This window comes from Camellia sinensis, chromosome 4 (genome assembly GCF_055761805.1).
Source record: "Camellia sinensis isolate YWXY chromosome 4, ASM5576180v1, whole genome shotgun sequence".
Taxonomy (NCBI): domain Eukaryota; kingdom Viridiplantae; phylum Streptophyta; class Magnoliopsida; order Ericales; family Theaceae; genus Camellia; species Camellia sinensis.
In genome coordinates this window covers 214,072,928-214,144,607 of record NC_138964.1, presented here as the reverse complement: position 1 = coordinate 214,144,607, position 71,680 = coordinate 214,072,928, and the positions used below count along the sequence as shown (strand labels likewise).

Below are 71,680 nucleotides of genomic sequence, written 5' to 3'. Positions count from 1 at the left end.
ACCAAGTAACTTCTCCTTATTTTCCCAAGAATCAATCATGGCAACAAAATAAAGATAATATATAATATAAAATTTTTTAAATAAATAAAATCTTGATATCAATCTGGTAAAACATATATATATATATATATATATATGAAAAATGAGCAGGAGTTCTAATTAAAGCTATCACTAGCGATGACTGCCACAGTTTGTATTGTGTCTATTTTTTTTTACTTTGTTACCTCATTAATGGTGAGTTTAGAGCCACTAAATTAGTGATCTCTAACATCACCCTATATATATATATATATAAGCAGCGTACAAAAATCATCTTTGTACATGTACATATATATATATATTCAAAATATTATAAATTTTAAATAATTTATTAATTTTTTTATCAAATTTTACACATAAATGTAAAATCTACACAAATTTATATATATAAATTTCATACAAATATAAAAGATTTAATAAATTATTTGAGAGTCGTGACATCACTTCATATATACACCGATCAATCAAATCAATACCTTTGTCCCGTCCATCATCCACTCACCCTTCTTCTATGCCCCATCTCTCTCTCCTCATTTACTCTCTCTCTCTCTCTCTCTCTCTCTCCATGCTCTTGGTGTTATTATAAGTAGGGAAAACAAGGAAGAATCTTGATAGTTGATATCTGAGTAGCAAATGGGTCGAACACCATGCTGTGACAAGGTGGGATTGAAGAAAGGGCCATGGACACCTGAAGAAGATCAGAAGCTCTTGGCCTACATTGAAGAGCATGGCCATGGAAGCTGGCGTGCCTTGCCTTCCAAAGCTGGTTCATCTCTAATTTTCTCTTCCAATTATATATATATATACATAGGGTGTTTGGGAAAGATTTTTTTTGATTTCTTTTAGAATTTTTTAGATTTTTTTTTCACTAAAAGACAAATTGGTTACAATATCAAAAAAATAAATCCAAACAAAATATCATATCAAACTCAATAATCATTTTATTTTTTCTCTCATAGACATCATATTCAACTACAAAAAAATTCAACTATCTTTCTAAATACAAAAAAAAAAATTCCAATAATATACTACAACAAAAAAAAAAACCTAAAAAAAAAAAAAAAAAAAAACCCAAACACCCACATTAGTTTTATAATGATTTTTATTTTTTTTAACTCACTGATCATATATTGATAGGGCTTCAGAGATGTGGGAAGAGTTGTAGACTGAGGTGGACTAATTATCTGAGACCTGATATTAAGAGAGGGAAGTTCAGTTTACAGGAAGAACAAACCATCATTCAACTCCATGCTCTCTTAGGAAACAGGTTGGTCCAATTTAAATTCAGTTTTTTATTACTACTATGAGTATATATATATATATATATATATATATATATATATATGAGTGTTTTGAAAAGTTGATAAAAAGTTAATTTTTAAATTTTTAAAATTTATTTTATTTTTTTTGTAAGTAAAAAATATGAAATGTGATATTTTTAAAAATGAGTAAAAAATTAAAAATTAGGTAAAAAGCTGCTTCTGAAAAAAAAAGCCCACTGCTGTTACAATTAACAGTTTTTTGGGGTACGTCAGTGGCCCGGAAAGTGAGGGAGGGCTAGAAATCAATTACACAAGTAGATATTGTGCCGTTTTGGCTACAAATAAAAAAGTTATGTTTTTTCAAAGTGTAATATTATATATTATGAAAAAAATATAATGAAAATAATTATGAAAGATTTTTTTGTTAGATTACACATACAAGTAAATATCACACGCCAATCAAGGGATTGACAAATATTTATGAAGCGTTTTATGATATTTTTTTCATGATTCTTAGTATTATTCTTTTTGATACCTTTCCAAAACGCCACAACTTCTCAAAACGCCAAGCCTCCCATTTGGGAAGACCCAAAAAAGTCATTTAAAAATTTACCAAACTACCCTCTAAAATATTATAATTAACTAATTTAAGAAAGTATTTTTAATTAAAAAGTAAGGATATTTTGATCATTTTAGAGTGATGTGACACTTTTAAAAAATATTAAATCAAAAATAAAAAAGTCAATTTTTTACCAACTTCTCAAATCACTTCTAAAAAAATCAAAAAGCTTGATAAAAAATCAAAAATCAACTTTTTATTAATATTCAATTTTTTAATCGATTTTTATATTCTTATATTTTTTCGTGAGAGTCTTGACGAAGGCAAGATTTGAACTCTTGAAAGTGAGGTGCGAATACCCAACGGAATTAGTCCAATTGATTATTTCATTTGGATTTGTGTTTAGTTTAGTTTTTTAAAATCATTTTTAAAAATTGGTTTTTAAAAAAAAATTTAAAATAACTTTTGAAAATCAAATCAAACAAAACGTTTTCGTAAATTGTAAATCACTGTTCTTTATCCTTTCCTCAATCCGAAATTTTGGGTGATCATTTTCTTACGAATTCTATGATATATGAGCACATTAATAGGACTGTGAGTAGTGACAGAATTAGAAAATTAAATTAGGGATATTTATTAATTATAATATCGAAAATTTTTATAAAAATATTTTACGCAAGTTTTTACGATGAATTTTAAGAAACATCAAAAAAATAATACTATTTGTAACTAGTGTATCATGAACAATACAATATATATATATATATATATATATATGTCTTAAAATAAATTATATAATGATAAATTTTTTCGTACAAAATTTGATTAAAAATTCAATATAATGGTAATACCACGTCATCATTGATATGTGATATCATCAACTAATAGTACATAAACACATAGAGAGTGAACCTCACATGTCAAATGTAACTAACAATCCAATAAATTTTATATCTTTATAGTGAGATTACTTATACTTACATGTCAATAATAATGACATCACCGTTATATTCAAAAAAAAATTCATAAAAAATATGATTTATAATAATTTCTTCATTTTTAATTAAAACAACCATTATTGTTTTTATAATTTTTAAAATGCTATTGACATTTCACCCTAATTCAACCATTAAAATATTTTCTTTATGTTTATAAAATTTAAAAAAAAATAATTCCAAAATCCAAAAGGATACGTGACTCCCGGCCGTCACTCCCTCCGCTATTGTGAGGAGTATGTAGGAGGAAATTAGCTAGGCCTCTTTAAATTATTTGAATTTATTATCTAAATTCAATTATAGGTCTATTTTGGTAATTAAAAAAATTAATTTATTAATTTATTAACTTATTTAAATCATGGCATCCCTTTACTTTATTTTTCACGTTTTTTTAAAAAAATACTAAAAAAAAATTAAAAATTAACTTTGTTTTCTTATTCCTCAAATAGCCATAGCTTCCTTTTCCTATTAGGCTATTAGTGACTACTCTGAGTGTCGACAGTGATCTCTTTGATCTATTGCTCTCAACTATTGTTCATTGTTTGCTTTGCTACACAAATTCAACAATGATAGGGATTATTAATTTTGAAACTCTAAAAAATCATTAATGACATAACATTTAATAAAAAAAGAAAAAAAAATACAAAATTAAGATTAAAACATCAAATTATTCATAATAAGACTTACTGTCACATTATTAATGACAACACTAATTAGTGTTCTCACTCATTTTTTACACAAATTTCAAATGATCGCCAAAGTTTTTAAATGGGTGTCTGCCATTCTTCATAACTTGCTACATCTGACATTCATTTGTGTCCATTTTTTTTTTTTTGGGATCCATCAAAGCCATTTATCACATGGGTTTTTATTTAAAAAAGGGTTTTGCTACCCGGAGTTAATATCAAGAAAAATGTCAGAATAAATTTATATATTTTTTTTCGTGGATCACACACAAACATATCAAATTGCTAACACTTTTCTGATCAGAATTTTATTACCGGGACAAGAAGAAATTTTTTTTTTTCACTATATACAGAAAATATATATATAACAAAAAAATTTAAATATCATAAAAGCGATTTCTAATAGAATGAATTTTTTTTTTTTTATAAAAAATAAAAAGAGAATACAAGGTGAAAGAAGAATAATATATATTTTTTTATACTAAAGGGTCATTTATGTATAAAATGATATATATATATATATATATATTTTTTTTTTTTTTTTTAAATTCTATGGCAAACAATATTTTTCATAAAAATAGGGAGCCATGGCTCCCTATAATTTTCTCCTAATTCCGTCCTTTCATGTACCTATCATTATTTCAAACAATAATGATTGAGACTCTCACAAAATATAATCCCTACAACCTCAAAATAATCTAAACCATTCATGTCACTATTAGACACAACCCTAAAAAAAAATTTAAATACATCAATGGGGGTCCTCCTCTATGGGGGTCCCAAACATTGTCCTATTTCAAATTTAATCAACACTTCAAATTTCATATTCTACATTTTATGGGCACATATATAACATTGTTATTTTTAATTTTAATCATGCGAATGATTGTATGTACATTTCAAATTCTAAATATTTTTCTCATCATTTTTTTATTGTTGTTCTTAATTTTGATCATACAAAATATGTTGCTACATTGATCTGGTGCAATTTCCTAATAACCAAAATCAATGATGTGAGAAAAATGTTCACATCTATAAATACGAATATAAGAACATTTTCTCCACCATCGACAAATAAAAAATTCGGTAATCGTAACGGTATTATACTGAAAATTCCTTGTAGTAGATGCAATGTTTCTTATACTTTTGTTTTTTTTGTTGATGTATTGAGGCTTGTCTTCGCATGAATGTCTTTTGTTGTCTTTGATTGTAAGGTGGTCGGCTATAGCAACTCACTTGGCTAAAAGAACTGACAACGAGATCAAAAACTATTGGAACACACACTTAAAAAAAAAGTTAGCTAAAATGGGCATCGACCCGTTGACCCACAAGCCCAAAAACGAAGCCCTATTATCCAGTCACGGCCCATCCAAGAACGCCGCTAATTTGAGCCATATGGCCCAATGGGAGAGCGCTCGGCTTGAAGCCGAAGCCAGATTAGTCAGACAATCAAAGCTCCGCTCCAATTCACTCAAACTCCAACCCCAGCTTGGTTCGACTCAGCCGGAATTCACCTCGGCTTCAATTTCGATGAATAAAAATGTGGCGGCACAACGGTGTCTTGACATACTAAATGCTTGGAATGGCGGCGGCGAAGATCTAGAGTCACCAAAGTCCACTATGAGCTTCTTGAAAAATGCGCCACCGATCGCCACTACTGGAGTCGGAGAGAGTTCGGCACCAGCGGAGTTTATTGAGTTTGTAGGTAATTCAGGCTCTCAATTTATGAATGAAGGGGAAGAAGATTGGAAAGGACTCGGAAATTCGATGTCATACACGTCGGGGATTCATGACGTGGCTGTGGAAGGCGGCGCGTGGAGTCCAGAGTCTCTCAGGACAAGTGGTAATGAGAGTGTTAATGGTATTGAGAACTTTGTGGAGACATTTACTGACCTTTTGCTTAGTAATTCTGGTGACCGGAGTTTCTCCGAGGGTGGTGGTGAGTCGGACAGTGGTGGTGGTGGTGAGAATTGCAGTGGCGGCAGTGGCAGTGATTATTATGAAGATAACAAGAATTATTGGAATAGCATTCTTGATCTGGTGAATTCTTCGCCCTCGCATTTCTAAACATGTCAACTTATAATCATAATTTTAAATAATAATATCAAAATATTTGTCAATATCGATAATATCATCATATGTCAATCGATATTAAAAAAAAAAACTGGTTATAATTTATGTTTTCATCAACCTATGTCATAGAAACAGTAATGCTTCCATTATTGTCAAAATCATGTATTTTGTATGGTCTTTCTCATGTGCATTCTTATGTAAAATATAGTTTAAATTAGTATTTGTTATGAATTTTTGAAAGATGTTTGCTTAGGGACCCTTGTAATATTTATTATTTTTATTTTTGTTTTTATCACAGCTATTGTAATGTTTAGTAAATTATCAAATCAAAATTGGTTATGCTCTATTTTTTGTGTTTGGTAATGTTTTGAAGTGGTATTGATTACAATGATAGTGTTTCAATCATGAGCAAAGCACTATTGGGTTAAATTCATTTGCAATGTGAAATGCAAATGAAATGTAATTTTTTTTTTGTGAGTGTATAGTAGAATTCATTTATTTGTAGTGTTTTAGCTTTTGTAGTTATTGCAATTCAAATCAAAATATTTCCACCAACTTCAGAACTTTTTAAACAATTTATTTATCTTTAAAGCACTTTTAATCTCAATTTTAATATTAATGTACGAGGAATACTAGTTAACATTTCTCTTTAACAAATACAACTATCATATCATTTTTGATGATTTTTTTATATAAAAAAGTTTGTGTGCCATTTTTCTTATTCTTTTTGGATTCTTTCTTTCATTTTCTTCTTTCTTAACATTTTTCCCCCACATATTGATATTGATCTAGGAGGCCCGAACTCATATAAACAAATTTAAAAAATATTATTTTTACAGAGTTTTTTCTCAGAATAATATAATTTTATTAAATGTATATTTAATAGACATTTTATTTTAAAATCATAAGTCTTAATACAAATTATAATTCTCTCTTTCTCTCTATATATATTTTGTATGTCTTGTTATTTTTATATTAAAAACTTTATATATATAGCCAAGTCGTAGTGAGAGATGCATTAATGATGCTTTTCTTCGGTTGGCTTCATGTCACATTCTTGTTTAGAAGATAGATATTAGATACTAGTATTTTGCTCATGCTTGGTTGTCAAGAAAATTTGAAAGAAAAGGAAACCATAACTTTACAGAAAAATGAATAGCAATAAAAAGTAGGTAGCCATATTGCCACGGCAATTTTTCTAGTAAATGACAACAATACCCTTCAAAATCTCTCAATTTTAGGGACAATTTTATTGTATTTCCTTACATAGTTTAATGAGTACAAGTCCCTAAAGATTTTAACCAAATAAATAAATAAATAAAAATTTGAAAACAATCAATTAAAGACAAAAAAAAACTGATTTGTTAGTCTTTTTCAGTAAAATCATTTTTTGTTTTTAGTTTTATTTTTTTATATAATAAAAATAGAGGCTTTTAGTTGCAAAGCCCTAATTTTTTTTATAAAAAAAATATAAATAAAAAGGGAAGCACCATAAAAAGGGTAGTTATTTAGTAATCCTGAGTGTGGACACGTGGTATTTCATATATTATGATTGGTAGAGAAGGTATGTAGATTGAGTATTGTGTTAACTAATTGAAAAACATGAGAGATATATTATAATGATTGATTAGCGAACACAAACACGTGTTACTTCAAAAATATTGAATAATTTTTTTCATAAATAACAGTTAGATTAAAAGAATACCAAACAAGTATAAGGGGCGAACAGAATTCCTTGACAAACCTAGACCGATACAAAAAGTATACAGTTTTATGTCACATGTCATGGAAAGCAAATGGGGACAATTAATTAATATCATCTTTGAATATGGGAACCGCAATGAATATCATTAATTATTAACTCATGAAATCGTTCTTAGAGATTTGAAAGAACTTATTAGTGACTGTCTACTCGTCTACTACTAGGCGGACGACATCGATTAACATAGATCATGTCTCAATGGGAGTTGGTGTGTCTGTTGTGCACCTAGTATAGTAGGTATTATTGTGCAATTTTATGGGTTTATTTTGAAATCCGTTTTAATAATCTGATCCGTTTATATTTCAAAGTACAACGAGTAAAATATATCTGTAAAAATTAAGTTAATCAGATATCGTTAATCCTTTTATCAAATCATATTTGTATTCATTGTAATGCTTTAAGTAACAATATCATTTATTTTTGAAAATACAAATGTAAATGGATGAAAGGGTTAACGATATCCGATTAACTTAATTTTTTACAAATATGTTTTACTTGATGTACTTTAAAATGTAAACGATTATTAAAATAGATCCCAAAATATGCCCATAAGACTGCACAACAGTGCTTGTTGCGCTGGGTGCACAGCAGGCACCCCAAATCTGCTTTGGTGTGACAAGTCTTGCCCATAGTACTCATAGTTGAAAATAATGATTTGCCAATTAAAGCTGTTGAACAAAATAAGAATATCACCTTCATGTCACTCAATAATGTGATTGCATGCCCTAATAATTGAAGCCTGAAAATTCCATATTATCTTCTAAAACTAAGGTTATAATTTTGATCGTCTTGTACACCTTGGGATATTAGACCTTGGGATTTTAGATTTTGGGCGGAAAGTGAAGATGAAGTGAAAATGATCCTATCATTTAGGCATAATTACACAAATTACTTAATGGAAGTGGCTCTCTATAAAAATTCAAAGCAAAAACGTAGACACTCTAATTCAAATTTGATTTTGTAAGTTCATCACAAGTCTCTTTAAATGATTCAACGTATTTAGTTTTTAGGCTTTTATATTTATATATTGATTTGATAATTTTAATTACACAAATTTATCACATTTATCTTCTAGTGAATGAATAGCAAATATAATTTTGAAAATTGATAGCCATTTAAATAAATAAATAAATAAGAGAAAATCATGCAACTATAACTATCAAACCAGTTAATTTTTTCATAAATAATCTACGCGCGTAAATTTAAAAATAAATTAATTAAATTATCAAAATAAATCTCTAGTGACTCTGCAAGACCCAAACTAGACTGTCTAAACATAAATAATAATAATAATAATAAGTCATTTTGTTTTTCTTGAAAAATAAATAAATAAACTAATAAGTAGTGACACATTATTGGCCCCCCATCTTATCCTTTGATAGTTGATCTATTGACTTCTAGTATCTTGAAGTAAAAATTTAATTTTAAAAAAACCATTAAATGTTTTATTTTCTATAAATTTTTTATTGAATTTTTTTTTTTGCACTTTTAATTAATTGTACTACAATAATTTTAGAATAATACTATATGCACCAATTAGTATACTAACTAATGTATCAATAGATGATGTGGCATTATTTAAGAGATTTTTGGTATTTATAATTTATATAATGAGTAGGGTCAATAATAATGTCATAACTAGTGCTAATACACCAGTTAGTACACTAATTGGTGCATGTAATATTACTGGTAATTTTAATAGCAATTAATAAAGATTTCATAAGAGATATAGGACTTATTTATAGATGATCATTTATTAAAACACTAAAATCAAAATCACCAAAACAACATTGCACATCCCCAAAATCAAATATGTACCCAATAGGGCTTGGTTCATGGTTCATTTAGTAGTTTGTTTTCTTCTTTTTTTCTCAGAGAAACCAAGGAAGTGCAAATAATTAATGAATTTCAACTATGGCAAAAGATTGAAGTATGCAAATGCACGTGTGTGAGTTGTCACATTTACCACAATTCACATGGGGCAAGAAATATACTGTCTCTCTCTCCCCCAATAATAGGGGTACACGGTCCGGATTAGTTCGGTTATGAGAAAATTCAAGAACCGAACTGATCCTAACGATTCTGTTATTTCGAAAATTGGACCAGACCATTACACTTATAAAATCAGACCAGAACTAAATCGAAAAAATGGTTCGGTTTTCGGTTTGGTTCATGGTTCTAAAAATTTCTATTTAAAAGGATAAATTATTAATATTAGCAAACTAATTACTCAAACTAATTACATTTAACTCATGATAAAAATTAATAATATTAAGGCATTACTCAACATTACATATCTATACCATCCTAATATCATTAAAATTATAAAAAAAACCAATTAATAAAAATAAAATTTGATATTATATATATATATATATTTTTTAAAATTCGGTTCGGTTCGGTTCAAACCGCGGGTTTTTCATAAAATTCATTAACTAAACCGTTTTTACGGTTTTTATATTTCTTAATCCAAAACCAAACCAATTCTTAATAGAACCGAACCAAACTGTAAGATTAAGTCTGGTTTGGTCCGGATTACCAGTTTGAACAGATTTTTGAACAACCCTACCCAATAATCTATATGGAAAAAATGATATGAAAAACAATGAATTATTTTCACATACCATATTTTAGTGAATAAGAATAATAATTATTTTTCCCATTAGATGGAGGTGAGTTATGAAGCCAGGCTGTGTAGAAAGCTGTTGCGCAGCAAGGTAAAGACACACAAGCATTTATATCCATGTATACTACTAATAAATATGAATATGAATGTCTCACATGGGTCTTCCATTTGATAAATTCTCCTATGCATCCGCAATGCCAAGTCAATGGTACAACCGACCAAAGACTAGTATACACTTGATCAGTGTTGACAGAATTAAATCATACTTCGCACAATGGCCCTGTTTCTCAATACACTTGAAAAAGAATGGGAAATTTATTGGTAAATTCTATATACAAAATCCAAAACTCATCTAGTCTAAAACAAAATATTTGTACCAATTAATTCTATATAGTTTTATTTATTACCAAAAAAATCTTATTTTTTTAAAAAAATATATATTTTAAAGATGTTGTTACATCTTATCATCGGACTTCCGTTAGACAGTCATCGGAGATTCGCCGGCATGTTTAACATCACCGGGAAGTCATAAAAATATCAATGGAAATTTGCCAAAGTATCGTTGGAATGTTCTGAATGTCACCGAAAGTCGTTGGAATCTCTACAATGTTCGTTGGACGCCAAAAATATCACTGGAGATTTATCGGAATATCCCAAATATTGTCAAAAAAATAACAAGAATAAACTGAGAAATTAAAGCCAAAAAACATAACATAAGTGTTAAATATTGATAAATTGAAAGAAGAAAAAAACCTAAGAACAACAAACAATAATAATAAGAAAAAAAAAACGTATGTTATTTTCAATATTTGTAAGATTTAAACAAATAATCTCAAATATTGATCAAACTGAAGAGTAAGCTTTAAAACTGTAAAACGTTGCATCTTCAAATTTTGATTCTATTAAGCATTTATCCTTATTAATTAAACTAAAAAAAATGTTATGAAACTGTAAAATTTAACAGTTCTAAAGAATGATTCATTTCAACGCAAAAAAAAAAAAAAAAAAAAAAAACTGAAATTATAAAATTTTATAGCTTTCACCGTCTGTAACTAAAACTCAAAAATGATTTATTCATAAATTGAAAATTTTCTCCATTATAACAGGAAAATAGAAGTGTATAGTACAGAAAAAGTAATAAAACTAAGAGATGAAGGAAAGAGACAGATATAGAGAGATGCTTGTACTTCAACAACTATTTTTTCGTTTAGATCTAGCCAGATTTACTCACTTATATCTGAATAGATCTGCATTAGATTTGAGTACTCATCTTCTTCATCCAAAACTCATCTTTTTCACTGTTGATGAGCGCGAAGTAAAGAGTTAGTGCTTGGTGATTGTCAGTGAACCCCAATCAATAGTAGTTGTCGATGATTATAGATTAAAAAGAGAAAGAAAAAAAAAAAAGAAAAAAAAAGGAAGGCATGATCGTGATTGTCGCCGAGAGAAATAAAGAAAAGAAGCAACATGTAAAAAAAGATGAGAAAATAAATTAATATAGAACTTTTGAATCTATCTAAAAAGTTTTTAAATTAAATAGAATACACATTTTGCAAAAAAGACTTTTATAGGTAATTTGCCCAAAAAGAATACAGATAAAGGACCTCACAGATGGGCTTCTCACAATTATTCTATAGTCAACTAGCTCGACCCACAATCAAATTATTGGGGGGAAGTGGCCCAAGAAGCTTAAACAAAGTCAGAGAAAGAAAAATGTCATACAAATAAAACTTTCACAAAGTCACAATATTCTATAAACAAATTTTGTATGGTTTTTACCCAAAGAAAAAATGCGAAAGTTTTAACAAATACAGAATGCTGATCTCAAGGCCCTGTTTTAGGGGATCATCTCTCAGTCTCAACCCATGTGAAGGGTGTGCATAATGTGAGGTTTAAAAAAGTTCAATGCAAACTCAACCCAATTAGCAGAGAAATTTTTGTATGGAGATAGCCTATCTCAGATAGGATATAAACCATGTGGCAAGCTTTCACAGTAGGATCCACTATATTTATGTTGAGTGTTTGGAGAGTAATAGTGGGCATATACATTTATGATTAGTAGAAGGTAGTGCCACGTGATACACTATTAACATACAAAAATTTCCCCACTAAGTACCTTGCAAAGTACTCACAAATATTATTTAAAGAGAAAAAAAAAAGTAGTTAGAGGAACGTATGTTCATATTCACACGAACAATGGGATACATGAGGTTAGCATCATCAAGCTGTTTTTTGTCTCTCTGTCATGATTGATGCTACGAAAAGAGGAGAAAAAATAAGAAGAAAAATATTCTCCTTTGCCCTAAAATAGATTTTACATTTTGTATTCGACATCCCCAAATAGTAAAGGATAAATCAGCTTGCCAACCTCCTTTGCCGAAAAAAATAAAACTAAAAAATACTATCCTTCCGTTAACAACTGCAACAAATCAAGCGATCTTGGAGCATTACAGACAGCACAACTACATTTCTTCAACTGGGCAGCTGGTAAATTTCTGCACATTGAGATTAGGCAACCAAAAATCAAAAAGTCACGAGGCTTCAGCACTAGTGCAATTATCATTTCATTAAATATAAACCAGAAGTTGTATAAAATATTGAAATATAAACTCCGGTATTCTATTTAGTTCTCATGAAGACAAAAGGAAAGTATAACAAGTTGTCTCAATGAACACTGGATGGCATAAACAACATGCACCACTAAAAGAGCAATGAACACTAGGAATGAACCATCATCACTATTTTTTTTTAGAATTCATCGCGAATTCAAATGCTTTCCACCATAGAAGGAAAACTGTTAACAATGTGAGGGCATTACAGGCAGCAGAAACATGTGAAGTTCAAGCAGCAAAGCGGATCCCACAGTTTATTTGTGCACATTGATATTAGGCATCACGGAATTGAATACTCAGAGTGCCTCTCAGTACTTGTGCAATGTAGTTACTCTTTAAAGGCTTAACAAAAGATTCCAACCCTCAATATTAAACAATGATTGAAGTAAAGCTTTTGCACCTATATTCCAAAGCAACGAGAAATTAGGCAATAATAGTACAAACGAGAAGTATATCTCTAAATTGAAGAATCAGATCCAATTCACTTCTTCGGTAAGAGTTTAGCAATCTTACACTGGTATCACTATCTAATCAGCATCAATAAAACTTGGATTGGGGAAGTGGAAATACATTTTTAACTTTGTTTTACAACAATGCAATTCACAGTCACAGTCACAGTCACAGTCAAAAGTAATGTAATTGTGATTCCTATATCAAACCAAAGTTTCTTTACAACAAATAATGAACTCTCTTCACTTTTTGTTATTAGAAAATCAACTGAATCTCAATATTTAAGGAAACATGTTAACAATGTGAGGGCATTAATGGCAGCAAAAACATATGAAGTTTAAGCTGCAAAGTGGATCCCACTGTTTATTTGTGCACATTGACACTAGGCATAAGGAAATACAATATTCACAACGCCTTAGTACTTGTGCAATGTAGTTACTCTCTAACAAAGCCAAACTTTTAACAAAAGATTCCAACCTTCAATATTATGAAATAATCAGAGTAAAGCTTTTGCACTATTTTCACAAATGAATTAGACATAGCTATATCACAGTACATAAGAAAATCCACCAACAAAATAAAAACTTATTTCAATCCTAATTTCCATATTAGGGGAGCAAAAGAAAAAAGAAGAGGAAAGCAACAGTCACCTCTCTATAAAATAAACAGTTTAATTAGTCAAATAAATGGAAAGCAAAGAGCAAAACAAAACATAAGAAAACACACCAACATAAATGTGTATATATATATATATATGCATACAAATTGACAACATGTACATTTATCTCTTCACCTTTAAGCAGCCAAAAAATTTAATCAAAATTAGCCCATTTTTTATAACTAGGTGTCGGGGCTCTTGACTAATACCAGAACCTTGAAGTTAAAAACAGAAAATATTTGTCTATAAACCACAGTCTACTATTTTAGTTATAAAGACAGAAAGCATAACAAATGAATCCAACTAAGAATGAACGATCTTCACATTTTGTTGTTGCAAATTCAATTGATTTCCACAATGGAAGCAAACCTGTTAATGTGAGCAGAGAGAAACTAAGGCTGTCGTTTAAGGGCCCACATGAAAATTTTTAAAAAAAATCTTATTGCTGAAGGCCCCAACTTAGAAAAGGCCTCATTTTGATATTGCTATGGAAACTCCAAAAATCTTGAGCCTCTACTGAATGTGAGGGCATTACAGGCAGCAGAAACATGTGAAGTTGAAGCTGCAAAGCGGATCCCATAGTTTATTTGTGCACATTGATATTAGGGCATCAGGGGAATTAAATCCTCACAGTGCCTTAGTACTGTGCAATGTAGTTCCCCTAACAAATCCAAAATCTTAACAAGAGATTCCAACTTTCAATATTATGCAATGATCAAAGTAAAGCTTTTGCGCCAATTTTTCTAAAGAAACTTGACAATAGGCTATATCATATCATAAAGTTGAGACTTTTATGAACAAAATCAACAGAACAAAATCATCTTTCTATTCTAATTGCATCACAATATCTCTAATCAAGAATAAATAGAACGAAAATCCACCAACAGGTCCAACACAAATGAATATATACACTTGCAAACACACATCAATAGATTCAACATATATGTATTCCCATTAAGAATGCTAAAACTTCAACTAAAATCAGTTATTTTGCTCTAACAAAACAAAAGTCTGGTTTGAGAAATTATTTACGTTCGCAAGCTTGAGAACGTACAGTATAATACGGCGACGGAGGAGAAGCAGGAGGAGGAGGAGGAGGAGGCGGCGGCGGCGGAGGCCTCCAGAAGAAGAGAGAGGAGAGCAAGCCCTATTCGTAGCAGGGGGTGACACTGTTTCCAAGATGGCCGAGCACGCTAAAAAATGGCATCGTCGCAGTGAAATAGTTTTTTTTAGGGCGAAACACGAGTAAAGACGGGCTTGGGCCCACGTGGATACTTTCAATCCATATTCAGGATTTAAGCCCGTTTCAACTCAACCAAGTGCAAGCCCCAAGGTAGCCTACCTATGAAGTAAATGTGTCTCAATTTGTGCCTCCGTTAATCCAACCATATGAAAAATATAAGTGACAAAATATAAACCAATTTATAACAATTTTTTTTTTTACAATTGTTAAATTTAAAATTAAATAAAATGTAATAAAATATAATAAACATATTTATCTATATAATATGGAAAGAAGGTTTTTGAATTTGTCCTACGTGACAAGAAATTGTCTTAGAGATACATTTATAACCAACGGTTCAAATCAATCCTAATCAAAATCTAAGGCCAAATACATAACATTGTCTGCCTCTTTGAGTACCAAACACACCTTCCTATCTCTCTCACAGGCGTCCTCCTCCTCTCTCTCTCTCTCTCTCTCTCTCTCTCTCTCTTATCCTCATTTCAAATTTTAATCTCCTTCTCTCTGGTTCTGTTTCAGTCTCTCTCTCTCTCTCTCTCTCTCTCTCTCTCTCTCTCTCTCTCTTACCCACTCTCCCTTCTTGGTTTTACCTATGGCAACTTGGTTGAGATTCGAATGCACTGTTTGATCAAATGCAAGGTAGATTGGTCGATGCAACCAGCGAGAAAGAGATCAGTATGCTCTTCAAATTTTTCCTCCCTTTTCTAGGCATATCTAGGGTTTCTCGGTTCAATTTTTTTTTTGTTGATTTTTGTTTTTCGGCTTTTATGTTTTATGTATATCTCTTTGTATGCATTCACTATGTTCTGTAAAATGCCTCCCATAGGCCTCTAAAATATTTTTTTAAAATGGGTCTCCAAAATGCCTCAAATTTTTATTTGGGTTTTCGTTGGATGTCTAAATTTTTATGTGATTTGTTTCTCATTTGGGTTTGATTGTGTTTCTCATTTATATTATGTGATTTGTTTCTCATGTATATTGCCTCAATTAAAATCTGTCTCTTTACCCCTCTATATTTTGTGTGTGTCTTCATGCATATACCATGTTCGGTAAAATGCCTCAATTAAAATAGTTTAATTTTTAATGCTAGTTACTTATATAATTCTACTTTTTTTGATGTTAAAATAGTGAGTGAATTTATTATAACAGGCCAAGTAAATGTAGTGTATGGTGGTAAGTGTACGGGAGCCAAATATCCGTTATCACCCGTACTCCTCGCGTCCAAGCTGCGCCTTCCTCCGATCGACCTGCAAACACAACGAAGGTGAGCTATCCGGCGGTGCGTTGCCGGAAAACCCTTCCGATGGTCAAGTTAGCACACACTCAGAGAGAGAGAGGAGAGAGAAGACAATGTGTTAGAGTTTCTCTCACCAGAAGATGTTTCATCTCCAACATGGGGGGCGCAGTCACGTTTATATACTTTCTGCACTTACCTCTGCGTCCATTCGCCCTCTGACGTGTGGATCTACTTTTCCTATCCTACTTTCCCACGTGTCAGCGCAAATACAGCTAAACACCACCTAACCAAACTGCCAAATGGTGTTGGCGCGAACGAACAACCCGGTGGCACTGCCCTATCTCCCCGCGACCATACTACCTCTGAGACAAGCAACGCTTTGAGCCCAGCTCTGTTATGACCGAGCTTAGCAGCTTTTCGTCATGATCGAGCTTTTGCTCGGTTGGGTCGGTCTGCGGAGGATCCTATACACCGATCGCAACGACCAAACAACATGAACCGGGCTGGCAGAGAACTTATCCCTGCCAAATCTAAGATGGGCCTTAACCGAGCGCACTGCCACTGGATTGGCCTAACCCAGCTCGGCCCAAACATGCTCGGACCAACTTTAGCCCAGTCATTACTACGGCCCAAAGCTGGATTATGAAATCTCCCTCTCAATTGCCCCTTAATTTCGTCCGCGCTAGCGTGACTAGGATTGCATACTCCGGCCGGGGTCATTCCTCAGCCCAGCCTTACACCGCAAGATGTTCATCGCGCTAAGCCCCACGCCCGGTCTCTTAACTTGCTCGGTGGCCTCATACCGCAAGACGTTCACCGCGCTAAGTCCCACGCCCGGTCCCTTGACTTACTCGGTCGGCGCCTCGACTTTCCAACTTGTCTTTTCAGTACTGACGCCGCTGTCATTACAGACACGTGTCGTCCATTCATTGGCCTTCAGCACCCAATCCAGCCGCCTCATTCAAATTTTGGCGCTTCTCTTCCCTTCTTATACCCGTTACTATTCTTTCTATTTTTCTTCCTGCTCTGTTCATCTTCATCATCAAAGCCACCCTGCGAACCAGAGCTCTCGCCCTCACCAATACTATTGAGATCAGAGCGTACTCGCGAGCCTATTCTACGTCTTCGCCGTCGTTAGAGGCCCCGTCCCACCGCTTCAAGCCACCATCCGTGCCCTAGCCTGTAAGTCCTCAACCCTCCATTGCTCTTCATTTGTTACTCATGTTTTCATTACATAGCTAGGCCTGTGATTGTCATAGTTGAGTTTAGGGCACGATGGCAGTAAGTTTTAAGACTTTGAATGAAGTTAACTTAGGATGTAGCCCCAAAAAACCACCTATGTCCCTTTTCCCTCAATTGTTCATCATCTTCTGTGATGAACACGCGAGGAACTGGGACAGACCAGGCTCCAGGTCTTTATTTGATCCCAAAAAATACCAAAATCGAGTAAGTTGCAAGTTTGTGAGACTTGGGTAGGAACCGAGCTAAAAGAACGTGAGGCCGCTCGACCGGGCTAATATCTTGTTTGCTTGAGCGACCGAGCTACCGAGTAATATTGCACATCCAGTGTTTGGGCTAAAGTCGAGCTCGTTTGCGCGACCGCGCTATCACTTATACTTGCCTTTTACTGCAGAGTCCTAGGAGACCAGACAGCAACACCAGGGCTCTCAAAGGCCGAGCAGCCATCGCACGAAACTCTGCCAAACCAACATAGCCGAGCTGAAACCAGTCGGCTTTACATGGGGCGTTACCGCTTCCTAGTTGACACGCCGGGCGCACTAGCCGTGTTTCGGGAGGAATATGGCGTCCCCACAGACGTCTATCTTGAGCTCGGTGTAGAGGACACCACCCCATGGGGCAAACTGGACCAATGCCCCTTTATCGTGCTGTCTATAGTCGAATGAGGCTTACATTTCCCGATTCAGCCTCTAATGTGTGAATTCCTAAGGCGTACTAGGCTAGCGCCAACACAAGTTTCGACAAATACATTCAGAATAATAAATGGGGCAACCGAGCTGAACAATTGGCTTGGCCTGAACCTAGGATTGGTTGAGATTTTGAGCCAATACACCCTCGGGTACACACCCGACAGGTTTAGCTATTATTTGAAGATTAGACCAGGCAAGGAAAAACTGGTAATCAGCACCCCGGATAAAGATTTGCATGATGACGACTTTTTTTGAGTATCTGGGAATTATGAGACGGTTGATGTGCCCGGCTGGTACATCAGCAAGAACTTCGGGTTGACATGTAAGCCGTGCTCACTAACCGGTCAAATTACCTTCATTTACTATTTTGTACTAATTGCTCTTTTCCTTGCAGCTATCGAAGCCTTGCAAGCGAATTACTTCAACCCAAACGAGGCTGCCATCAGAGCCGTGCTGCGGTATCGTCACCAAGATTGCCACGACCTTCTCGGTTACATACTGAGCTATCGATACTCGGCTTCCCGCAGAAGTAGAGTCACAAACTTTCTACGAGCACCATCCCCACTGCCTGATCCAACACTACCGGACGTGCCCCTAATTCGGCTAACCGATGAAGAGGAAATCGCCAAACGGAGTCGTATCAAGAATCTCATCACCGCCACATCAATCGAGTTGCCGAGCATACCCCCCTGCGCCTCTACTGCTGGTCAAACATCTGGGACCGTGATTGCACTGTCGACCATTACGGCGCAAGCCAGCAAAGAAAATCGGTAAGCCAGAAAAAGGCCTCGGTCCGCCGATCCAACAGCCAAGCTTGTGGCTGACTTGAGCACCGAGCAACCGGCAGAGGAATCTCAACCAATGCCCTCATGGCAGCCACAGTTGAAACACCGAGGCAAGGAGATCCCGGCCAACGCCTCAGTCAAGGGCGATAAAGAACACCTCTTGGCTTTTGATCTGACAAAAGCATTGCTTTTACCGAGCGACGTAACCGACAGTGACCACGTGCCTGACACTTGGCTCATGAAGTCCTCGATTAAATCTATGACCAGGGTAAGAGCTTCACACGCTTACTTAAATTTGCTCAAGTGTTTGCACGGTTAATCTTTTTATTTGAACCCTAACATGTCCTTTTACAGGCCATCCAGAAACAATATCTCGTGATGGACTAGATTTATAAACTCCGGCAAAAGGTAACTGATGCCACCAATCAGGTCAAGCATCTGGAAGCCGAGCTGGGGAGGTCTAAGGCTTCGTTGGAGATGGCCAACACGGACAACACCAAATTGCTCGGCCAACTTGGATTCGTCGAGAAGGAAAGATACGCTCTCTGGACCGAGCTGGAAGCATTAAAGCAATCGAGGAAAGATGAAGTGGACGCGGCAAACAATCTCGATTTCAAGGAGGCCGAAGACAGCTATACCAAGCAGGTCGAGGCCACCAAGTACATATTCTTTAAGTCTGGTTGGAAGGATGCTTGTGAACAACTCGACCAAAGATCTAGAACCGAGGTGTTTACCTCTTCCCCCGTTGTCTTCCTGCTGGCCTACATGGTGCCATACACGAATGAAGTCTTCAATGTGTTGTAGGAAGAGGCCAAGAAAGAGGCCGGGCATGTCGCCAAGGAGGATGCCGAGGAAGGCCGCCCAAAGAGGGCCGACCAAGTTAAGTCCGACGCTAGAGAAATCTCCTCCACGGTTGATCTGGAGGTTGTCGCGGAGGGCACCGGGGGCTATTTCGCTGATCTCTTCCCCTTGGTTTAGTTAAGATTTTTTTTTTTTTGGATATGTAATCAGGCTGCCTGCCCCACCATATGTACTACGTTTCTTCATCAATGAAAAGTTTGTATTTCACGTATAGTTCTGTTAATGTCTGTTGTTGTCCATCTTGCAACCGCACCATTCTTGCTCGGCATGTGACAGTCGGATAGAGCAAGCAAAACATCTCGGCAAAAATACGAGAGTTGTACAAATCATCAACTCCAGTCGCCGAGATAGAACATCACGGTTAACAAAATCTGCCCTAATCTAGCCGGGGTAAAACATCTCGGCTAAAGCTAGAGTTGAGCAAAAATAGAGGTATATATAAAAAGTGGGAGTTTGATGTTATTTTTAATAATAAACAGTAGGCAAATTTTGGACACGGGATAATGGAGCTTGCTTACTTATATTTTCTAATCTTTGGAATGACATAGGCCTGAGATTAAAACTTTCTAATCTTATATTTACTTATTAAGATCATTTGAAACTTTCATTTTCCTGAGATTAAAAATTTAAAACTTTCACTGCCTGTTCTCTCTCACTGATGCTTTTAATTTTATTTTTCGAGTTGTAAGCCCCTAAAGTCCATCAAGGACCAAGGTTGAGAGCTGCAAGTTTCTTTATTCCAACTACTCTCTTCCAGTAAGTCTTTCCTTTATTCCCATTCTTAGTACTGTTAAATTAAGTTTCATTTGGGTACTCTCTCTCTCTCATGCTTTTGTGTTTTTGTGGATATGCTATGCCTTCTTTCATGTCTTGGTTTTAGTCAATTGATTTGGTAAACAATTTCATCAATATTTTAACAATGCCTTCATTAATTGATGAGCGATTCTCTTTTTCCCTTAAAATGAGCTATTTCTTCACTAGATAGCCGTGGTGTGTCAACCTCTTAAGCAATTTCGGTGTTCAAACAGTGCACAATATCAATATCAATATTGTGACCTAATTTTTACTTCTTTTTTTTTTAATCAAAAATTTGTTTTTTTGTTGTGGCAGTGCGTTGGCTGTTTCCCATGAGCAAACCAAATGGATCCAAATGGGTTGGTTCATATTTTGCTTATGAGAGGATTTGAATAGTTGGAGCTATTTGAATTTATTTATTTATTTAATTATATTTTTTTTGCAACTACTGTCCATAGCATTTCAATGCACCATGTTAAGCCATTAAAGGTATCCTAATTCTTTAATAGGATGCTTAGCTTCCATTGAGAATAAAATTGTTCAATCTGTTTTTAGTTTACGAATTTTTTTAAAATTTAATATTGTCATTTCTAAGTTACTGAAAATGATAAATGATAAAAACATGTATACTCATTTCTTATTGCAGAACATTTGTTTTGTCATATGGTTGCTTAGTATAATTATTAGTTCCCTTTTATTTGTCATATGTCATTTTAGCTACCATTTAGCAGGTTTGTTTATGTAGTATTGATTGAATTTTTTTTCCTTCAATTTCTTTATGGATAACTGAAAGAGGAGTGCAGAGAAGTTGGGCATAATTGTTTGTGTTTCTTTATAGTTTTGATTTGATTTATATGAATATCACATGTGTTGAAATCTCTGTTATTACATGAATATCACTATGGGCCGAGGTTTTTTGGGCTTCGCAAGTTGGACCTCGTCCTTGTTAGTTCGGTCAGAGACTGCTGCAGTTACCTTGGTCTAAACAGACAAAACCAAGGTAACATCAATAACGAGGGCCGAGCTGTGTATAGCTCGGTAGGGTGGCATTCGATAGATCGTATTTCGTTCACACGGTCCAAATGGCTGGGGACCGAGATAAGACAGTTCGGTCAGAAATGTATAACTGAGGTAAAGGGTTCAACCATCTCACTTGGCTTGCAGTGATGAGACTCCTAGTAGGACTCTACTAAGGAGAGTTAGAGTGTTACTGGGATTGTGTAAACCATCTCACTTGGTTGGTAGTGAGTAGGAGTGTGACTCCTAGAAGGACTCTGCTAAGGAGAGTAAAGTCCTACTAGGACTCTACTAAGGAGAGTTAGAGTGTTACTGGGATTGTGTAAACCATCTCACTTGGTTGGTAGTGAGTAGGAGTGTGACTCCTAGAAGGATTCTGCTAAGGAGAGTAAAGTCCTACTAGGATTGTGCAAACCATCTCACTTGGTTGGTAGTGAGTAGGGTGTGTGATTCTTAGAATGACTCTTATAAGGAAAGTTGGAAATCCTACTAGGATTGTGCCAAGTAAAGTCTATAAAAGCTTATGACCAGACCTATGAATAGGTATCCCAATTCTTACTCTAGAATACACAGAGCTTATTGTTTATTATCTAGTTGCTGACTTAGGCATCGGAGGGGTTTCCGGCACACACCCGCCGGTTAGCTCACGTTTGTGTTTTCAGGTGACAAAGCAACATTGTTTGGAGGAGTGCAAACTTGATCAACAGGATCATACGAGAAGAATTATTTCGTGCTCGTACAATTGGCGTCGTCTGTGGGAATTTCACAAGGAGCAAAACCTCTTGATCAAGTTTTCTTCTCTAGTTGAAAGCAATAGCGCACAATGAAGACTTGCCACAATCTGCTATTGATGGACAAACACTGGAAGGGGGTAGGAGGCGCAAAGGTTTACATTTTATCCCACCCATGGCAGAATTAGATCCCCAGTGAAGGAATTCGCGGAGTGAAGCAAGAGAAAGACAGGGCTCAAGTCCACACCGCTCTCAAAGCCCTGATAGACAGAGGCGGAAGATAGATCCTCAGGTTCTCGAAGATCGCGTAAGGGAGCAAGACAAAGTAATAAGAAGAATGGTGACTGATATAGAGTTTATGAAGAGCCAGATAAAAGGCAAAGGGAAGAAAAAAGGAATCGGAGACAGAGGAGAAGGATTCGAAGCAGCGAAAGTCGAAAAAGACGAAGACATAGAATGAAGATTTAAAGAAAAAGAAAAACAGTGAAGAAGAAAAACAAGTTAAAAGACGGACTTCTCAGGATGATGATGATGGTTCTGAGTCGGAGGAAGAACAATTGTGTGACCAAAGAGCGGGATCCAACAGCAACAAGGAAGCTAACTGAGCCAAAATTAACACAGAGGGAGGAAGAAGAAGTTGTTCAGAGATTTAATGCTTTGGAGGAAGATGGCATTGGAGCTATAAGGAAAGTTTCAAGGCAAGAGTATTTGAAGAAACTGAAGGAGCTCAGAGATGATATAGAAGACGAGCAGTATCTATTTGATGGTGTAAAATTGACTGAAGCAGAATATCGTGAACTGAGTTGAGAGATTCAATGGCAATGACGCTGCCCCTTACTATGGAAGCCCTGATGGAGAGAGTACGCCAACACATCAGGGTAGAGGAAGATGGGGCGCACACCAAGGTAGAGTCTGTAAGTAGGACCGACCGCGCAAAAATCTTTGCCCAACTAGGGGCAAAGTGGGTTGGCAGGTTTGACTAACTCTTTCTGAAAAGTCTTTGCCCAATTGGGGGGCAACAGAAGAAGTTAGCTGGAAAAACCAACACTTCTCCTAAGCCGAGGATAAGGATCCAGGCTGCAGGACGTTTGGCTGGAAAAACCAAACACTTCGCTCAGAGTTGGTCGGAATAACCAACTTTGAGCTCTCTTCAGCTAGGATTAGGATCTGGGCTGAAGAGGTTGGCTGGAAAAACCAACACTTCTCCTAAGCCGAGATAAGGATCTAGGCTGCAGGAAGTTGGCAAGTTTGACCAACAAGTCTTTGCCTCACTGGGGGGCAATCAAGAAGTTTGGCAGGAATGGCCAAGCATTTAACTCTTGTTTAAGCCGAGATAAGGATCCGCGCTGAAGAAGGTTGGCAAGAATAATCAACATTTAGCTCTCCTAAGCCGATATAAGGATCTAGGCTGCAGGAAGTTAGCAGGTATGACCAACAAAATTTTTTGAACTCTTTGGCCGGGATGATGGTTACCTCGACCAAAGCAGGTTGGCAGGTATGACCAACAAATTTTTGAACTCTTTGGCCGGGATGATGGTTACCTCGGCCAAAGCAGGTTGGCAGGTATGACCAATAAATTTTTTTGGAATTCTTTGGCCGAGATAATGGTTACCTCGGCCAAAGCAGGTTGGCAGGTTTGACCAACAAATTTTTAAATCCCTGGACCGAGATGGTTATCTCGGCCAAAGCAGGTTGGTAGGGTTAGTATAAACCGAGTTAGTCTACTCAGCGAGACACAGAAAGAACGACTGGCCATACGATTGCAAACTCGAAGGATATATACGTTGAAGGCAAAAAAGTAGGGCTATTCAAATTTTTGGCATGACGGTGGTAACAGGAGAACGAAGATATTGGGGGCACGCCATGTATCCTGGGAATGACATTGTACCAGATTAGTGGAAGAACATGTTAAGCAACTGACAAGGCTTATTGGGGGCCAAACAAACTTTTTAGCTCGGCAGAGTAGGGCGTTCTTAGCTCGGCTGGAGGAAAAATAATCTCAATTATGCTACGCAGATGGAATTAAGGGGCAATTGAGAGGGTAATTTGTAAACAAATTGGGCCGAGCTAGGAAAAGTCTTCTTTGGAAGTTGGGCCGCGCAATGGGCCGAGATAAGGGCTGGTATAGCTCGGTCTTAGGCCAAGAAGACATCTCATATTTCAGATTTAGGCCGAACTATGGGCCGAGGTGTTTGGGCTTCGCAAGTTGGACCTCGTTCTTGTTAGTTCGATTGGAGACTGCTGCAGTTACCTCGGTCTAAACAGACAAAACCAAGGTAACATCAATAGCGAGGCCGAGCTGTGTATAGCTCGGCAGGGTGGCATTCGATAGATCGACTTTCGATCACACGGTCCAAATGGCAGGGGACCGAGATAAGGCAGTTCGGTCAGAAATGTATAACCAAGGTAAAGGGTTCAGCCATCTCACTTGGCTTGCAGTGATGAGACTCCTAGTAAGACTCTGCTAAGGAGAGTTAGAGTCCTACTGGGATTGTGTAAACCATCTCACTTGGTTGGTAGTGAGTAGAAGTGTGACTCCTAGGAGGACGCTGCTAAGGAGAGTAAAGTCCTACTAGGATTGTGCAAACTATCTCACTTGGTTGGTAGTGAGTAGGGTGTGTGATTCCTAGAAGGACTCTTATAAGGAGAGTTGGAAATCATACTAGGATTGTACCAAGTAAAGTCTATAAAAGCTCATGACCAGACCTATGAACAGGTATCCCAATTCTTACTCTAAAATACACAGAGCTTATTGTCTATTCTCTAGTTGCTGACATAGGTATCGGAGGGGTTTCCGGTACACACCCGCCGGTTAGCTCACGTTTGTGCTTTCAGGTGGCAAAGCAACATTGTTTGGAGGAGCGCAAACTTGATCAACAGGATCATATGAGAAGAATTATTTCGTGCTCGTACAAGAATCATACGATTTGCGATTTGATTCAGTGAGTAATCAATACGAACAGGTTGTATGAATTACAAATAGCCATGAATCATAGGTGAATCGGTGAACCAAATCGGTGAATCGTGAAGTGCATTGATTCGATTTGCTAAAATCGATGTTTGACTTTCCTTTTTAGTTTTTTATTGTGAGAAAAGGGTTCACACAACCTTTTTAAGGTCTTTAGGATTACTGTATGCCATCTTTTGACTTTCTTCCTCCCTCTTTTGTTAGTTTTTCATATCTCTTTATCTCCTTAACATTATATCCATAAGTCAGTGGAGTTTTGTTAGTTTTATTTATTTTTGCTGATGTTGTTATTGAAATATATATAAAATTAGGATGAATCTTCCTTTCGAATTCTGCAAACCCTTCAGCTCCTTCATCTGTGTTGGACACACCCACCTTTTATTGTTGTAGTTTTCTGTCTTTTTTTATTTTATCAGGGAATTAGTTTTAGTATGAAAGATATTTTCTCCTAAAATCAATGCGCAATTTTTTGTTGAGTTGGAGTGTTGTAGAGAAATTATCAATTCATGTAAGGCTGATGTTTTTATTCTAATGCTTTGTACATGTGACAGAGGCATCAGAATTTGATGAAGAGAATAGTTCTAAGGGCTCCATCAATAGAGGTAATTAAGATTCCATCCTTTTTTTTGCTTCTATTTTTTATTTTTTGTACATTCATGACGTTATGAGTTGATGATTTAATCTTTTATCAATTTTCATAGTTCAAAGACCAACTTCCTTTTGTCATTTGGAATAAATTACAACATATTTCCTGTTATTTTAATTAAATTTATTGTTATTCATTCCATTCTAACGATTTCAGTATAGTTTGCAACAATTGAAGTTCAAAATAATTAGTTTTACCAGTATATAATTTCTGCTACTACAATGTTCACCAAATGCTTGATAAATTGTTTCTCTATTTGATGTGTTTGATGTGTTTATTAATTCACGGGGAATGGAAGGTGAGGGGGAGATTAATCGAATGATCAAACTTTTGGTTAAGGAAAAAGCTCCTTTTTGCTAAACTTTTGACTGGGGTGAGGAAAAAGTTTCTCTTTGCTTGACTGGGTTGATTTTATGAATTTATCTATTTTTTGGATAATATTCTCTTTGGTAATTATTTTTATTATTATTTATTGTTTTTGGGAAAGACCAACAAAATTAGCAGTTTTTTTTGTTTTTCGTTTGCATTGCTTCTAAATAGGTTGAATGCTCTCAATTGGATCTCAGTTGTGAGTTTATGAAATCTTTCTTTTGAGATTGTGGTTTGAAGATTTTTTAAACGGATGCTCCTTGCATTGTGGTGCCAAAGATATCCATGAAGGTTATCAAAGAAAGAGCAATTTTCTTGGTCAGTAAATCTCTTTCTTTTTTCCCTCTATATGGATGTGTCTCTAAAACATTTTTTTGATATATAGTAGTTTCTCGTGTGAACCCCACATGTGTCTAGGTGCATAAAATATTTGCTACATAGATTAAAAAACAGAGAGGGTGTGTTGGTGTGGGATGAGGGAGAGTCGAGATAGAGGGAGGCAAAAAGTGCAGATAAATGAATAAAATGGTGTGAGACAAATTGCATATTGAAAAGTTATCTACGTATATGCTGAATTCCATGTCTCTAAAAGATTGACATTCTCAATTTTAGAAATTAAATATATTTGTTGAATCATTAGTGCTTGATGATGGAGGAAGGCATTTATAAACATTAGTGCTTGATAATGTGTTTAAGAGATAAAATCTAATAATGTGTTTAGAACTTTCAATTAGTGCTTGATGATTTTTGCTTTTGCAACTATTATAGATAGTGCTTGATGTTTTTAGATTGGTGTAATCCATAGACATATATGCTTGATTGAAGGGTTAGCTGATTGCCCAAAGAGAGTGGTTTTGTTGATTAAGGTTTAGTTTCTTCTATTTTTATTTTTATTTTTTATTTTTACTTTCTATTTTTCTCTTTATTTGTAATTAGCAAGAGAGAAGTGTAATACGAAGAGTCTGAGACTTAAACTTAGGAAAGTGAAATGAGTGTTGTAACTAACTAATACTACTGAGACTTGAGTGTAATATGTTCATGAGTTTGCTAATCATACATTTTATTTGACTAATTGATACATTTTTCTTGCTACATTTTGGGCTTTGATACATTTTAATTTTGCACAATGGGGGTGAGTAACAATGCACGATTTTTCTTTCCATGCCTTTTCTTTTTAAACATTACCTATCAATAGTTGACATGAGAGATGGTTTGTTAATATTGCAATCACTGAGATTATATTCTTTTTAAATTTTAGCCAAAGTTCAAATAAGACCAACCTCTTCAATTAGAAGAAGAAAGATTGATAGCTTGGGTAAGTATAACAGTGATGGTATAAGAAATGAATAATTTTTCTCTGAAATTATTTTGTGAATGGTAATATTGGCTCCCTTTTTACAGGTCTACACTTTTTTAAGCTTAAGTTTTTCTTATCTCTCTAAGGATTTTGTATTTATTGTTGTGGGAGTTAAAATATTGCTAGAGATGTGTAAACTAAATGTGCACTTCTTTGATTGATAAGTGTTGAAAGAGTGGGGCGATCTCGACTGAGCAACAATTTGTGCATACTTCATTCAATTTGTTTGAAAAGATATGATAATGTTTGAAGGCACATTTCTCTTTCATCTTTAGCCTAAATAGCATCCAAGTGGTAAACTCACATAAATATTATAATTTTTTATGTTCCACAGTTATCTTAGTAGATTACATGGATTTTAATGTGTACTATTTGGGCGTTGTTTTTATATATTTTTGAAGGGTGACACTTTTGCCAAGTAAATTTTAAATTTTCTACTTTTTTCCTTGATATGTACTATGAAAATATGTCATGTTCCTAAATACTCATATCTAGACTTTATGTTCCTAAATAATTTTTTGAAATATGTCATGTTCCTAAAGTAATTTTTCTTTTTTAATCTTCTTCCTTATTCATGCTAAATACTCTACCACTGTTGGTTGGATATGAATCTATAGGAATATGTTAGTTTTGATGCTCATTTTCTTTGGAAAAATTCACAATTGTTTATGTTTGTAATATTTTATTTACCAGTGTGAGCACTTCCAAATTGAGGCATGAGTTATAGTTATAAAGGTAAATTCATGATTTAATTGTTAAGCTTCGTTGGAGGGTTTATTTAATATGATTTGAATTTTCTGGCTAGAGGATCATGTATATTTTTGGATCTCAATTAAAATATTATATTGTCCTTCGTCTCTCTTTTATTTTTATTTTGTATTTTTTAACCTTTATAATTAACATTGTTTCTAACTGGTTTGTTTTCTTGATGGGAACTCAAAGCAACATATTCATCCAAAAATGAATATTAAACACAAGGTAAACTTTAATTGCTTTTGATTTTTTTTTTCATACTTATTTTATAAATTTGAATTTAATTATTTGTCGGTTTACAATTTTAAAAAATTCTTATCCATTGTTTAGTCATGATGTGTAGGCATAAGTAACTTTTCTTTTTTATGAAATACATGTCTTACATTCCTTTTTTGGGTTTCCATTGAACAATACTCTCAATGAGTTAGAAGAGTGTAGGAATAGCCTAGACTCTTGCATTGGGAAAAAATACACAAATTAGTAGGTACTTGGATTATTTTTCTCTTACAAGGTTGTCTTCCACTATCAACTGAATTTTGTTTTATATCATGGTTTTAGTATTGAATTTTACTTTTTCTTTGGTTGTTTTCTTTTTCTTATTGTATCAAACATGATGTTTTCACTACAATAGGTTTTTAGGTAGTTATGGTCTGGAGGTTTGTATGATTTGTTGTCATTCTCAATTTCACTCTCTTATGCTATTGTTTTCTTTCTATTCATTTATCTACTTTAATAGTGCAGACGCATGTTTATTCACTTGAACATGGAATGACAGGTTTCAATTGACCATAATAGTTGCATTGGTTTAAACGGTGATGTTGGCATTTGCAATAGAGTTTGAAGTTATTATATTGCGTTGTGGATATCTCAACATTGAATCATGTACCATATCAATTCTCTTTTATGTAGCATGCTACTTTCTGTCTACCAAGTTACTAACCTAACTTTCACAATTTGCATTAATTTCTCATAGGCCAGTGGAAGCAAGAGCAAGATGGTGATAATCATAATCATGTTGCTTAGAGCTTTAGAGCCTTGAATAGATAACCATAAGTGATGATGTACTTAGATGAAGAATATACTCTGTTTCGTCATCACTTGAATTGTGAAGCTTTGTGAATTTCGGAAATTTAGGAATCATTGTTATTACATTGTTCTATACTTTGTATCATTGTCCAATTAGAGAGGTTGGACAATTGTCCCATGTATCATCTTAGATGGTCAAGATCAATTTTAAACATTTTGTCAAATCTCATACAACTAAGATCAAGAAGGCAGCTTTTTTAAAGTATCTTGAATATTTTGGTAATACTGATTATTTCTTTCTAAGATCAAATGGTGAGAGATTGTTTTTTCACCTTTAAATTCCCTCTCAAATGTGTCATGTTTGTTGATAAATTCCACCTTTAAAGATCTCTCAATTTTTTGTATCTTGCTTCACTTCAAAGCTCACTTCACAAACCTTTATCCATCTCTCCTCCTTTAACCATTTGCATTTTATCCCATTCATTCTCTGTTGACATGTGGGTATGATCTATGTTTGATCTTGAGGGTTCATTTTTTTGGGATTGTGTAGTTTTTTTTTTTTTTTTTACAGCTCATTTATTGTTTCAGGACTCACTTTATGGGAATGTGATTATTTGTTTCTTTTGGTGCATATATGTTGATAGTTTTGTGAAATAATTGATTTCAATGTTTTCTTTGGTGGGTTTTAAAGTTAGAATGAGAGAAAAGCTTAACACTATGACATATTTTTGACCTAAACAGAAATAACGATTTTAATTTTTTTGTTCATATTGTTTAATTCATAGTTTTTTTTTTTTTTTTTGTTGTTGTTGTTTTAGAGACCGTAGTTATTGATTTTTTGTTTGTTTGTTTGTTTTTTATTATTATGCTATCTACTTTAACCAAGAGGAGTCTGGATGATGGAATTGCCTAATTTTAATTTTGGTGTCATTTTGAAAGGAAAAATGAGTAATATTGAATTTTCAAATTACTTTCCAATTAACTTTTTAGTTTTCTTCTAATCTCATTTTCTATCGGCTTTTATTTGTTGATCAGATTTTTATCTGTTCTGTGTTTGAGTGATCTAATGAAAATTACTATTTTTGTTTAGGATTGCTTAATTGAGCATAGTCTATTGATTGCCTTTTTTTAGCAATTACAGTATTAATTTTTAATCATAACTGTTTTTGAACTCATAACCCATTTGATATATTTATTTGAAATCATACAAACAATTATTCATGAGATACGGTATGCAAGAATTGATAGAAAACATGTTTAGATATATATATATATATATTTTTTTTTTCTTTCCTTTTGGAATGTTTTTAGGCACAAGTCAGTCGCTAATTGTCTTATATGAAAATGAATTAAAATAGCGAATGACCCGTGCCTGATTGGGGATAAAAAGATCTTAGTATCTTTGTAGAATTTCCACCAAGATTGCTTACGAAAATTGCAAGGTAAGTCATTTTTTTTATATTTTTATTTCTTCGTATCTTGATTGTAACTCATTAAGTATTTTCTATTCGTGACACTTAATTACTGAAATTAATTTTGGAGAAATTGCAAATTAGTGGTAAGACCAAAAAAAATTACAAAATCATGGGAAACTTTGTCACTTAAATTATTAAATTTGATAAGCTTTACCATTGATTTGCAATTTTCCTATTAATTTTTAGATTTTATTATCGATTTTGCTATCAATGGTTTTATTTCAAAAAGTGGAGAGATGAGTTGACTTTTTGCTATTTGTTTTAAATTCTCAAAAGATGTACAAGTGATTTGGAAAAAAACATTTGACTGCTATGTATGGTTGCTTCTTTTGGTAAGGTTGCTACTTTTCGTACAAGTGATTTAGTATTTTTCATGGATGTACAAGTGATTTCGTATTGCTCAAAAAATATACAAGTGATTTAATATTAATCAAAAAGTATTGTTGATTGCTCAATGACCCAATGTCTAGCTTTATATTGAACTGCCTGGGTATATTAGTTGTTTCTCAACTTAATTAGTTATATATGAAAGTCAGCATAACATTTGTAGGTTTTTGGTTGATGTCAGATTATGTTAGGAGTACATTTTTCTCATGTCACATTGTTTGTAGGCAAGTTAAATTATTATTATTTATCTTATATTTTTTTCACGTAGTTTCAGGTTTATAATTTGCAAAGAACTATTACAATGTGATTTGCAGCAGTAGCACTAGCAGGTGTACACTGCTTGGTATTTAAATTAAATTTTTTAGATTGCAGAGCGCTGGTTGGTGTGCATTTCAATTTTAATTTTCTTAGATTGCATAGTAATAGTTGGCGTGCGTTGGTTGGTGTTTAATTTTAATTTTTTTTTTGAATTGCAGAATACTGGCTAGTGTGCATTGTTTGGTGTAATTTTTTTTGGATTATAGAGTGTTAACAAATGTACAATACCTTGGTTTGTATGTTTTGTTTTGTGTTTACAATTTTTTATTAACTTGCTTAGCAAGGGTGCTTTTATTTTTAATGTTTGCATTGATATGAAGTTTATAATTTAGAGTCATAAAATTTGTTAATAAAAATGAAATGTTTATGATTGTGTTACTTGCCGTACTTAAATAATTGATTGTGAAATGTTTATTTTCAAAATATACAACTAAAAATATTTTCAAGTTTTTTTAATAAAAAATCTTTTTAAAACTAACAAGACCTTCATTCATATTTTGACTTTAAATTTTTAGTAACAAATGAGATAAATTACCTTTTCATCCAATAATTTTATATTTAATTATATTTTGATCTCATCATTATTTGCACCGTGCTTTTAGGTACGGGCTTACACTAGTTATAATATATATCACAAGTTTATGGGACCTGTTAAGATGTGCAACTTATTAAATAGTGCACATTATGTGCACATTTATTTTAAACCATTAAATATTTACAAATTAATCTCAACCATTAAATAATTTAATTGGAAATATTGAATACCACTCCAACCGGTTACAATTTTCTTTGCAGATTGTTTTATGTTCCACAAACCGTCTTCACTGTTTGCCCAAAACGCTTCTGTTCTTCAGACACGGCTCCGAAGCTATTCTTCGCCATCGAAGACTATCCCGCGAACACAACCTGCCCTCAACTTCGCCTCAAGGTACCCCCCCTCTCTCTCTCTCTCTCTCTCTCTCTCTCTCTCTCTTTGCAACTTGTTTCTCTCCTTTTCTCCATCTCCATTCTATGAAACCCTAGATGGAAACCCCCTTCTTCAAAACTGCCCCTTTCACCTGAACTCACTGGGTTGCTTTATAAAATTAGGAAAATATGATTTGAATAGGTTTAGGTTTTTTTATCTTTGTTTGCTTTGATAGTTGTTTTGATTCCATATATATATATATATGTATACAGACTTGAAATTTGGCTTGAGTGTGTGAAATCTAATGCGTGGATAATTGAATTTTGTACTCATGTAACTTATATGAGACTGTAATGTTTTATTTGTTAATTGAAATCTGTTTATGTTTCTAACAATTACTCTTGTGGTGGCTTGATTTTCCTATGAGAAAGAAAATTAAAGTGGATTGGATGTATTACCTTTAGCAATTTTTTGGGAATTGTGGAAAGTGAGAAACGAATGGATATTTTGATGTTATTGTGATATTTTGTTATTGATATATCATGACAAAATTATTTTGTTATTTATATAAATACACCATATATATACATTATATTTTTATGTTTCAATGTTAAATTACTAAGTATCAGAAAGTGGTTGTGGATGGCAGAAAGTGTTTCACTATATAGTCTATTGGCTTCACATGACTATGTCATCTTGGTGCCTATGCACAAGCTGCTCAATCTACTGTCGTAGTTCTCTTTAACCACCTGAAGAACAGCTGTCCCTTTGCTCTCATCCTAAGTTGTACCTTAGCTTGACTCTTGTCTTGTTTCTGTTGCATTCAATGATTTAGCGTTAACATGCCCTTTCAACTCATCTTTCACAAGAACATCTATATTCATAGCTCCATTTTCAACTTATCGTTTACAAGATAGAATTTGCATTATGGGATGCTTAATTTGAAGTAACTGTTAGAACTTGAGCATTCCTTTTCTGATACAAAATATAAGAACTTGATCCTTATTCTTCACACTACTAATTTAGCAGGTTGTGGACCCCAAAGAAAAGGAAATAGCAATTGTCACGCATAGTGGATTCTTGTTCCATGTGCAGTTGGCAATGATTGTCACCCTTTGATTAAAAAAGAAATTTCCAAGCAGTAAGTGCCCACGATGCTTAGCTGTGATTTTGGTAATCTTTGGAAACGAACCTGTAGTTTGCAAGATTGTCTTCTTTTCGTGTGGGTGGTCAAAATCTTTTTATTTTTAGGGGTGGGTGACTATCATTTGAACCTATAAGTTCATTCAAAAATTACCCCTGAGATGGTTAATATTTTTCATTTTGCTTTTATTGTATAAATAACATGGATATTATTAATTTTTTAGCTTGAAATGCAGCCAAAAAGAGAAATAAAAACAAAATGTCCATAGCTATAATTGTCCTTTTGGTGGAAATATAAAACTATGTTTACTTTTTTTTCCATACATATTTATTCACACACACTTCTATAGTTGCTTCACTGAATGACATTTGCAACATGTTTTTGTAGTTTTGCAAATTGTGAGCTTCGCTCTATGGTCATTGTGGACAAAAGGTAAACTTTTTCATTCCGTTGCCTATGAATTCCTCTTAATTGTCAGTTTTCTTATTTGTGATTCTCATCTATCCTACAGCATGTCAGAATCAGATCCCCCGACAACTAATTATCCAGGAAAGATTCCTCCCGACCACGATGCCCCTAGCGATGTTGTGGATGAGAAGAACTGAAGAAAGACATCCCCAATTCCTGATTTGCAGGGATAAAGAACTTCCAATTCATTAGCTTTAGAGGTATTGCTATATTGAACTGAATGACCCCAACATGACAATGGAACAACATTCCTAAAACACTTGCTCATAGAACTTGATATAATGTATGTCATTCTGGATTTAAAAAATTCAACAAGTTTGATAAAAATAAAAATATTTTTTTTTTAAAAAAATGAGGTGGCTAGTAGAAGGCATTCTTTGGAGATGAAGATTTATAGAATTATCACTTTTAAGTTTCTTGTGTGTAACTTAAATTAACATTTGGCCCTGCCTTTGTGAGTCACATCTTCACAATTTTGCACACCATAGTTTGCTGTGACTTAAATGGACTGTTTATATTTATAAATAATAATAATAAATTATTTTGATTTAAAAGAGAGGGATGTTTTTTGTTTATGCTTAAATATTATCGACTTTCCAACAAATAGGCGAGAGTCTAGCTTTACATTTTTCAGTTCCCAATTGCACCTCGAGCATGGTTAAAAGTGTCATCTAATTTTGGCCCTCTTTCAATGTAGCGTGGCTGAAAAGCACACCAACCTGTCATTTGAAATTGTGATGGGTTGCTTGACCTCGTTTCTTTTCTTTTCTTTTTTTGGAACCTGTTTTTTAATTTATTTATTTTTTTGGGTTAAATTTGATAATAATTTTTAAAAAGCTTAAAGAAAAAGCCATGAATTGTTTCTAAACGCCCTGAACAAACTGTATTTTTTTTTAAGAAAGGGCCCTGAACTAACTTATTTGTTATAATTGTTTTACAGAGCAATGTTGTAATAATATTGACAATATTGAATTATACTCTAATTTCTTGACGATGCCACCAATGTATTCAATACTTGCATATTATAGTAACCCTATAATTCAATCATTTTCACTTTAGCATTTGTTCAGATTTCAAATGAACAATTTCAACTTTAAATTTGCAAATAGTTATTACAGTTGGATTTAAAATCCAAGGGAAAGGATTGAAACAGATAAGTTATATATGATTCTTGAATATCATTTTTGAACAACGAAATCTTCTGCATAAAATAAAGCTTTTTTAACCATATATTTGAAATCCATTCATAATAAATAACCTAAATTCTTCCATCTCTCTTTTATATATATAAATGTGAAACCTTAAGGCACAATCGTTATACGATTAAAATCAAATGCATTCATTTCATATTCATAAATCCAAATGCAAACTTAAAATATTTTGAATATTTAGAGCTTAAATGTATACTTTACCGAACCAAAATGAATCTTCCTTAAGCAGGGGCTTATATAATTGAATTGACCCAATCTTATGCATAATGCATTTGTTTGAAATTGTAGTTTCAAGATAAGAACTAATTCCATCTTTGACAAAAATAATCGAAATTGAAGGTGAAAACAATGTGATAAGGCTCATACTTTTCAAGTTCTCCAAAGATTCCAAAGCAAATAAACCATGAGAAGCACGAATTGAACCCAGGTTTCTCAGTTCCCCTTTAAAATGTCATAAAATGACAGGCTTTTTCTTAGTCTCAGCATAGAGTTCCTGAAAATGCCAATGACCATTTTAAATTAGTAATATACTTGCAATATTACAGATAGGGGCCTATTTTGGGGTGAAATAGTAATTATATACCTCTACTATAGCAGCCAAGCACAAAATTGTAGCTTCACCCCATGGTCGGCCTATTAGTTGCAAACCTATTGTCAGTCTTCACTTATCGTAGCCAACCTGAACATTAGAATGTGCTGTAGAAGAATGAGAAACCGACTAGAGCACTTGTTCAAAATAACATTCTACTAATCTAGAGCAAGTGACGAGGAGCGGGACATTTGCATTGTTGAAATACGTAATACTGAAAAGGATGGAAGAAAAATATTGAACGTACAGCTCTAGTCATGCAAGCAAAATGTATGACTTTATATTTACTTGTGATTGTAGATTCTATTGACTGCTGCTGCAATACTAGAAGCCAGAGCTAACCTTGTTGAATTCAATTGACTGCTTATTTGTTCATTTGATTTTAATTAGTTTTTTGAATTTATTTGTTTTGAATTGATAGCAAGGCACTGGTGGGTGTGCTAATTTATTTGTTTGATTTTAATTTATAGCAGGGCACTGGCAGTTGTGTTTTTTTGTTGATTTGTTTGATTTTAATTGCTAATAGGGTACGTACAAGTGTAGATACGATGGATGTCCATATTGACCTGGATGGACTTGTAGCACAAGAAAGACATGAGGAATGTTAAGTTAGAACTAAAACAGATGTGGAAAGCCTTTGTGGTGAAGATTCTAAGAATTCAACTAGTTCTAATAATAGTGAGTAGGACTCTGATGGGTCCAACCATGATGACAGCCAACAAATGGACACAGACAATGATGGTTGACCAAACTTTGCAAACAGTGTTATGTTTTTTTTGCAAACATTGTTACTTTTTTCAGCCCATTATTTTGCGAACAGTGTTACTTTTTCTCCCCTTTATTAGAAAAAGAAAATTGTAAACAACGACAGACTTCATGAATGGCTTATGTGATGGACAACATTTGGATGGTTTATGTGAACAATATTATTTAGGATGATGCTTCGTCATTTTGGATAGATATGTCCAACTAAATATTTTTTTGTTGCAATGCCAATGATGTATGTATAGGTTGTTGAAACTTATGGATACCAATCAACTACGCAGTGGATACATTGATTCCAATACTTATGATATTTAGGCACGGCATGTACTTGAAGGAGATAATTCGTTCCATTTCTTAGATGTTCTTTTTTTCTAAGTCGTTGAAGGATACATTAGGTTTTGCTTACTAACAAGGAATTTCGTATTACTACTTTTGTAGCAAATACTGTCATTGTTCTTGGTATTTTTAAAATTTGCAAAGAACTACCATTACGCGCCTTCTAAGTGGAGAGATGACATGAATCATTACTTCCTCTGCATTAACAATATGCTTTTCTTTTATTTCCTTTTTTTGGATTTTTTTTAAATAGAAAATTGAGAAAATTTATTAGTTATTTTGTTACTTTGCCAAGGACTTGTCCTCTTACTCTCCTGGCATTTGAAATGTGTATATGATATAGTATACATTAATGGCAAAATTTTAGTTGGACATGAACTTATTATGCAAAAAAAAAAAAAAAATTACATTGTACTATACATATAGCAATACATGGACACTTACTCCAGTTTTTTAAACAGTTTCTCCACTAACATTTGGAACATGTGTGAAATTTTTCATGAATTGTAAATGTAACAACTAAGAGTAATTTGATACATTTAAATATCATAAATAGTTTCATCACGCCAATCTTAAGTAACACTATAAATTCCATACAAATTGAAACCCAAAAACTAATATGCTTCTTCAATCATCTACAAAATACTACCAAATTGGGTTAGTTTATTCATCTATGTTTCTTCAACCATCTAATATGTTCATAATTGCGAAAAAACTTAGTGCCAAAAAGGATGTTCCTATCAATCTTTATTTTTCCTTCTAGCCTTATAGAGCCTAGAGTACTTGTTAAAAAGGGAATTGTGCAAATTTATGAATATCTTTTTATTTTTTTATTTTCCTCAAACTATAATTGTTTTAAAAAATTTTTTATTGAAATTTCACTTTGAGAAAATATCATTTTTCCCTCCAACAATAGCTCAAAAAACAATCCAACAATTGTTCTCTTAATAATATCTACTTTATATCTAAACTATTCGGTTTTGCATCAATTTTACTTCACCATCAATTACGATCTATAATCAACTAGAAGTTGCTCATGTGGCACTCAAAATATCAATTAGTTCGCTGAATAAAATAAAATTTGGAGGTCTAATTGATATTTTATAGGTAGTTTGGAGGGTAAAATGAAATTTCAAATTTCATTGCCATGTCAGCAACTTTCGTTGGATCATAAACAGAAGCTAACAGCGAGGGTAAAATTAATCCAAAATCAAATAAACTCAGTGTAAAATTAATATTATTAAAATAACAGAGGTTAAATTAATTTTTCAGTGATAGTATGAGAGGCAAAATGATATTTCCTCTTTTACCTTTATTAAAATTATTAAATCTTCATATTAAATTATGTTAGCATATTTTCTTATAATAAATATTAATTATTATGATATTAATTACATCAACAATTTCTTCATAGATTAGGGCATGATTTACATTTTGTAAAATGGTAAATTACACCTTCACCCCGCTTAGCTATGAATACTTTCTCACATTGGTCTAAACTATTATATTTCTTTCACTTTGGTCCAAATTGTAACAAATGTTATACTTTTGTGACGGAAAATGCAGCATGGGTCAAGTTCACATTCATTTGTGTGAAAACCTCTGCTATAGACCACGTCAACATGCAATCCTCCATCGTAGAACACTTCTATTTACCGCTTGCCATGACCTATCTATTTTGAAGTGGGAAAACAAAGTTTTCTAAGTGATCAAAGTAGGAAAGTTAATTTTTAAATTCTACAGTTACCCTCAAAAGTTAGCAAATGGGACCAAAAATAAGAAAAGACAAATAATATAGGGACTAAGGTGGGTACAATGACAAACAATATATATATATATATATCTAAGAATGAAAATACAATTTATTATTTTTAAAAAGGACTGACAGTAGAAAGGTAGTGACCGACTACAAAATAATAGGCAAGGACTAATATTGGTATGTGCTAGAGTTATAAATGTGTCAAAGTGATTTATAGCCGATGTCATCATTTGTACATAACAATAACATGACACTAGTAGCGGCAACAATGCTATTATAGTGGTTTAAGTTGATGATGATGGTTGTGTTTTAGTGGATCAAAGGGCATGATTAATTGAAGTTGGTAACAATAACATTGTTGTCTAATTCACTAATAATGACAAGGAAAGAAAGAGTGAGAGTCGATAAGATAGTCATAGCAACAACAATTTAGGTAGAGAGAGAGAGAGAGCATCGTAGAGCGAGAAATGTAGTTGGAGTTTCATGCGTTTTTGTTAGTGATAATGTTTGAGGTAATGGCAACACAACAACATAATTACATAAAAATGGAGACCGATCAACCGATCAATTACTATTCGAATATTGACTAAATTGATAGTAATGATTAGGTTTTTACTAATTGATTGGGAACTATGAATAAGTTGGGAATTAATTGGTTTAGTGTGGCTTATGAAAACTAATTGATTATTGAATCAATTATGTTTATTATATCAAGGATCCCTACAATCAATTGTGATATTTGAATCTCCCTTATGTTCTAATGGATTGTACAATCAGTTGTGATTGTTCAAAACTCTGGCTACTAATCGATTGTATAATCAATTGTGGTCTTTGAATCCGATCGATTTTGCAATCAATTATGATTTTCCATTCACTCTAATATGCTATACCAATTGATTACACAATTAATTGTGTTTGAAATTTTAAAAGTTATGATGTTTTGTTAATGTTGTTATGATTTTTGAGACAAAATTACAATCAACGTGCTATGTTATGATTTATTAGTAAGAGTTATGATATTTTGTTAATGTCGTTATGATTGTGGAAAAAAAAAGTTACAGTCATTGTGTTATGGTTATGATTTATTAGTAAAAGTTATGATTTGTACTATTAAAAGTTATGATTTGTTATGGCGAATCATAGTAAAAAATGTTACGATTCAAATGTTACGATAATTTGTTGAAAACAACTATATTTGTTATGAGTCGTTGTCATATTGTTATGAATGATAGTGTCTTTGTTATGACACCGCATTGTATATTGTGACATTGTTATGATTCATTGTAGTAATTGTTATGATGTTTAAAAAAAGTTATGATTCTTTCATGTAACCTGTTAAATGACCTGTTTAGCAGGTTACTTTTTATGACGTGGCACAATATGGACCACACAATAAGTGCATATCATATGCCCTTTTAGAATGTACACATTGTAGTCTTTTCCTAAGTTTATAATATATATCATAATTGAAAAGTATTTATCAAATTTACTATATTACAAATATTTTCACTATGAGTGAACTATTGGCTTAAAGTATTGATTTTGAAGTGTGGGATTGTAATTTTTTAAAATAAATCATTAAATTATTGGATGAAATGGAAAGTATCCGAATCCACTAATCTTAAAAGCTCATTTTACCATGACATACATATTTTTTTTAAAAAAATAAAATATTTGGTCAAGAAGAAAGAAAGAAAGAAAATGAGTGGCACTTGATCTGAATTTTTGCAACTATTGATGAGGGTAACAATTGCACTTGCCACAACAAAGTACAACCATTCGGCAACACACAAAATGAGTGGTGTGAACTGTAAAGTGGCCTAAAGGAATATGCATTGGAGATGCTAAATAGTATTATTTAAGTTAGATATTGAGAGGTTAATGGGAATAGAATTTGCTCCTATGGAGTTATTAAATAGTTTGTTAAAGGGTTTAGATGCTAAAGTATTAATTAACTGCGCCGGTTGTCGCAGCACAAATGAGCCTTGTAAGATTGTGTTAAACTGAATTATATAATATAAAGTGATGCAATAAAATTCGATTTTATGTGTTAAGTGTTTGTTAGTTTTCAATGGTGTAATTAAAATATGTTAAATGTATTTTGTAATAGTGAAGTTCATATACCTAATATGTATATATAAAAACACAAAATGATTATTTTAAAAAAGCAACAGCAGTTAAGCATGTTGTGATTGGGTGAGTGAGGCCCGTTTCAATTTTTTTTTTATGCTGTCTACGTACACAATTATTCACACTTAAATAGTTCTTACTCTTATTTATCATTTTATTAAATTATCCTAAACATCCAAAATTAAATTTTATTTTTATTACTTTTAATCATATAACATACTTGAACACATAATTTTAACATTTTCATTCAAAATGCTTCTGCAAGAATTGAATTGTTACCTAAAATAAGATCAATAAATTTAAGAATATAAATACAACGACAAAATCAATTGCAAAATGTAAGTTGTTAAACATATATCAAATGGTTTCACTTGAATTGATTCATTTGTATTTTTTTTAATTATTATTTTCCTAAATTTATTGGAATAGTTATAAAACAGGAAGTCTATGAACAATTTGAACAAGGAAATTGTTCATTAATTGTCTCAGATTTTTAGATCAATAATTCAAATTTCTAATGTAAAGTCATACGTTAAATAAATTTGGCTATATTATAAATACACTTCTTAAAGTTTGCTTGGCTCCGTTTGGCAAAGAGGTTTGGGGCTATTTTAGTCATAAAAGACAAAAAAGATTATTTTAGCCACAACAAACAAAACATCACATCTAACCCATAATCATTGCACTCTTCTCTCACAAAAAAAGTCAAAAAAGCTAAAAAGTCAAAAAGTCCTTTCCAAACTAAGTTTTTTAGCCCAAGCTAAAATAGCCAAAAAGTCAAAACACTTCCCAAACGGAGGCATACAATTATCTAATATAGTTTTAAAAATTAAAAATGGTTCTCTTATCAAAATTTGCAATATAACCGAATTAACAAAAAAATAAAATAAATTTTCTAACTATTCTCCCATATAATAATAAGAATACTTGAATTATTAATTAAAATATATTTATGAGTGAACATTTTTTTTATTTAGGATCGATTATCACAATAACTGTAGAGATTAGAGCGAATGTGGTTCACATAATTAAGGCGTGGTAACTTAAGTGGAGGTGTGCGTTTAGAGTATTGTGCGATAAACGAGTATCCATTAAATTAAGGGAAGTTCTCTAGAATGCCTATTAGACCAGCGATATTGTATGAGACGAAATGTTGGGCAACTAAAAAATAACATGTAGATAAGATGAGTATTGTTGATATGAGGTTGATGAGATCGATATGTGGCAAGATTAGAAAAAGTTATGTATGAGTATATTCGAGAATGAGTAGGAGTAATACAGATAGAAGATAAGTTGAGAGAAAATAGATTGAGATGGTTTGGTCATATACAATGGATACCAACATAGGCAGTAGTGAAGATATGCGATACAGTGACAGTATATGATAGTATTAGGGGAAGGGGTAGACCTAAATTGATGTAAACTAGTGTAGTGAATAAAGATGAATCTTCTTAATTTGACTAACGAAATAACTTTGTATCGAGTAAGAAAGATTCATGCAGTCAACCCTATTTAATGGGACTTAAGACTTGGGATAATGTCAGAGCGAACATCATATGAGATATTAGGGATAAGAATAATATTAGAGACTCCAAAAATTCTATCAAAAGTTCTACTAAATATCTGTGGAACCTACACACAGTGAGTCTCGTGTAGATCTCACACCCATATGATACATTTAATAAAATTTTTAGAATTTTTAATATTTTTGTAGGGATAATAAGAGACCCCATTTGAAAGTTGTTATTTATGGAAGTGTTTTGGGATAATGCCAAAGCCAACATCATAAATATTAGCTTCAAATTGCCAAGGATAATACTAAATTTTGTGATAAGGACTTATTTGTCATCCCTCAAGATTATCTTTTTATTTTATTTGAGGTACAGCGGTCAATATTTTTTTTTATTTTTTTTATATATCTCCTTTTATTAAAAATTAAAAAATTTATTTATTTAAAACATTTCAAATTACTCAAAAATATTCACCTTGCTTGTTTTTACTTTTCAAAAAATATTTTTCAAAAAATTCTACTTTCTTATTTTCTGTGTTTTTTTTGTTTCTACTGAATTTTTTTAATATTTTAAATAATTTTTTAACTTTTTAGATACACTTAACATAAATACAATTAAAAAATAAAAAAATTATAAAAAAAATCTTTTAAAAATTCACTAAATACCAAAAATATAAAAAAAATACAATAATTCAGTATATTTTTATGTATTTATTAATTTTTTAAAATATTTTTTCATAAATTTTTTACTTTTTAGATACATCTAAGGCCAAGTTTGGGAAGTGTAAAAAAAGTTAAAAAGTCAAAAAGTTACTGAAAAAGTTAAAAAGTTACCACTATTCACCAAAAGTCAAAAATTACGGCTGCACAACTCCAAATACTAATTTTCCCTACACACTAATTTATACAATTTTTTAAAACACATTTTTCCATAAAAAGTCAAAAAGTTAACCCAAACATCCATATTTTCTCTCTCAACTTTTTAGTCTAAAAAGACAAAAAGTGCACTTATTTAAGACACCCCAAACAACCCCTAAATAAAATGTATCTAAAAAAATAATAAAATATTTAAAATTTAAAAAACATCTACTAAAAATAAAAAAATACGAAAATCAAAAAGTCAATTTTTTGAAAATTTAGCAAAACATACTGATAGTATTCTTGAGATATTTGGCCAAAAAAATAAAATAAAATTAGCGCCTATAATATTTTTCAATAACAAAGTCAACCGAGCATCAAAAACATCATCGTCGGCATCATCGTCAGGATCAGCCGCATTCTCTTTTGTTGCTTACTTTACTATTATTATTAATGGTATCGTCGAAAAGGCCGATGATAAAATATTCCAATCCCATTCCCCAAACATTTTCATCTCTATCCTCTTCTCATATTCCTCATTCCTTCTCATTCTCTCACTCAACTCAGCAATTCGCACAAGCATTTCTCGTAATCGTCGATTCTCAACAACAATTTTTTATTTTTTTTATAAAAATATATTTTTGGCATGAAATTTGGGAAGGAGTTTCGTATCCACCTTGACGAAACCCTACCCGAATGGAGGGACAAGTTTCTATGTTACAAGCCATTGAAGAAGCTTCTCAAGCACATCCCCTCCACCGCCGATGACGCTTCCTCCGCCGCCGTAGACCACCGTCTTCAGCTGGTTCCGCCATTGGCCGAGCTCCAGGACTGGTTCGTGAAGATTCTCAGCGAAGAACTCGAAAAGTTCAACGATTTCTATGTTGATAAAGAGGAAGAGTTCGTCATTCGCCTTCAGGTCTCCTCTCACTCTTTCTTACTCACGTTAGGCTATGTTTGCTTCATGAATTTAGAGGGAAAAAGTGTGTGAACTGTAATTATATTATTTTATCTTTCCAAATCCCTATTCAAATTCATAAACCAAACCTTAATTGTTCCCTATCAGAATTTAATTTAAGTAGTTGGAAAAAAAAAAAAAAAAAAGCCCTGAAGAAATCAAAATTTGAAATAAAAAACAGGGGCAGTTGGATAGGGACAAATTGAGAGTGAGAAAATGCATGAATTAGGTTCAAGACAAAAAATTGTTGGTGAAAAAAATTTGAAAAAATAATTACACTAATTATTTTTCATGTGGTTTTCTCTTTTCTGGTATTTATTTTTGTCAAACTAGTTTGACATTTTTCAAAAAAAAAAAAAAAAAAAAAATCAGAAAACAAGTTTAGGAATTGAACCAAACAGAGCCGATAGCTTCGCTGTGGACTTAAACAAGAACAATGAACAAGATTTAACTATTGAGTTCGTTGGTGAAACACTTTGCTACTCCTTTTGAATTAGAGTGGTTGCTTTAGAATCTACACTTTTTATGATAAAGTAGCATCAAGATGGAGAGGGGAATCTAATAAAGTTAGAAGAAGGAACATAGTTACATAGGTGGCTATAACATATGCGGAAGCTACCTTTTTTGTCGTGTTGGATTAATTTTCTACTAATCATTCTTGTGCAGAAGTGCTTAAGGATGTTGTGTGTTTGTTGAACAAATATCTAAGTCATAGAAACTATTTGTTTTGCTTGTAATGTAAGGTGATCAAGAAAGAATAGTATTTCCACAGAATGAGGGTTGAGATTGATTAGTGCAATGCAAGTAAAAATAGAATGACTAATAAATGCATTGGTGAGAGGCTAGAGATACCATAAATTTATCTACGATGTTTTTCTCACATTCTTGGAAAACAATATGGTTATTTTATTTTTGAGTTCAAGGTGTTGAAATGGCTTAGAGTCTAAAAATAAATTTGGTTTGATGCGGTCATAGAAAAAGAAGTAGCATGTATATACACAATTAGATGAAGAGCTGAATTGCAAAAAATGGATTTGCATAGTAAAGACCAACTTGTTGGTTCTTATTAAGGTTTTGTTTAGTTAGACTTAAAAATTTAACAAACAAGATTTAATGTCTCCTATTAGGCTGCATCAAAAAGGTTCAATTTTTCACTACTTGAAGGCTATCATGTTACAATTTAAAGTCATCTCTCACAAGAGTATCTTTGTTTTTTGGTCTTAAAAGAGTTTCGGGCATGATTTGATACTTGTGGAGGTTGCTTTAGAATCTACAACATTTAAGGTAAGCAGCAGCAAGATAGAAGACGGAATGTAGTATTAGTAATTGTAAGGAGTAGGAATGTAGTATTAGTAATTCTGTAGAATCTACATCTTATGTGCATATTGTAATTCTTCATTTGGTAATTATTCCTATGTTTGTGGTTCTATGCCACTTTGGCCATTTCACATCTTTTCTGCGCTATAAATGTTAATAACTTTAAGTTTGATGCATGTAGTGTAAATGCAGTTCTTGTTAATTTTTTTTCATTTAGCCTTTTTAATTTTTATTTTTTGAGTTCTTTTCCACGTAATGCATTTTTGGTTGACACATCTCCGTACATGTTTATGATGGCAACCAGTGTAAAACAATTTGTCCGAGTTTAGTCAGTAAGTCAGTGCTCCACTGCATCTGCAGAACCATAGATAGAGTGGTCAGCTACCATCCAACTATTTTATTATGGATCTTTATTGATATTTAAATGCAATTGCAACAGGAGTTGAAGGAAAGAATTGAGTGGGTGCAAGAAAAGAGCAGCAAGGATGGGGTCTTCACATCAGAGACTGAATTCGGTGAAGAGGTGATGGACATCCGTAAGGACTATGTCACCATACATGGAGAGATGGTGCTTCTCAAAAACTATAGCTCCCTAAATTTTGCAGGTCCAACAGCTTTTCCTTCTTCTTCTTCTTCTTCTTCTTCCTTTTTTTTTTCATATCTAATTTCATTGTTAAAGTGTTTTTCTACCATTCATGGGGAGATTGTGCTTCTCAAAATTATAGCTCCTTAAATGTTACGGGTACAACAGTCAAGCAGCTATTACTATAAATTCTCTTTTCTAAATTTGAATAGTGTTAGAAGTGTGGAATATTTTTAATTTCTAAACCATTTGTTTTCCTACTTCAATAGGTCTAATTAAGATTTTGAAGAAGTACGACAAAAGAACCGGTGGATTGCTGCAGCTGCCTTTTACGCAACTCGCACTTGATCAGCCCTTCTTCACAACAGAACCTCTCACAAGGCTAGTACGAGAGTGTGAGGCAAATCTTGAGCTCCTTTTCCCATTGGAAGCAGAAGTTGTTCAATCTTCTACTACTGAACGAGATCAAAGTAACCTTGCACCTGGTGAGATGACAAATATTTCTGCAGAGACATCATCATCACTTGGGGAAGAAACAATAGATGTATACCGGAGAACCCTTGCAGCAATGAGAACTATACAGGGCCTTAAAAGGGCAAGCTCCACACATAATCCATTGTCATTTGCATCACTTTTTGGGAGCCAGGATAATGAAAGCAATGGTGCTGTAACTGCAGAAAACTCACCTTGTGCCGATTCTTTAGCCAGCTTGCAGAATGGACAGGAGGCAAGCTCAGATGTTGCCCATTCCCCCAAGTAGAACTCAACTTTCTGGTGATTGTGCTTTCTCTTGGTTCTGATATAACCTTGTAATGGGAGAGACTGAATGTAAGATGTGCTTAATAAGCTGTTGGCCATATATTTAGGATATCATTGTGTACAACTAGATTTTATGGTGGATTAATTGTGTAATTTGGATCACAGTAATATTTATTCCAGTGGCTATTACGAGTTCCAGTTTCTAACTAATTCCTCTTCTTACATTGCTTATGACATTGGTGTGCCAAAGTTCAAGGAAATAAGAGTATCTTATATTATAATCTTGCTGGAAAGGATTAATTATCCATGCCCAACTGTGTATTTTTTGTTAAGAATCAATACCTCTACAACGTATAGGTGATCCAATTCCTACTCTTCAAGATCAGCGGTTATGTTGGTGTGGTACTTCTCTGTTTTCATTATTTTGCTTAGTACAGAGAGGATGCTCAAATTTCATTTGGATCACCATTCATTCAGTTCAGTTCAAGCTTTTAGTGAAATCTGATTATTATCATAATAGTACAATGCTTCTGAATAAATAATGAACACTTCACTTTCAAACTCAAGCGGATAGCTATGATACAAAACTCCGCATGTTTGTTGCACTCACTGTGGACTGCAGGCCGCAGATTAACAAAGGTGGTAAAAAACAAAACTAAGAGATATACTATAACATAATGAGTTTGGGCAAGTGCTGAGTCTTCTGATTGTATGTTTTTGCTTTTCAGAGAGAAGTTATTGGAGCACCCATATAGCAATCAGTGGTACCTACAGTGTCTGGTCAGTTGCTCTTGGCTGCATACCCAACAGGTACTTTGGTTTCCCCATTCAGTAGTGAAAGCTTGGTAACAAGGGAGAGAACAGAGAGGGACTGGAAGTTAAAGCTTGGTAACAAGGGAGAGAACAGAGAGGGACTGAAAGTTGGTGTTGTTATATTATGTTTCTGTATATTACAAGAGAGCAAGCTCCCTCTCTTTATAGAGAGGAGAGGGAGACAATTAGAATCGGATGCCTGGTAACTTACATTGAGAGAAGCTAAAGCTAAAGTGAAAGTTCTCTTCTTTACAGCTACACATTGTGGCCTTTACAGATGCAAGGTCTTTTACAGCTATACATGGTAGTGGGGGTGTATATTATATGTATATTATATGTTAACAGCCCCCCGCAAACTCAAGGAGGGTAGGCATCGACCAAGTTGAGTTTGGAAACAAGATCACGGAAGCGCCCAGGAGAATGAGCCTTGGTGAAGATATTAGCAGGTTGATCGGCAGAAGCAATTGGGAGAAGATGAACAGTACCACGTGTAACATGTTGTCGAATGAAATGGCAATCAATCTCAATATGCTTGGTGCGATCATGGAAAACATCATTGTGAGCAATCTGAATGGCACTCTGATTGTCACAATAAAGAGCGGTAGCGCCAGAAGAGGAAATACCCATATCAGTGAGGAGCCAGCGAAGCCAGAGAAGTTCCTGAGTAGTGTCGGCAAGGGCTCGGTATTCAGCTTCGGTGCTAGAACGGGCAGTGAGGGATTGTTTTTTGCTACGCCAAGTAAGAAGAGAATCCCCTAAGAAGAAACAGAAGCCCGTGGTGGAGCGTCGATCCGTAGGATCCCCAGCCCAATCAGCATCAGAGAAGGCACGCAGTTCCAGAGATGAGGAAGCAGAGTAGTGAAGGCCATGGAACAGGGTGCCTTTGATGTACCGAAGGATGTGAAGTAGAGCAGTATAGTGGGGAGTGCGAGGAGCCGACATGTACTGACTAACAATGTGAACAGCATAGGCAATGTCAGGACGAGTCACTGTGAGATAGACAAGACTGCCGACGAGCTGACGATAGAGAGTAGCATCAGGGAGGAGAGCCCCGTCGAGAGGAGTGAGACGAATCTGAGGATCAACTGGAGTAGATGTAGTTTTGCAATCAGTAAGACCAGCACGAGCCAGAAGATCGGATGCATATTTGGCCTGAGATAAGTAAGAGCCAGTAGAATCATGAGAAACTTCAAGGCCTAAAAAGTAGTTGAGAGTACCAAGGTCCTTCATCTCAAACTGACGGTGGAGAAAGCGTTTGAGGTGGAGAATACCAGCTGCATCATTACCAGTGATAATCATATCATCCACATACAGAAGGAGAAGAGTGGTACCATGAGGAGTAGTCCGTATAAAAAGAGCAGAGTCATAGGAGCTAGAGGTGAACCCGAAGTCATGAATGGTAGAACTGAACTTAGCAAACCAGGCACGGGGTGCTTGCTTGAGGCCATAGAGGGCACGCTGTAGTTTGCAAACCTTATGAGGGGGAAAAGTAAACCCAGGGGGAGGTTGCATGTAGACCTCCTCAAGAAGATTACCATTGAGGAAGGCATTTTTGACATCCATTTGAAAAAGCTCCGGGTGGCGAGCAGCAGCAACAGCTAGTAAACTGCGAACAGAGGTAAGCCGAGCAACAGGAGAGAAGGTTTCCTCATAATCAATCCCATATTCCTGGTTGAAACCCTTGGCAACAAGACGAGCTTTGTAGCGTTCAATCGAGCCATCAGAATGAGTCTTGATTTTGTAAACCCATTTGCAGCCAATCGCAGTTTTTCCAAGAGGAAGGTCAACAAGATCCCAAGTATGAGTTTTGTCCAAAGCCTGAAGTTCATCAGTCATAGCTTGCTGCCAAAGAGGATTAGTACAAGCCTCACGATAGGAGGTAGGTTCATAAGTAGAAAAGGCAGCAGACCCAACAATATAATCACGAAGGTGGATAGGAGGTTGAGTTACCCGGTGTGGTCGACCCGTAGGAGGATCGGTGGAAGGAAGAACCAGTGGAGAAGGAGGTGGTGCAGGGAGAGGTGGACCTTCAGGGAGAGCAGTCTGGTCGGGAGCAGGAGTGAGCAAGGGCGTCTCAATGACGGAGGGACCTGTATCAAAATCATCAGAGAAGAGATCGATGGAAGGATTAGTAAACAACATTAGTGGAAAGTGCAGGTAAATGAAATGAGGATAGGGAGGAAAACATTTGGTGCTCCCAAAAAACTACATGGCGGGAGATACGAAGACGTTTAGAGAGAGGGTCCCAACAGCGAAAGCCTTTATGTTCAATTCCATACCCAAGAAAGCAACAAAGACGAGAACGCGGTTCAAGCTTGGTGCGTTCATGAGATTGAAGGAGAACAAAGCAGGCAGAGCCAAAAACCCGAAGATTAGCATAGGGAGGGGGAGTGCCATGCAGACGTTCAAATGGAGTTTGGTTATGGATGACAGGGGAAGGGGCACAATTGATAGTGTAGACAGCAGTGAGGGCAGCTTCCCCCCAAAAGTTTTCAGGGCAGGAAGAAGAAAGAAGGAGAGTGCGAGTAGTGTCAAGAATGTGCCTATGTTTCCGTTCAGCACGGCCATTTTGCTGGGACGTGCCAGCACAGGAATGATGAGGCAGTGTACCATGACTCTAAAGAAAAGAAAGGAAATCTGAATCCCGATATTCCATAGCATTGTCGGAGCGAAAAAGTTTGATGGTTTTGGAAAATTGGGTGTGGATCATTTGGGCAAATCGATAATAAAGAGTTTTGAGGTCAGACCGAGTTTTCATGAGAAAAATCCAGGTAAACCGTGAAAAATCATCAATGAAAACAACAAAATAACGAGATCCCCCCATAGTAGTGGTGGGGGAAGGGCCCCAAATATCCGAATGTATAAGATCAAAAGGTGCACAGGAAACAGAAGTACTTTTATTGAATGATAAAGCAGGTTGTTTGGCAAGTTGACAGGGTATACAATCGAAAGTATCTGGAATTACATGACCCAATTGTCCACTAGAAACTAAAGACTTTAAGCGAGTAATAGAAATATGTCCTAAGCGACAATGCCAAAGGTGAAAAGGAGATAATGAGGAAGCAGAGGCAGGAGCAGCGATCTGAGGAGAGGCAGGAACATGAAGGTGAATGAGCTCATAGAGACGTCCATGCTTACGGCCGATCCCAATAGTCTGCCTCGTCTGAGGGTCCTGCACCAAACAATGAGTAGCAGAAAAGGTGACAGTTAGACCAAGTTCATATAATTGACCAATAGAGATAAGGTTTAAAGTGAGAGCAGGGATATGATAAACTTGAGGTAAAGTTAAGGAAGAGGTGGAAACAGTACCAAGATGACGGACAGTCATGAGAGAGCCATCAGCAGTTTGAATTGAGGGAATATGAGGAGAGGAAGAGATGGAAGAAAATATAGTTGAATTGGAGGTCATATGATTACAACAGACAGAATCAAAATACCAAGAAGAGTTACCTGGAATTACAGACAAAGCAGTAGGAGGAGGTGTACCAGAAGGGGAGAGAAGGTGTTTGAACATGGCCTCGACATCCGTTGGAGAAAAGAGAGGGGTAGACGGAGCCGGAGACTCAGAAAAACCCTCAGCGGCAGCAGCAGCAGTGGCGGTGTGAGGAGACTGATTCCCAGGATGAGATTGGTTCCTGGAACGATGAAAGCTCCCCCGAGAAGAACCACCGCGAGAAGAGTGGTTGTTGGAGGATGAGCGGGATGGATGACGAAGACAATCCTGTTGCAGATGACCAGGACTAAGTTTGTTGCAATATCGGCAGGTTCTGACTGGGCAATTGACCAGGAGATGTGTGGAAGGAAGGCCCCGATTCTGACAGTAGAGACAGGCAGTGGTCCGCTGGGGGAATGATGGCCGGTACGGGGGAGTGGCAAGAAAAGAGTCCACATGATGAGTTTGGAGAGTACCAAGACGAGTCTCTTCTGATAGCAACTCAGAAATAGCTTGTTCCAGAGTGGGCAAGGGATGGCGATGAAGAAGAGAGGCACGTACGGGCTCAAAAGATGAAGTGAGAGCCATGAGAAAGTGCACCAACCTTTGCTGATTACGATAAGCAGTAAATAAAACAGCATCTTCTTGGTGAGGCCAAGTTGGCTCAGAAAGAGCAAGCTGGTCCCAAACGGAGTACATTTGAGAGAGGAAGTCATTGATGGACTGACTAGATTCTTGGCGCATCCGATGAAGTTGGCTCTGAAGTTGATATTGATGAGCAAGACCAGTAGTCTGGTATCATTCTTTCAAAAAATCCCAGATGTCTTTGGCAGGAGTGGTGACAGAGTCAAGCTGAAAGCGACCAAACTGAAGACTGATAGAGGTAACAGAAGTATTCCGAAACCAGGTAATGATTTGGTAATTCTTACTGTCCCATTCCTCAAGGCGATCTTCATATGTAGTAGCAGGGGAAATAGTGGTTTCAGCAGTGTCTTTGACCGGTTGGGTCATGTCCCCGGTGATAATTCGCCAGAGCTTCTTTCCTTTGAGGAAGGAAGACATGGCTTGGGCCCATAGAACATAGTTGGAACCATCCAAAATAACGAAAATGGGATGGGAGGCATTAGGACGATCCATAATAATAGTGGAGTAGGGCTAAATGGATAGGGAGAGACCTGTAGGAGCAAAATTAGGTAAAACAGAGTGTACCAGTGAGTCCGAAAGGTCGAAAATAGCTAGGAAAGGTGGGCTGTGCAGGATGATGTCAGCATGGTGGAAAATGAGGTCAGCGGCGCACGTTAGCAGGAAGGGCGTGCGGCGCACGGTAGCAGAGAGGACTGGCAGCGTATGTTAGCAAAATGGCGCACGCGGGTGCACAATAGCGGAACGGTGCACGCGCAGCTCACGATAGACGAACGGCGCACGCTGGTGCACGGTAGCAGGTGCGGCGCACGACAGGGCAGGGTGGAAGGCGCGTGGCAGCGCGTGTGAGAGTGGCAACGGAAGCAGAGAAGCGCCGAGAGAAGAAGCGGCGCGTGAGAGCGCGTGAGGGCTTGTCTGGTGATGGGCTTGGTGCCGTTGGGATCGTAAGGAAATTCCGAGCTGTTTGGTATAGTCCACTGTGTACGGAACTAAGAACCAAAATTGAGGGATGCCAGAATTGTGTTTCTAGGCTCTGATACCATGAAAGCTTGGTAACAAGGGAGAGAACAGAGAGGGACTGAAAGTTAAAGCTTGGTAACAAGGGAGAGAACAGAGAGGGACTGAAAGTTGGTGTTGTTATATTATGTTTCTGTATATTACAAGAGAGCAAGCTCCCTCTCTTTATAGAGAGGAGAGGGAGACAATTAGAATCGGATGCCTGGTAACTTACATTGAGAGAAGCTAAAGCTAAAGTGAAAGTTCTCTTCTTTACAGCTACACATTGTGGCCTTTACAGATGCAAGGTCTTTTACAGCTATACATGGTAGTGGGGGTGTATATTATATGTATATTATATGTTAACAAGTAGATTTCATACCTTTGTGCACGTAAGATATGGAAGCCTCCCTCTGTATGTTCAATTCTTTTTTGGGTAAATTACATTTACCTCCCCTGAGGTTTTTGACAAATATAGGGATCTTTCATGTGGTTTGAATAATTACAGTAACCTCCCTTGCTTTACCTGACAATTTCAAGATTCTCCCCTTCTGTCAACTTGTTCCAAACGGTGTTACTTTTTCTATAGTAAAATATCTTATTGCCCTTCCTTTTAAAATATTAAAAAATGTTTTTGGATTGGAGGACAAGTTTGGAAGAAACAAACAGTGTTTTTGGATTTATTTTTTTAAAATATTAAAAAATGTTTAAAAAATATTATTTTTTATTTTAAATATTATTTTTTATTTAAATATTTTATTTTTTTTAATTTTAATATTTTAAATTCAAAACACAATTTTACACTCAAATCGTAACCAAACATATAACTCAAAACTCAATTCAAAAATTATTTTCAAGCCTCATAACCAAACACATAGCTCGACACTCCACATTACTTTCAAAACTCTATACTCAAATCGTAACCAAACGCATAACAAAAAATTAAAATATTTAAAAATATATTTATAAAATAAAATAAAATATTTAAAATAAAAATTATATATTTAAAATAAAAAATAAAAATTTTAATTTTTTTTAATATTTAAAAAATATATTTAACATAAGTTTGTATTTTTTTAAGTTTGTGTTTGGTTATGAGTTTTGAAAATAATTTTTGAATTGTGTTTTGAGTTGTGTATTTGGTTAAGACTATGAATTTTGAAAAGATTTTTGAAATTTCTAATTGGAATTGTGATTCTAAAAGAGAACCAAACATGTTTCTAAAAAAAAATGTTTTTTCAGAACATGTTTTTACTCAAAACTCAATTCAAAAATTATTTTCAAAACTCATAACCAAACACAAACTTAAAACTCAATTCAAAACTCAAAACCAAACTTATTTTAAAAGAAAAAAAATTTCTAAAAAAATTTATTTTATTTTATAAAATTATTTTTAGAATCATGATTTGAATGTGAAGTCATACCTTGAGTTATGAGTTTTGAAAAAAAAAATTTGTTTGGTTATAAATTTTGAAATTTTTTGAATTTATTTTTTTAGGGTAAATATTTTATATTTTAAATATTTATTTATTTATTTTAATGTGTATTATATTTCATACATCTGTGTTGTATTTTTTTTTAATATTTTAAATATATAGTTTTTATTTTAAATATTATATTTTTTTTTTATGCGTTTGGTTACGATTTGAGTGTAGAGTTTTGAAAGTAATGTGGGGTGTCGAGTTATGTGTTTGGTTATGAGATTTGAAAATAATTTTTGAATTGAGTTTTAAGTTATGTGTTTGGTTACGATTTGAGTGTGAAGTTGTGTTTTGAGTTTAAAATATTAAAATTGAAAAAATTAAAATATTAGCAAAATAAAATCAAATATTTAAATAAAAATTATATATTTAAAATAAAAAATAAATGTTTTTTAAACATATTTTAATATTTTAAAAAAATAAATCTAAAATACTGTTCCAATCACTATTTGTTTCTTCCAAACCTATCATCCAATCCAAAAACATTTTTTAATATTTTAAAAGAAAGGGTAATAAGGTAATTTATTATAAAAAAGTAACACCGTTTGAAACAATTTGACAGAAGGAAGGAATCTTGATATTGTCAGGTAAAATAGGACAAGTTACTGTAATTATTCAAACCACAGGAGAGGTCCCTATATTTTTCAAAAACCTTAGAAGAGGTAAATGTAATTTACCCTTCTTTTTTTCTTTTTCTTTTTTTTAAAATAATTTGCTCTCATCTGTTTCTTGTACTTGCACACAATTGCTCAAGTAATTATAACAGCTATTCTTCCTGTTCTGTGCAATATATAGTTATACATCCTTTTCTTCATTGTCATTGTTGAAAGGTAAGGAACTGACTTGAATGCCCGATATTTTCCAACATTATTCAAGTGCTCATTCTCCAACCTGGTCAGTTAAACATAATGATAATACAATTAGTAAAAAGTCAGTCTCCAGAGATTTGTGACAAACAGTACAGTTGAATTGTTGGGGGTGTGACTCAGTCAGTTCTTGTCAAGTTTTATCGTTTTTTAATGGATTTTTATAGTCCCAATTACCAAGCTAAAGGTCAGCATTACTGCGATGTACCTTGTGCTTGCTGGAGTAACAAATGAAAGGTAAGATTTTATACACTGTAGTGGAAGAAGAGTGCAACTTGGGAAGCTAAAATACACGTGGAGTTAAGTCAAATAACATGGAACACATAAGAAAAGTGGAACTCGAAAAGCTGCTCAATGGTTGAGGAAGGCATTGGGAAACAAAGCTACTAAGTACCAGTAAAGAAAAAATACGAAATAATGTTGAGATTAGATATATAAGAAGCATTCATAAAATTGCACAAGAAGCCAGCATGTTAAGCACTTCTGCAAAGTAACCTGCACTAGTTTTCCGAATGTAAGGAAGTATCTTTGTTAATCATTTTGTTATGCATTTCAAAATGTGGGGGAAAAAATTGCATTTGTAGGGGTGAGGCCGCTGTTAGGAAAAAAAGTTTTATGTGAACTTTTGGTCAGTTTTGATGTCTTCTTCCTCTGTATCAGTTCCAGAAAAAGTTCCTCTGGTGGAATATTTTCTTTCCTGGGAAAAAGGTTTCTGAAGCAATTGCTTTCTGGTTTATTTTAGGAAAGAATTGAACGCCAAACTAAAATACATCATACCTGAAGAAATTCCAAATACCCTGACGAATGATCTCCAAACAGGCAACAATTGCAGTTATGGCTGTCCTATTCGGGAAAGGCATGTCATAGAGACCTAGAACTGATTGCATCCATGCAAACCTTAGTGCACATTCAGTACCTACAATTTTCGTGTGAAAAAAGGAATTAAAAAATTATCAACGGCCTCTCCCCATGGAAATGTAGTAGTTATCAGTTCAGATAGGATTAGCAACAACTATTCTGGAACTTACTATTGCTACAAAGTAGACACTTTTGTTTGATATAAGGAGCTTGTCCCTTAACCAAGGGTTTCTAGAATTCCTTCGCAGAAGTCCCCAGTCTATGACAATGTCCCAGTACGTACTAGCAATTATAGCAACTCCTGAACTCGTTGTAGCCATGATCTTCCAAGTCTTTCCCCACTTTAGATCATTACCTGTTCTCATGACAACTGCAATTATTGTTGAGAAGTATTTCAGCCCATTAAGTGCGTGCATAGAGTCTCTCTCTTCAACCAAGCGTCGAAGGCACTGTAACATTAGATCCAAGTATGCTTAGTTGTCCAAATGGAAAACACTAGAGAACTAGAAGAAGAAAGAACTAGATGCTATGTCATTGTTGAATGCCAATATGTCCAAGATGCATATCTAGCACGACACACAGGCTAACAAATTAATGTCATTCTTGCACCAAATGTTAACACATTAACACGAACATACCTGAATGAAGCGTACCCAATATGGAACAACTGCAACAATGATGTAGAAAACATTGAAAACATCACTTTTACTGCACTTTTTTGATCTCCTGTTGAAGTCCCCCCAACCATAGTAGCAGATGTATAGTTCTGAACACCTTAATGCTTGCACCTGAAACAGAGTAGCAGTAACTGTTACATAGTTTTTATTAAAAATTTGAATTGAGTAGAACACAGCAAAGCTTTAGGCTAGTATTACACTGCAAATTAAACAATGCCTGTAGTACTTTTCGGATAATTTGTATAAAAGCAGTTTCTTAATTTGATGGGAGTGTTAAAAAGTAAGGAAAAATACTAATCTGGTATAATTTTGATGGAGAATTGAAAATTGAAGAAAACATAACCACAAGAAGAGCCAAAACCCCATTGTTATATGTATATATATTATATATGGTTTCATTGGTTTGTCATTTGAGTAAATATTTGAGCGGAAAACCGTAATATAAGTATGAATAATACTCGGAATGTTTGCAAATAGACTGGATTGAAATACATTATAATTATAAATATGTTGCTATAAGCATAATGTGAAACCGGGCTAGTAAGCTGATCCGCAAAGAATAAATCTGGGAGGGTTATCTGCAAATGCAAAGAAATATAAAATTTTGATTCTACTTAATCATACATGCTATTATTGTTGGAGATAAGATTATATTGTCAAATATATTGTTATCTATATAACTTAAAGTTGTGTTACCTTGTATAAAGGAACACAAAGACAGTGAAAGGCACATTGGATAAGGAAGAAGCGACTTGAACGGTAAAAGGCATGAATGCACAGAATGTTATAAGAAGCACCAGCTGCAAGCTTATGCTCATTAAAATTATTATGTTTCCTCAGAAGTTTGTGTAAGGATTCCATAGTAAAACACTACTTTTTAAAAAGAACAAAATTATGCAATAATTCATGCATTATGTCAGGTAAAAGAGGGGATATAAAAGTGTATAGAGTTACAGTGACTAGGCCTAGAGGGACCAATTCAGTTGTTGTTCTGAAGCTTCTTCCTGTTCTTGGGTCCATGTCCATATCCAGATTTGATATTACACCGGCCAGAGTGAGTACTGCAAGACCTGAACTAACAAGGAGAACTTCTCTGTAACCCAGTTCCATTCCTTTCTTGAAGCCAAATATAAAGGCATAATTGACCCGGAAATGCCTCCAAAAGTTGTTTCCAGAGAACATAATCATATGTAGATCAATGAATCCAAACAAGCTGTAAAAAAAATTGGGCTTGGAACAATATATTCATTCAAACAGTGAAAAACCATCCTGACCATAAATGGCCTTATTAATACCTAGAACATACCTGTAAAGTGGAAATATATTTTCCATATACTGCCCACGTCCTGACCATAAATATATCTCTCGCATGTATGCGCACAATAATAGCCACTACCAGCGCTATAGAGCAGCCAGAGAAAAAACCTGCAAGAGAAATGTGGTTCAAGAGAATTCATGTTGATTAAGTTGTCAAGAAGCAAATATTATATATATATATATATTTTTTTTCACTTTTCACAAGTATGAGATTGAAACAAACTCAGTGGAAAGGCAATGGCTCGCTCACATGAGAGAAGGAGATTGAAGGAAACAAGTTCACAGGGAAGTACTGGAAATAAGTGAATCTGATTGATTCAACTAATAAGATTTGGAGAATTTAGAAATAAACCATAACTGTTTATGATAGATAAACAAGATCTGACCAGGTATAACGTGAAATTTCATTGTCTACCTATACATCAAGACAAAATAAAAATAAATAATACGAGAAGAAAACACATCTCATTGATGTTCATGACTTGTTTTAATTCAACAACAGTAGCAGAAATTTGTGCAGCATATGCTGCTGAATAATATTTGAGATATGAAGTCCAATATCTTCTTGCAACAAAAGTCTTACCCAAGAAATATGTCATTCTATGTTTTTCACTTTTAGCTTGTTGTCTTAAAGTATTGATTTCCATTTGAGAAGTGTTTTATGAAGGTAGCCTCTACTCTTTCTATCAGCCTTGTGACTTGAGGAAGCATGAGATGGAGCAGAAAGCTAGTGTCAAGCATGAGATTTAATCCTACTCACATGAAACAGAAACTCATGACATGCATCAAACCTCATCAGAGCTAAGATTTGTCTATCATCTCCAAGTAAGCCTTCGAAGCATTCCTTGAAGTGATCTGTGCAAATACAAATTAGTGAATACCAAGATTCTGAAAAGCGGTTGCGGTCGCTGTAACAGTGGCGGTGGCGTGGTTGTAGTTGCGGGGTGTAAAGGCCGTAGCGTAATGGTTGCGGTAACTAGAGCCGTGAATTTTTTTATTTTTCGCACAATTTGAAAAAAACTTACCGATATGCATATTTTTTTTCCATGATCATATTTATTGGATTTAAAATAAATATTGATCAATTTTTGTAAATTTTTAAGTATGATCCAATATATTTCATATTTTTAAATCACTATAAATTGAGTTTTTTACATTTTATTTTAATAATTAATGACTTTATATTATACAAAAAATCAATCACTAAGTATTATATATAAAATAAACAATGACAAAAGTAAGAGAATAAATAAGAGCCTAAATATATATATGGGGGATGCACCAATAAATCCAAAATTAATAACTTATACACTGTTTAGTCCTAAAAGTTTTCTTATAGACTGAAAGGTCCCATTACAATGTTTCAAACATCATATTAATGTTTCGAACATTAGATTTCGAACATCAGATTAATGTTTCGAACATTAGATTTCGAACATCAGATTAATATTTCAAACATTAGATTGATGTGCAAATGGGACTAAATGGAGCATAAGAAAACTTTTAGGACTAAATGGTTCAACTTTTCAGAAACTAGGACTTATGGGTAAATTTTCCTATATATATATATATATACATACATATTTTAACCAACCCAAATAGGTAATGACCACACTTATTATTATTATTATTATTATTATTATTATTATTATTATTATTATTATTATTATTATTATTATTATTATTATTTTCAAACAATATATAGGTAGACACACACAAACAAAATGATAGAGTGATAGCAGCTGAATAGAATAGCATAGGTCTTACAGCTTCAACAAATCAATAATATATTCTTCATCTTCCCTCTTCTCTCTCTCTATCTCTATCTCTATCTCTTGCTACTCCATCTTCTCTCTTTATCTTCCCTTTTCTTTCTATCTCTCTTTTCCCATTTTTAGCTTTTTTCTTGTGTGTTTTTTTCAAAAGAAGCAATTCGGAACTATTACGTAATGATGCATAATAGGCCGTTACGGCTGTTACGGCACTGTTACGATCGTTATAGCAATCGTTACGACCGACACACCTGTTGTAAAAATTTATGTATTATTGATTGATGTTTATTGATTTTTATATATTGTTGTGTATATTACAAATGGTGAGTGGCTCATTATATAAGAGAGGGTGAGTGTAGTAGGTGAGGAGTAGGTGGTGGTAGGTGATGGTAAATTTTAACAGCCCCCCGCAAACTCAAGGAGGATAGAAACTAACCAACTTGAGTTTGGAGAGAGTAACAAAACAAGAAAATACATAAAAATAAAAGAGGATAAGAGACACTGTATGGTCGTGTCAGACCATTGGTGAAGACACTGGATGGTGGTGTCATAACGTTGTAGAGGACACTGTATGGGGGTGTCATAACCATGTAGAGGACACTGTATGGTGGTGTCATAACGGTGTAGAGGACACTGGATGGCGGTGTCAGACCGATGTAGAAGACAGTTTATGGGGTCATGTCGGACCGGTGTAGAAGACAGTTTATGGGGTCATGTCGGACCGTTGTAACAGACACTGTTGTGACAGTTGTTGTGACAGTTTACGGAGTCTTGCTGGACCCTTGTAGAAACTAACCGGAATCAATGTCGGGACAGTTTACAGAGTCTTGTCGGACCCTTTGAAGGAGCGAACCGGAATCAATGTCGGGACAGTTTACTGAGTCTTGTCGGACCCTTGAAGGAGCTAACCGGAATCAATGTCGGGACAGTTTACAGAGTCTTGTCGGACCCTTAAAAAGTCGCACCCTCAAAAGGTGTGCCCAATTTTTCAAAAGGCGTGCCATCAAAAGGCGTGCCCAATTCATCAAAAGGTGTGCCGGACATGATGGCGAGGCACGTGAGCGCCTTGGCTGGCGCGCCCGTTTGTCGTCTGGCGTCAAGTGGCGCGCGATACGCGTGGCTGCCCCGTCTATTTAACCAAGGTTGATGCTGAGGCTGAGGCAGACAAAAAACTTCTGAAAATCCTCTGAAAAAAAACTCTTCCTTTACTGAGAGAGAAACTCTGTAATACTCTGTAACCAACCCATCTCTGAAACACTCAGCAACATGGCCTCTTCTTCTCGTCCAGCTACCCAGAACATGGCCTCCTCTTCCCGTGGTCTGCTCACGCTCTTTCCAGAATTGAACGAGTCCACAAAAGAAATAACTGGTGCGGTGGCCAGTGAACCTCAACCAAACACCTCTGGTTTTGCTCCATTGAACTTTCCGATGCGGTCGGTGGAGCAAAAAATGGCGGTATAAACTGATATTGAGGCCAATCAGTATACTCTGAAGTCATGTGTGGAAACCATGACTGCGGTCACAAACCTGTCGCACCGGCTGCAGAGCAGGACAAATGAGGTGCAACAGTTAAACTCCCAGCTGGCTCTGCTCCAACGCATGTATAAGGATGCGCGAGCAGAGATAAGTGTGCTAAAGACAGAAAACAAGGAGCTGAAGCGGAAGGCCACCGTGATGTTCCGATTTGGAGGTCCACCATATGCTGTAGTGGAGGAGCAGGGAGGAGGCAACTTGCTTGGTGGTCTAGGAAGCACGGAGGCAACACCGGCAAGGACCACCCAGGACGGAGGCAAGAAGAAAAGACCAGCGGCTGAGTAGAGAAGAAAAATCCCACTGTGGGTGTGGTAGTTTTGTTTTTGTTTGTGTGGGTTTTTTTTTTTTTTTTTTGATGTAAAAGTGTGATCGGGGTTGATCCCCTGATATGAATAAAATGACAAGGTTGTGGAATGTTGTTGGTGTTATTTTGTGGTGTTGTTTTGTTTAATAAGAAAAATAAAATAAAAGAAAATAATGGATAAAGAAAATAGAGAAAAATATTTGTGGATGGGTGATAAGAAAAACAGCAGTGTGATTTTTTTTTTTTTTTTTTGGTGGAATATAAAATAAATAATAATAAGAGAATGGAAAACGGGTGATGCTTACTAACAAGGGATAGGGAAAATATATTATAATAAAATATATATATATATATATATTAAAATAAAAGAAAAGGGTGAAAGAACGTGGATGAAATAAATTAAGAGAAATGAGAGATATGATTAAAGTGGGTTTGAAAGTGGGAAAAGATGAGAGAGAGGGAGAGAGAGTGGGTGCATGATGATGATGTTGGGTCCATGGAGAGAGAGAGAGAGGGATGTCCAAGAAGCTTGTGCTTTTGACAGTTACACATTACCCAAGCTGTATGTGAAGATGCATGTTACTGTCTTACACTTCTGCAGGCTTGGTATTCTTTGTGGGGCACTTGCAACACGTGACATTGAAAATTGTATTCGAAAATGATGACATCTCCAACATGAAACGTCTTGGAAGCAGCCCAGGCCTTGTAATCAATATTCCCAATGATGGTTCAACCAGCGGAGTCCCCAACCTTGTACACTGCTGCCATTGAAACCTTCAAGCCAGCAAACATGGCTACCAACAACAGAGCCACAGCTCTACACCCCACACCCAAATCCATGGCTAAGAGAGAGAGAGCAAATCGGGAAAAAAACAGCAGTGACGAGCAGAAAAGCAGCGCCAGAAACGCCAACGACGACGACAAGTAAGAGTACAACCACGGATATGTGAGAGGCGAGGTGAACGGCGATAGAGGCTAGACGATGATACGGGTGCCGCCGCCAACATAGCGGAGGAGGGGTGTAAGAAAATGTTGAAGAAGTCAAGGTATGTGTAGAAAATAAGCGGAATAGGTTGAGGTCCGGCGGGCGGCCAAGGCGAGGTTGCCGCCCGCCGGTGAAGCGAGAAATACTAAGGTCTTAACCTTGCTCTGATACCATGTAAAAATTTATGTATTATTGATTGATGTTTATTGATTTTTATATATTGTTGTGTATATTACAAATGGTGAGTGACTCATTATATAGGAGAGGGTGAGTGTAGTAGGTGAGGAGTAGGTGGTGGTAGGTGATGGTAAATTGGTGGTAGGTGATGGTAAATTTTAACACCTGTGAATCTCAATCACACTGCAAAAGCGGCCGTAACGGGTGGCGGTAACCACCACAACCGTTACGTAACGGCGTTACGTAATGGTTGCGGCTGCTTTTTAAAACCTTGGTGAATACAGGAACATGAAAAGCAACAAAAATTTAATAACTTTACAGTTCAAATTATCATGAAAACAAAAATGTGAGACCTTGGCATACTTCTTCATGATCTTGGAGAACGCCAATAGATTCAATAAACTGAAACATCGATCACCAATATATTTGTTACACTCAAATTATAATATATATATATATATATATATTTGAAATTATCAATCGGGGAAGGAGATGAAGAGGTTGAAATCTTACCAGTAGCTTTTCAGAAGTAGAAGCTTTTGGTAGAATTCAATAAAAGCCTGTCTCATTTGTTCTTCTACTTTCCTCAGCTCCCCCTTGCTGAATGACAAGTCGGATTTTGAACTCATGAGGATAGTTTTCAAAGTTGATAGAGGTGTTTCAGGTGTGACATTGATCTTTACATGATTCAAAACTTTTAATGAAGGTAAAGTTGATAGAGGTGTTTCAGGTGTGATATTGATCTTTACATGATTCAAAACTTTTAATGAAGGTGGCCTAAAGCCCACAACACCGGCTTTGCTATGGTTAGTACTGCTTTCCGGTTCATTGTCTGGTCTAACTTCATCATCTATATTTCCTTCAGTGCTCATCTCAGCTTCTTGAATAACATCCATATGTGACCTTACTTCACATTCAAAGCAGAGGAAGAAATTTTAAAAGCATAAAATACTCTTCGGAACATCCATCCCTAACTCATAATCCATAACCCCCCAACAATAAATATATATATACACATAACTATGAAGTAAAAGAAAGAAAAATAAATTAATCACCGGGTGTCAAAGATCATATCAACACCCATGCAAACCAGGAAAACAAAGTAATATCGGAAACATCTTTATGCATATGATTCACAAATTTGTTTTCTAGAATAACACCATGAATGAAGAATGACACTGCAGGGAATTCAGCTTTTTGCGACGCTTAACACCAAGCGCCGAGGACGCGGCCGTCGCTATAACTTTATGACGTTTTAAAAACATCGTTATATTAGTATAGGCGGCGTTTTTAAAAACGTCGCCAAATGTCTTACTTGACAGTATCATGACGTCATTATGATATTTAGCGACATTTTTTAAACGCTGTCATATCTTTTTTAAAAAATATAACCGTTAATATTTAGGGTTTAAAGTGGCGTTTTTTAAAAAATGCCGTGATATCTCCTTTTTTTTTTTTTTTGAAATTGTGCTAATTTATGTGATTAAACTAAAAAAATACATATAATAAAACTGAATAACACTAATATGAAATAATAACTTACATTCAAATAACAAATGCATCATTAATTCACTTTCCCATTCACCAATCACCATTACCCACAAAATAACATATCCACAAATGATATTTTAATATTACCCCCAAAAATTGTATTCACAATTTTCAACCAAAAAATTAATTACTACTTTGTATACAAAGCCACAAAATAATATTACTATGTTCTCTCTCTCTATCTCTCACCACTCCCTCCCCCATCTAACACAAAAAATAAGAAGAAAGTGAACCAAAACACCCAACTCCCCAATCAGATCAAAGGAAAAAAAGAAAAAAGAAAAAAAAAGAGAAATAAGAATCCGAAGGAAAGCCCCCATCCATCCTTCATTGTCATTCTGAATCGCTCTCCATGCTCCTTCTCATGGCCTTCAATCCTCTTGGTCTCTGCCAATCATAAAACATAATAATAAACCAAGAAGAAGATCCAAACCAGAATAACCATGCACTCAGCTTTAGTTTATAAGTTAAATTATTGGCTTCTAACTATAACTTCACCCATGCATGAAAGTATTTTCTAGAGTCCATTAAGCATGTCAGCTATTACCAAGAATTAGATAAAACTTTTCCTGTCCATTTTTTTGAGAAAGTGAAACTTACTTGTATAGATAGGCGGCAATCCCAAGAATTATGCACAACAGCATAATATCAATACAGAAATTTCGACTGTCAAATCCAGCAAAGAGATCTACGACATAGCATAGCTGAATCTCTCTCTCTCTCTCTCTCTCTCTCTCTGCAGCACACAAAGTGATGCAAATCTACAGAAAATACAGTGGCAGCTTAATCACCTGGCTAACAGTATCCTTAAGTCTCACATTGGTGTTCTTAAGGTCAGATGTTGCATTGTCGACTTGTAGGATGTGAAAATACACCATTAATAATTTAAGAATACTTGTAGATTCAGATATTACTAGGACAGGATGTGTTCTCAAACCTTAGTGTCAATCCGTCCATTAAAGGAACTTGCCTATCAATTTCCTGTATGAATTGCAAAGTCAAAAATCGAAGTGCAGAAAATGGGACAAAGCAATAGATACAAATGCAGTAGCAAACCTCATTCAAATCACGGGCCATGTCTTTCAATTTATCCAAACCTTCTGATATCACTTCCAATCCTTGGTCCTGTGTGAACATCAAACTAAAACACAGTCAGATGCTGCATTGTCGACCTGTAGGGTGTGAAAATACACCATTAATAATATAAGAATACTTGGTAGCTTCAGATATTACTAGGACAGGATGTGTTCTCAAACCTTATGCTGGAAATTGTGTGCATGTATAGAATATGATAGTGGTGTTGGTGGAAGATAGTGGTATGTATAGAATATGATAGTGGTGTTGGTGGTAGATAGTGGCATGTATAGAATATGATAGTGGTGTTGGTGGTAGATAGTGGCATGTATATAATATGATAGTGGTAGATAGTGGTAATATATAATATGTAAGTGGTATATAATGGGTTATGATGATGTTTGTAATATCTCCTATATAAGGAGTGTCATTTGGTCTTGTAAAATAAGAAGTTTTGAATATAACAGAAATATATTCCTTCTTCCTCATATTTTTCGGAGTTCTTCTTCTTCATATTTTCTAAGTTGGTATCAGAGCAACAAAAAACACAGCAGCCCTAAAACCGTCATAGCCATGTCGGAAGTCACGTCCGAAACCACTTCAACCCCTGCCGCTGCCATTCCGGTGAAAACGTCCAACTCTCACTCTGTCCAAATCACCACCATCCGCCTAAATGGTGATAATTTTCTCCGTTGGTCACAATCTGACCGGATGTATATCCGTGGGCAAGGAAAGATCGGTTACATCACTGGTGACAAGAAGGCTCCTGCTGTTAATGATCCGCTGTTCGACAGTTGGGACGCTGAAAACTCCATGGTTATGACATGGTTGGTCAATTCCATGGAGGAGGATATAAGCTCTAATTACATGTGCTATACTACTGCACAAGAATTGTGGGATAATGTTAGTCAGATGTATTCTGACCTAGGAAATCAATCTCAAGTTTTCGAATTAACTTTGAAGTTGGGAGAGATTCGTCAAGGAGATGATTCCGTCACCAAATATTTCAATTCGTTGAAAAGGTTGTGGCAGGATCTTGACATCTTCAACACATACGAATGGAAATCGGTTGACGACTGCAACCACCACAAGAAAACTGTGGAAGACAGCCGTATTTACAAGTTTCTTGCCGGCCTCAACATTGAGTTCGATGAAGTGCGAGGAAGAATTATTGGCAGACCTCCTCTCTCATCCATTGGCGAAGTATTTGCCGAAGTCAGAAGGGAAGAGAGCCGAAGGAGCGTCATGCTTAAGAAAAAAGGTAATGGTGAATCAATTGAAATTTCTGCTTTAATTAGCGATGCTGCGGCCAACAAGGCTGCAAATTACCAGCGCAGGTTTGATGATAAGCCACGGGTCTGGTGTGATTTTTGCAACAAGCCTCGCCATACACGCGAAACGTGTTGGAAGATCCATGGCAAACCTGTCAACTGGAAAAGCAGCAAACAAGGAGAGAAGAATCGTGGCTTTCCTACCGCTAATGAAGCCGATTCAGGTCCCTTCAACAAAGAGCAGATTGATCAACTCTTAAAGCTGATAAAATCCAACTCCTCAACCGGTACTCCTAGTGTTTTGTTGGCACAAACAGGTAGAAATCCTAAAGCCTTCTCTTGCCTAAACTTCTCTCCGTGGATCATAGATTCCGGTGCCTCCGATCACATGACTAGTTTTTCCCATTTATTTAGTACCTATTTCCCTTGTTCTGGTCATGACAAAATCAGAATAGCCGATGGTAGTTTTTCACCTATTGCAGGAAAAGGATTTATTAAACTAACTGAGAAAATTAATCTCAATGCTGTTCTTCACGTCCCCAACTTAGCCTGTAATCTTTTGTCTGTCAGTAAACTATCTAAGGATTCTAATTGTCGTGTTACATTTTTTGAATCCCATTGTGAATTTCAGGACCAGAACTCGGGGATGATGATTGGGCGTGCTAGGATGCTTGAAGGTCTTTACTACTTTGATGAAGTACCTGTTAGTAATAAAAAAGCTCAGAGCTTTAATAGTACTAGTTCAATCTCTGTTCAAGAAAAAATAATGCTATGGCACTATAGGCTAGGACATCCTAGTTTTCTTTATCTGAAACATTTATTTCCAAAATTATTTAAAGGGATTGATTGTTCTTCTTTTCATTGTGAAAGTTGCATTTTTGCAAAATTTCATCGCTCTACTTATTTGCCAAAACCTTACCAGGCTTCAAAACCTTTTTATTTGATTCATAGTGATGTTTGGGGCCCTTCTAAAATCACTACTCTTTCTGGTAAAAGATGGTTTGTTACATTTATTGATGACCATACCCGCTTATGTTGGATTTATTTGATGAATAAAAAATCTGCCGTGAAAAATTTATTCACAAATTTTTACAATATGATTGAAAACCAATTTCAAACCAAAATTGGTATTTTACATTCTGATAATGGAACAGAATATTTCAATGAGCAGTTGGGTGAGTTTTTGGAAAAAAAGGGGATTTTTCATCAATCTACATGTCGGGATACCCCTCAACAAAATGGCATTGCAGAACGAAAAAATAAACATCTACTTGAAGTAGCACGTGCTATAATGTTTTACATGCATGTTCCTAAATATTTATGGGGTGAAGCAATTTTAACAGCCTCTTATTTGATAAACAGGATGCCTACAAAGGTGTTAACATACAAAACACCTTTTGATTGTCTCAAAACTTTTTTTCCTGACACGAGGTTGTTTTCTGATTTACCAGCCAAAGTTTTTGGATGTACTGCCTATGTTCATGTTCCCAGTCAATTTCGTTCAAAACTTGACCCCCGTGCTATAAAATGTGTTTTTTTGGGTTATTCCTCAAACAAAAAGGGGTATAAGTGCTTCGATCCTCAAAACAAGAAATTTCATGTGAGTATGGATGTGTCATTTGTGGAAACAAAATCCTATTTCCCCAACACTTCTCTTCAGGGGGAGACAAGTGGAGTAGCAGACCGTTTTTGGGATATTTCTATCCCGCTCCCCAATGTCATTTATCCTACACAAAAACCACATCTGTCTGATAATGATCACTTAGGAGAACCAAGTTCTATGGTGCCTAGTCAAGAAGATTCTTGTTTAGGGGGAGAAGTACTACAAAATGATCTAAATCCTGAGCTTCAGGTTTATACTAGGAAGCGATTTCATCTGAGGAATAATGACCCGAATGTCCATCCTAATGACCCGAATGTCCACCCGAGTTCTGGCATCGAAATTTTAGGTAATCCTATTCCTTCTATTTCCGACCTTGACGTACCTATAGCAATTAGGAAAGGTGTCCGAAATTGCATTAAACATCCTATTGCAAATTACCTCTCCTATCAAAGACTGTCTAAAAACCATAGAGCTTTCACATCTAGGATTTCACACTTGTTTGTTCCAAGGAATATACAGGAAGCATTGGATGATCCGAATTGGAAATTAGCAGTCATGGAGGAGATGAATGCTTTAAGGAGAAGTGGTACTTGGGAGATAGTTGATCTACCCAAAGACAAGAAAACAGTTGGGTGTAAATGGGTGTTTACGATAAAATGTAACGCAGATGGAAGCGTTGAGAGATACAAGGCGAGACTGGTGGCTAAAGGCTTCACTCAAACTTATGGGATCGACTATCAGGAGACGTTTGCTCCTGTTGCTAAAATAAATTCCATCAGAGTACTGTTATCTCTTGCAGTAAATTCAGATTGGCCTCTACATCAACTTGACATTAAAAATGCATTTCTCAATGGTGATCTTGAAGAGGAGGTGTTCATGAGCCTACCGCCGGGATTTGAGCTGAGACTTGGAAGTGACAGAGTATGCAGATTGAACAAGTCATTATACGGACTCAAACAATCACCAAGAGCGTGGTTTGAACGCTTTGGGAAGGCAGTTATCAGTTGTGGCTTCTCGCAGAGTCAAGCAGATCACACAATATTTTATAAACATTCAAAAAATAGTAAAATTGTAATTTTGATTGTTTATGTTGATGACATCATTTTAACTGGTAATGATGAAGCAGAGTTAGCAGCCCTCAAAGAGAAACTCGCAAAAGAATTTCACATTAAGGATCTGGGAGCCCTCAAGTATTTCCTCGGAATGGAATTTGCAAGATCCAAGGAAGGTATATTCGTTAATCAGAGAAAATATGTTCTTGATCTCCTTGGAGAAACAGGTATGCTTGGTTGTAAGATGGCGGAGACTCCGATCGAGCCTAACTTGAAGTTACAAGCTGCTAAGACTGAAGAAGTCAAAGAGAGAGAACAATATCAGCGACTTGTAGGGAAATTGATTTACTTGTCTCATACGCGGCCTGATATTGCCTTTGCAGTCAGCATGGTAAGTCAGTTCATGCACTCACCAGGGGCAGAGCACTTTGAGGCCGTTTATAAGATCTTAAGATATTTGAAAGGAACTCCAGGGAGAGGCTTACTGTTCAAGAAACATGGACATCTTCAAGTTGAAGTATACACAGATGCAGACTGGGCAGGAAGTGTTACAGACAGAAGATCAACATCCGGATACTGCTCCTTTGTAGGTGGGAACCTAGTTACATGGCGGAGTAAAAAACAAAATGTGGTAGCTAGAAGTAGTGCAGAAGCAGAGTTCAGAGCTGTTGCCCATGGAATCTGTGAAGTAATGTGGATTAAAAGAATTCTTGAAGAATTAAAGCTTTCTCACCCGACACCTATGAAGGTCTATTGTGACAACAAAGCAGCTATATCTATAGCTCATAATCCAGTTCTACATGATCGCACAAAACATATAGAAGTGGATAAACATTTCATCAAGGAGAAAATCAATGCTAGCATAATCTGTATGACCTACCTTCCAACAGGTGAACAATTAGCTGATGTGCTAACGAAGGGACTACACAAGAAGCAATTTGATAAGCTGACTAGCAAGCTGGCTATGGAAGATATCTTCAAACCAACTTGAGGGGGAGTGCTGGAAATTGTGTGCATGTATAGAATATGATAGTGGTGTTGGTGGTAGATAGTGGTATGTATAGAATATGATAGTGGTGTTGGTGGTAGATAGTGGCATGTATAGAATATGATAGTGGTGTTGGTGGTAGATAGTGGCATGTATATAATATGATAGTGGTAGATAGTGGTAATATATAATATGTAAGTGGCATATAATGGGTTATGATGATGTTTGTAATATCTCCTATATAAGGAGTGTCATTTGGTCTTGTAAAATAAGAAGTTTTGAATATAACAGAAATATATTCCTTCTTCCTCATATTTTTCGAAGTTCTTCTTCTTCATATTTTCTAAGTCCTTAGTGTCAATCCGTCCATTAAAGGAACTTGCCTATCCATTTCCTGTATGAATTGCAAAGTCAAAAATTGATGTGCACAAAATGGGACAAAGCAACAGATACAAATGCATAAGGCAGTAGCAAACCTCATTCAAATCATGGGCCATGTTTTTTAATGTATCCAAACCTTCTGATATCACTTCCAATCCTTGGTCCTGTCTGAACATCAAAGTAAAACACATTATTTCTATTTTTTATTTGGAATCAATAGAACAATGGATGTAGAAATCATAGAAGAACAAATCCTCATCAGAAAGGAAAAATCATATTTCCCTTTCCTATGCAAATGAATTCCGTTGACCTGATCAATGTTGACAAGCCTTCTCTGGTTTTTATATCTATACTAACCTCACCACAAAAAAAAAAAAAAAAAAAGAAAAAAAGAAAAGAAAAGAAAAGAAAAGAAAAGAAAAGAAAATTAGTGCTGCTTTATATATTAAGGACCTGAGAAATTCCTCATTAACCTAACGGTTATAGATTGTAATCACATTGATGTAAACCGATTTTATATAACATATTTAAATAATTCAACCGTGATTTATTGTGTTCATACCTTGATGCTTAGGAAGATGGCCCTGATGTGGAGTCAGCAAGTGACGGTTAGAAACTTGAGAGAAAGCTGCTGCACCCTGATTCACATCCTTCAAGTTGACATAGAAGGCAATTAAGGATTCAAGATATTGCATGGTTAAAGATATGAGGCACTAAAACAAGATATAAGGAAATACTTTCAGGAGAGATTGCATTTGGATAAATATTTAGCAAAAATTATTGTGGGTTGCATTATCAGGGGATAAAGGTATATTGATGGCCCTTGGGATTTTCTTTCACCAGATGCCGCTAGGTTTAAATTACTAGACTCCATGCAGAGCTCTTAGACTAATATTCATAGTAAAAACAAGAACTCTTAGACTAATATTCATAGTAAAAACAAGAACTCTTTCTCAGGACAAACATTGGGCAAGTACAATATATATATTTTTTT

The 71,680-nt window shown here is 34.9% G+C and overlaps 5 protein-coding genes and 1 long non-coding RNA gene across 19 annotated transcripts in view; 3 read left to right on the top strand and 3 right to left on the bottom strand.

Annotated features, from left to right (window-relative positions):
• The first annotated feature begins 513 nt into the window (after positions 1–513).
• LOC114309953 (transcription factor MYB16) lies at positions 514–5,960 on the top strand. Of its 2 annotated transcripts, none has more exons than XM_028255836.2 (3): positions 514–805; positions 1,177–1,306; positions 4,756–5,960. In XM_028255836.2, exons 1-3 carry the CDS (start codon positions 673–675, stop codon positions 5,606–5,608), a joined length of 1,116 nt encoding a protein of 371 aa, XP_028111637.2. In that variant the 5' UTR covers positions 514–672; the 3' UTR covers positions 5,609–5,960. The 2 variants fall into 2 exon arrangements, with proteins under 2 accessions (XP_028111637.2, XP_028111638.2); XM_028255837.2 differs by having other exon boundaries at positions 641–805; positions 1,185–1,306.
• A 6,205-nt stretch (positions 5,961–12,165) lies between these two features.
• LOC114309952 (uncharacterized) lies at positions 12,166–15,039 on the bottom strand. The gene is made up of 2 exons (XR_003645943.2): positions 14,777–15,039; positions 12,166–12,497 (listed from the first exon to the last, which is right to left on the bottom strand). It is a non-coding gene; the product is annotated as an uncharacterized LOC114309952 (long non-coding RNA).
• A 17,230-nt stretch (positions 15,040–32,269) lies between these two features.
• On the top strand, positions 32,270–37,001 carry LOC145823554 (phosphoglycerate mutase-like protein 2). 3 transcript variants are annotated; one of them, XR_014365851.1, is made up of 5 exons: positions 32,281–32,546; positions 33,552–33,666; positions 34,057–34,101; positions 34,181–34,337; positions 36,464–37,001. XR_014365851.1 is itself a non-coding variant. In XM_082923038.1 (4 exons), exons 1-3 carry the CDS (start codon positions 32,422–32,424, stop codon positions 34,272–34,274), a joined length of 264 nt encoding a protein of 87 aa, XP_082779164.1. In that variant the 5' UTR covers positions 32,270–32,421; the 3' UTR covers positions 34,275–34,337; positions 36,464–37,001. The 3 variants fall into 3 exon arrangements, 1 of the variants encoding a protein (XP_082779164.1); XR_014365850.1 differs by having other exon boundaries at positions 32,283–32,546; positions 33,555–33,666; XM_082923038.1 differs by lacking the exon at positions 33,552–33,666 and having other exon boundaries at positions 32,270–32,546.
• A 6,606-nt stretch (positions 37,002–43,607) lies between these two features.
• On the top strand, positions 43,608–47,122 carry SPX4 (SPX domain-containing protein 4). The gene is made up of 3 exons (XM_028255831.2): positions 43,608–44,214; positions 46,010–46,175; positions 46,423–47,122. The coding sequence occupies exons 1-3, from the start codon at positions 43,942–43,944 to the stop codon at positions 46,911–46,913; spliced, it is 930 nt and encodes a 309-aa protein (XP_028111632.1). The 5' UTR covers positions 43,608–43,941; the 3' UTR covers positions 46,914–47,122.
• A 7,650-nt stretch (positions 47,123–54,772) lies between these two features.
• Positions 54,773–65,170, bottom strand: LOC114309951 (phosphate transporter PHO1 homolog 9-like). Its single transcript, XM_082867505.1, has 9 exons — positions 64,918–65,170; positions 63,280–63,673; positions 63,120–63,168; positions 57,985–58,103; positions 57,633–57,891; positions 56,640–56,789; positions 56,172–56,450; positions 55,921–56,059; positions 54,773–55,168 (listed from the first exon to the last, which is right to left on the bottom strand). Exons 4-8 carry the CDS (start codon positions 58,047–58,049, stop codon positions 56,042–56,044), a joined length of 771 nt encoding a protein of 256 aa, XP_082723631.1. The 5' UTR covers positions 58,050–58,103; positions 63,120–63,168; positions 63,280–63,673; positions 64,918–65,170; the 3' UTR covers positions 54,773–55,168; positions 55,921–56,041.
• Positions 65,171–70,652: 5,482 nt separating this feature from the next.
• The window catches only part of LOC114309948 (uncharacterized), a 12,360-nt gene continuing 11,332 nt past the window's right edge, over positions 70,653–71,680 (bottom strand). For 7 of the 11 annotated variants that reach the window (XM_082867494.1, XM_082867499.1, XM_082867498.1 and 4 more), the window contains 3 exons: positions 71,249–71,336; positions 70,782–70,854; positions 70,653–70,699 (listed from right to left, as the gene is read on the bottom strand). In XM_082867494.1, the coding sequence (XP_082723620.1) occupies positions 71,330–71,336 (7 nt within the window). In that variant the 3' untranslated portion in view covers positions 70,653–70,699; positions 70,782–70,854; positions 71,249–71,329. Of the gene's footprint in view, positions 70,700–70,781; positions 70,855–70,996; positions 71,039–71,248; positions 71,337–71,680 lie in introns of all 11 variants that reach the window. The other 4 variants (XM_082867495.1, XM_082867504.1, XM_082867496.1 and 1 more) reach the window with 3 other exon arrangements.

Bases quoted from the DNA above. Each gene is read 5' to 3' on its own strand.
- LOC114309953 (XM_028255836.2), top strand. From the start codon at position 673: ATGGGTCGAACACCATGCTGTGACAAGGTGGGATTGAAGAAAGGGCCA. The intron at 806-1,176 runs GTTCATCTCTAA...ATATATTGATAG, and splicing joins TGCCTTGCCTTCCAAAGCTG to GGCTTCAGAGATGTGGGAAG. The intron at 1,307-4,755 runs GTTGGTCCAATT...TTTGATTGTAAG, and splicing joins CATGCTCTCTTAGGAAACAG to GTGGTCGGCTATAGCAACTC.
- LOC145823554 (XM_082923038.1), top strand. From the start codon at position 32,422: ATGTTCCACAAACCGTCTTCACTGTTTGCCCAAAACGCTTCTGTTCTT. The intron at 32,547-34,056 runs GTACCCCCCCTC...ATGTTTTTGTAG, and splicing joins GCCCTCAACTTCGCCTCAAG to TTTTGCAAATTGTGAGCTTC. The intron at 34,102-34,180 runs GTAAACTTTTTC...TCTATCCTACAG, and splicing joins ATGGTCATTGTGGACAAAAG to CATGTCAGAATCAGATCCCC.
- SPX4 (XM_028255831.2), top strand. From the start codon at position 43,942: ATGAAATTTGGGAAGGAGTTTCGTATCCACCTTGACGAAACCCTACCC. The intron at 44,215-46,009 runs GTCTCCTCTCAC...CAATTGCAACAG, and splicing joins AGTTCGTCATTCGCCTTCAG to GAGTTGAAGGAAAGAATTGA. The intron at 46,176-46,422 runs GTCCAACAGCTT...CTACTTCAATAG, and splicing joins TAGCTCCCTAAATTTTGCAG to GTCTAATTAAGATTTTGAAG.
- LOC114309951 (XM_082867505.1), bottom strand. From the start codon at position 58,049: ATGCGAGAGATATATTTATGGTCAGGACGTGGGCAGTATATGGAAAAT. The intron at 57,892-57,984 runs GTATGTTCTAGG...TTTTTTTTACAG, and splicing joins AATATATTTCCACTTTACAG to CTTGTTTGGATTCATTGATC. The intron at 56,790-57,632 runs GTAACTCTATAC...ACTCTGTTTCAG, and splicing joins TCCCTCTAGGCCTAGTCACT to GTGCAAGCATTAAGGTGTTC.